Here is a 72,089-nt window from a genome sequence, read left to right as displayed (position 1 = left end):
TGGAGAGATAGAAATGGCAGAAGCTGCTTCAGCAGAGGTTGAGGAGCACCCGTTGCTGATGGGGCAGGCAGAGTTATCCTCAGGGGAACCCCACAGTGGTGCAAAAAATTGTGGAATGGAGGTGTGGGGAAGAGACTGACTGGAGGAATCACCACTGCCTGGCTCAAGCGTGCAGCTAGGCTGGTTTAAGCACAAAGTGAAACTGAAATGTTACGTAGCTGTCATTACCACTATATCTCAAGCCTTGAATTGCTTCAAGTGTTAATTTTCCCAGTTGTACCATGAAGTGGGGAGGAGTCATTTCTGTTTCATCAGAGGAGGACTGGGGCACAAAACACTACATTTTTGTAACTGTCAGCACAGCTCATAAGAGCCCAATAAAGTACACTGCAGCCAAGAAGGAGGTTGCTGGTAAAGAGATAGCTGCAAGTGCTCCTATTGCAAATGCAGCCTTTACTGACATAGGACATTACAGTATCCCAGACTAAATAATAGCAGCTGAATTTTTTTTTTTTTGCATCATTGTGCTGATATAAAAACAAAAGTTAAAAAATATACAAATCCTAAGCAATATGAATGTGTGTTTTCACAGTCAGCTGGTGCTGATTTAAGCTCTGTCTCATGAATCACAAGCCCATCCTTCCCCATATGCTTTGTTTACACATTCCCATTTCTTCCTTTGTGTTGCACTGAGTCATCCCAGATCTTAACTAGCTCGTTTCATAGGTCTGGCTTCAAAGTACTCAGGGTTGTTTGTTTTCAGGGTCAGCTTTCACCTGGATCATGGCATGGCAGTAGGAAGTCAGAGATGGAGGTGAACAGGTAGGGACGGTAAGTTGCCTTTCTCAGAAGCAGTGAAATCTTAGGTGATCTTAAACTAACATATAATAGTACCACTATTTTAACAGCACAAGATGTTTGGCTTATGTTGGGGTCTGCAGCAGGTCTGCAGATGAATTAGTTGACTTTGAAGACTTAGTTGTGTACCTTTAAGACAGCCACAAAAATTTCAAGCATGTAAGCAGGATATGAAAATCTGGAACTTAAAACCACAGCATACGGGCACATACAGCAACAGCAAATAGCAAGCAAGAAGAAGACAAAGCCTATCAGCATCTGACATATGTACTAGCTAAGATATATAAGCAATATGTAAAAATAATAAAGGGCCATTTTGTCTGAACCCAGCCATGCTGACGTAGTGTTTTTGAGTCCACCTCAACTTGCTTCACCACAGGGTTAGGCAACCCTCATCGTTCCAGATATAGCGACTGACAAGTCTAATGGGTACACTTTGACTTTTCCTCCAGAGAAATAAAAAAATTAAATACCTTGTCCAAGGTCCCAGAATGACTGTGGAAGAGCTACAAAGAGAAGAGAAATCTTTTGCACTTTAATGCTTGAGACCTAGTCTCCAGAAGGCTTAAACTTCTTGTGCCAGATGTAAAACATTTATCAGCCCCTATTTCAGTGTGTAAGGACATTTTGGTAATATTATTTTAAATGTTCACCTATGAACAAAGATATTTGTAATAAATAATACAGCTGAGGAACTCCAATGGCACATCTCCAACAGGCTACTTACTGAAAGCACTCCGGTGATAACTTGGCACTCTGGCCTAGTTTTAGTGCAGAACAATCTAAAAAAAAAATATTTTTTTAGTTGTTAGAAAATTCAGTGGTGAACAGGAAACTCATTCAGTTACTGTGCAATGCAGGATACTTTCCTCAATGCAGTAATGAATCACTTGGAAGAACAGCTGCATATGACTTGCCTAGCATAATAAACCAGGGGTTCATCAATTCCAGGTGCAACAATTAACAGTGTTAAGATGTAATAGAACAGAGAGTTGATTTTGATTATCTAGGACTCTCTGAATTGCCTAGAAGAATAATAAGTGGCAGCAGAACTGAAAATTTATTTTTGAAACCGTCTGACCAAGGAAGTCCAGATTGCTCCGTAAATTACATGGCTTCCCAGACAGAAAAGGAATGCTCTACGTGTAATCACCTCCTTTACTAAAAATGCACCATGGCCTTTCTTTTAATCTTGTGCTCAGTGAGTATGGAGCTAAAATGTTTTCCATCTGCTCCTATTTTCCTCAGATAATGTCACTGAAGTTTCACAGATGGAGGTGCAGACATCAGGCAAAAGTTACTTGAGCAAAATGATAAAACCAACCCTTTAGTAATAAGTTTGAGGAGAAAACAATGGTAGAACAACCAAGATTATTTTATAGCTTCTTAGTTCAGACACTAGCAGTCACTGTAAGATATCATTATGTTTGTTTTCCATCAGTACATTTTAAAGTGTTTTTTATCTCCCTAGACTGCTCTGGCTTCCTTGAAAGTAATTTCCTAATACTTACGATATGTAGTAAACACACTGTGGTAAAAGGCCACAAACTTGCTGTGAGAAGGCACACAGCACCTATGTGATTGTATGAACAGCTTACCTTCACTGTTCTTGCACTGTGAAATATCAAAGGAGGTAAACAATGAATCACTGCTTAAGAATAAATACTGCCAGCAATAATTGCTGAAAGAACTGCAGGCCAGGCAACCGGTGTCAGGATCTCTTGGGAGCAACCTAAACTGGATTTCAAAATAAAATGGCAGTCAAAAGATGCTAAGTGATTCTTAATTGCATCTTCAGATGTTCATCTCTAGGCATGCTAGAAGGATGGCAATGATTTTTGGATTCTCACATAATTCCACTAACCACACATAGACTTTCTTTCTTACTACAGCTTGGCACATGGAAGAAGACATGGCTGTGCAGGTAGAAGCCAGCATGTTCAGCTGATATGGGGGAAGTGTGGGTTCAGATATCCTCAGAAACCACTCCTGACAAGTGCATACCCCAGTGCTAGGGGTTTGAGGCAAGGAGAGGACCCTGGCAACTCTTCCTTTTCTGATGTGTGTTGTAAAAGTAGAAATATTTTTAAAACTTGAAGAGTTCAACAGAATAGGATGCTTTTCTTGTTGCTACTGCTATTCTTGGCTCCTACAGATACAGAAAAGAGCTTTGGATATCTTTCCATTTAAGACAAGATTTCAGTTTCTGGGACAAAAATAGATAAGGTATTTTAATACTCCACAGTGCAATTCCATGTCACAAATGCTCCTGCTGGAAGCTTATGGCACTGGAAAAAGTGAGAAGCAATCTACTCCGTACAAGGTGGTCACAACTTTATGACTTCCAAATGATAATGCCACCTGCTAATTTAAATAGATGGCTGTGGATCTGATGGATCATATGCAGTAGCAGATGGCACCTTGTGCTAGACAGCACCTAGATCATGCAGAAAGGTAGGGGTAACAGCTTGATATGCTGGCAGCCGTGGATGAGAGAGAGCAGCATCAGTGGTGAAGCTGCAGGTTGCTGTCCTCATCTGAGCATCCTGTGAAGCTGGAAAAGGCTGGCTACTCCAGAGGAGTAGCCAACACCATTTGTCCACAAGAAGCTTCTCCCTCAAAAAGTGTTCTTTTTGTTGTTGTTGTTGTTGTTGTTGTTTTGTTTTGGTTGGTTGGTTTTTTAATCCCTGGCAGGCAGTATGAAGGCACTGACTAGTCTGACTCCCCCCTGTATCCTGGAAAGCAGTCCAGGAGCACAGGCGATCAGCCTCTTGATAGCAGCCCAGGCTGGGCTGTAATGGCCTGTAGGGTCTGTGCTGTGGGCTTATGCCTGGGGGCACCCCCTTTTTCACTGGCGGGAGCAGGGTCCCAGCCCTGAGTGCTCTCCAGTCAGGGGCAGGGCTGCAGTCAGAGGGCTAAGGACTAGCCCAGGAAGGATTTGTACCCTCAGAGGGTACCTTTTTAAAACTAAAAACTAAAACACTTTTGTGGTGATATTTTTATGGCCTGATGATCGTCACTTTTCCTCACTTCTGTTGGTAAAGCTCCCCCCACGGTACCCTACACCAAATGCAAATGAGCACCGTGCAGCTGCAGTCTTCTGTCCCTCCACACTTTATATATCTGCTTTGGTGTGACTGATTGGTAAAGAAGGTGGGTAAACAAGCTACATGCCAGCTGAAATTTCCTTTTCATCATGGATATTCCCAGCTGGACAGATGCTGCCAGAGGCTGACTGTTTTATGCTGCCTAAGCAAAGTAATGGAACTGATTCAGTGGAAAGGATATTCCCTACATATTTGCTATTTAAATAGCTTTCAAATTTAAAAGCATTCTAGTGATTATTTTTAAAGTGTTCAATGAATACGAAGTGCAAAAATAATTTCACATTATTAGGGGACTTCAATGTGTGCCAGACACAGTGGGCATATGATAAATTAACTTGATAAATATTAAAAGAGAACACAAATAATAAAATATGGTGCCTGCAATTCCCAGACTTCACTCTAAGACATTGTTTTGATAAAAAATAGTGCAATAAAATATTGCCTGGTTTAAGTTCAATGTATAACCCCAATAGCAGTTGTTACTGGTAGAGAATTAATTTTACACTTATTTTTGTTTAAAAAAGAAGACAGGACAAGATTGGATGCAATGCATGCTTTTATGGGAACATCTGATGTTCAGACTAATTAGAGTGAAGGCGTTTTTATGGTTATATATATATGGGTTTTAACATATAATTTATGGCCCACTTTTATATTCATTTGTAAAAAATGTCATGGATCAGCTACTCTGATTATAACTGACAAATTCCATGGCTGTCTCTTTCCTTTCATCATTCAGTAATTTTGCAATAACTGAGATGCACCTGAAAGACAACCTTCCAAAGTATATAATATGGACAATATCGGTACCTGGCAATCATTTTCTATTACTGCTTCTTCTCTGAAGGCTGTGGTAATTCAGCCCCACCCTCCACAGCTTCTTTGCAAGCACTTTGATGTAAAAACTTGAATTTGAATCTATCTACCATGTCTTAAAATTAATAAATATCTGTTTTGAAGCAGCCTAAGCAATGGCATGACTTAGAGCATCTAGAAGATACAGTTCAAACCAAAAGGGTCTGTAAGAAATTTTATCAGAAAAAAAAAACCAAAACCCCAAAAAACAACAAAAGAAAGTCATGCATGAGTTCAACAGTATTTTTAAAAGATTTGGAGAGGAAAAGATGGAACTATAACCTAAATATTTAAATTAAAGAGAAAATACTGATTCTACCTTCTGACCTAAACCATTTTCTTCTGAAAGGCTCTCCACCATGGAAGGGACACTACAAGGGAGAGATGTGTATAATACCAAGAGGAAGCCATATGCGGGAAAAGGGAGAAAAGGGTTCATACTGGGGTATTGAATGTTGCATAACCAAAGGGGAAACCCCAGTACGTTCATTTTTGGCAAGGATCACATCTTCATTTGTTTCCCAGGGAGGATTTTCCTCAGTGCCTCTCCCTGCACAGACCTGCTCCCCAGGAAACTCTCTGGCTGGCACACTCTACCCTCCCACAGGCATGGAGGTAACGTGCTACCACACCTCACACCCCATCTCTGTTTCCAGCCAAGTCAGCTCCGTTCAGCTGGGAGCTGCGGGAATGGACTGCAATGGCTGGTTTTGGCATGCTGCGCTGCCTGCCCACGGCACTGGCCCACACCCGCCACCACCGTGTCCCCTGGCCATTCCTGTGACTGTGGCTGCAGCCCTGTCCCACCAGCGCTGCCCATCCATCGGCAAGCCGCGTCAGGCCCACCAGCAGCACTGCGACCCCCAGCAGCCCTAAGCCGGTCTGCAGGAGCAGTACCAAACAGGCAAGCACAGCCTAGCGCCATGGCTGCGGGCACACAGGCACCTGACAAAAGTTAAATACTGGGGCTCATGTGGGTGCAAGGGTTCCTGGTATGATACAGGCACTGTTGCCCACAGCTGCTCTTTCTCCAACACTGACAGCAGACTGGAAGGGGTTTTGTACTGAGCCATCTCGGGTGCCACCCAGAGCTCTCTCGTGCCTACCAGCCTGCTCTGAGCCACTAGCAACACCACATGGACTCTGCTTTCACCGGCAATTTAATTCAGGAAAAAGGTGTATTCCAATCTACTAAATAAAAATAACAAGTAAACAGAAACTGTATCTCTCATGGTCCACATGAGTCTTTAATTCACTGCTTATCTCAGTTTTGGATGCTTCCTTCCAAGCTTAGTTTAGTTCAGTTTATTTTTTACTTCATTGATACTTTAGTTAACCTCACTTTGCAGGTATTTCCTAGCACACTGAGGCATAAGAAGTAGTTCACTGCAATCAAAGATGATTACTTACAGTAGTCAGGATGGTAGGCCCTGAAAATGTGCATTTGCTTGTTTTCTTAAGGGATTGAATTACAGAATCATAGAATAGACTAGACTGGAAATTACCTCAAAAGATATCTAGTCCAAGGTTTTGTGGAAAAGGAAGCCTAGATGAGATTATCTAGCGTCTTGTCCACTCGTGTCTTGAAAACCTCCACCACGTGCCCGCAGGGGTTGTTCCAGTGAGTGATTGTTCTCACTGTAAAAAAATTATTTCTTATATTGAGATGAAACCTCTCCCAGTGCAACTTGTAACCATTGCCCTTTGTCTTCTCCATGTGGCACCTTATGAAGAGAGAGCCTCTGTCCTCTTTTAGATGCCCTTAAGTACTGGGAATTGGTGCTAAATTCCCTCCTGAGCTTTCTCTTCTCCAGAGTGAAAATACCTAACTCCTTCAGTCTTTACTCATAGGGCAGGCTCTCCATCCCTTTGATCATCTTTGTGACCCTCCTTTGGACCCTCTACAGTCTGTTCACATCTTTCTTGAATTGTGTGAGCCAGAACTGGACACTCCAAGTGTGGCCTGACAAGTTCTGAGTGGGAAGACCACACCTCTATCTCTGCTGGTAGCGCCCTGTGGGTGCAGCCCAGGATCTGATTTGCCTTCGCTGGTGCAGCAGCACACTGCTGACTCGTATTCAGCTGGTCCCTTTCAGCAAGGCTGCTCCCCAGCCACATCAGATACACAAAGAGCCTGTCTGGGCTCTTTGGTAACACCATCCCAGGTGCAGGGCCTTGCACTTGTCTTTCTTGAACTTCATACAGTTCTTGCTAGCCCGCTCTTCCAGCCTCTTCAGGTCTCTCTGCAATAGAAGGCTTAGCACTGAGAATAGACAGGCTGCTCCAGATTCCAGTGCTAGGAGCAAGGGAATCAAGCTGGGATCCAGCCAGCAGGGGAGTATGGATTTTTGGAGTAGCTCTTGTTTCACATTGTCCTTAAGTAGCAAGATGTTTTTGCCCTCCCCCGAGGAACCCTACTGGCCTGTGGTATGTTTACAGCCTCAGTCCACAGCATGGAAAAGAGATAAATTTATCAAGCAAATGGCCACAGCGTACATCAATGACCGTATTATTTCAACCCCTTTCACAGCCTGGGAGCTACAAAGGGAGGCTCTTAAACTCCTGAGCTTCATGGATCTCTCTGTGACAGTAGATATTTTGCAGGAAAAATGAGGGTTAAGCCATCTTGCCTCTGCATTATCTGAAGCATAAATATCATCTAAAAGAAAGGAGATCTGACATACCTACTGAAAAAAATATTTCAGTCACAACGTTGCCCATCTTAAAACTTGCCTGCTCCTTCCAAATCATAGTGAGATCCAAAAAGAAACAAGTTTCAGGCTCTGTAAAATGGAATTTGTGGCCTGTTTAATGGCATATAAAACTTACTAGATTTATGATTTAAGTAAGAGTCTAGAAAGAATAATGAACCTAAGGTGAGACACACCATCCTCAGAAATAGTAAGATTTTTACTTATCCTTAAAACTGTTATGGTGTCATCTCATTTTTCCATTCTGGTAGAAGCAGACAGGATTAGAACAAGGAGAAAAACAATCTTGAGTAAAACAGATATGACTCAGGTCTCGAAACAGACAGATCAGTTATCTTGTGACACCATGCTGGAAAGGCTGGTAAATAGAAGCATATTAAACCGCTCTTTAGTGCATGAACTTCAGGCTTGCCAAAATTGTCAGTTTCCAAAAATGTCTTCCTCAGCCTAGTATCTTTCTCAGAATATCATTTATGCTGTGGTTATCTTTGTTAAGCCTATGAAACCCAATAAACAGCTTTAAAGAAAATTTATAGGGCATCAAGGTAATCAATACCCTTCATCATCACTTTATGTGCATGTACCCCTTCCACCCAAACTGGAAGGCTAAACACTTTTGAGTCAGTCAGTTTGCAAGCACTGACATCCTGTTTACTGTTGAAGTCAGTTTAGATGCAGCGCTGAATTTTAGGATTAAATGTGTCCACTACAGAGGTTGCTGTGGAAACAGCTATGCTTTGAAACTGAAAAGCTAGTTTCATTATAGCCTCCCTTTTCATTTTCTGGTTGTAGCCAGTAACCATTTCATCAGGCTGAATGTTTGGAATATGCCCAGAAGACTGATTTAATTTTGGTAGTTTACATAGCATCTATCCAAGCATCCCTGAATTCTGTGCTGTTTTGAATACAATGCAATATACCGCTGGCCTGTGCATACCAACCTCATTTGTATTATACATTTTGATACAATGTTTCATGTGAAGCCCAAAATTTAAGGTCAGTTTGGTTTATAGATCTCAGTTCAAGCAGAAAACTTCAAAAACTTTGAACAAGAAACAAAACCAAACAGCTCTGAAGCAATTTTTCTTCTGACTGTAATGTCCTGCCTGTTTCAGAGGCCTCTGAGAAAATCAGACAAGCAGCTACTGCTTGGGCTTCAAACCTTGCTGATTACTTCTGTGCCACATTTCAGTGTTTTTGCTGCTTGGAAATCTCTTTGCATTATTGTACTTACACCATTAATGGTTCTCCTTTCCCTCCCAAATTAATTGCAAACAATTTCCTTTGGCTTCCAGCTGCTAAGTCAAACAGTTTGTTTAGAGCAGCTAACTGGGAAGTGTGAGATTTAGTGGAGTTTAGTGCCATTCTAAATTAGCAAACTCTTGATGACAAAAATTGCAGCAACTCCCCCAGACCTTCCAAGTCAAGGCTGGCACAGGCAGTCCCCAGCATACCAGCAGGATTTGGTAACAACTAGTTACATTTAGCTATTTCCATTCTCTCTTTCCTTTCCCCTTCTTCCCTCCCTCTCACACAGAAATATGCCAAATACTACAGCTCGCTGGCTGCCAGGAAGGCATGGCTGGATCAGGCCAGTAAGCCCCAACCATCATGGCCAGTTCTGCAGGCTGCTGCAACTACTGGCAGCATTCGCAGGGCCAACAAGATGATGCATAGATTTACCACCTATCTAAAAGCAAAGAGGCAGTGGCTCCAACATCCCAAAAGCCAAGCCAGCTCCATACATAAGCTCCTGAAACCTCTCTGCTAGTACGTCTGCTGCCAGTACTCTAAGACCCGGGAGAGGCAGTGTCGATGAAATTCCTTACCATGTCCCCCTGAGCAACATTAATGTCATTAATTCTTTGTCAGTGAGAGGAACACTGAGAAAAATAATCTCACCCAGCCCAATTAATTTGCCAATCTTTGTATTAAATTATTAATCATTCTCATTCCAAGTGCTTTTTATTTTAGATTGAATGTTATTTTTAAAGTACTCACATTCTGCTGATAAAAATATTACATTGTGTTTCTTCAAGATGACTGGCTACAGAAAATCTATTAATAACTTCTTAATGAAGTTAGAGTTTTTTAGTATGTCTTAATCTAAGCTGTGCTAACATTTCAATGTGAGAGGAATTAATTCAGGAGTTTCAGATACAGTTTTCATTTAAACAAGATTAAGTGAGTGATCCAAGATCCGTGCATCAACACAGTTTACTGCCTGAAAAAGGAATTTTACAATATCAGATTTCACAATAGTAGCTCTCTGTCTTATTGTTTATTTACCTTGAAAAAAACAGAAGCTATCCATTAAAAGGATATATTCGCATTTTTTGTCAGAAGCTTGTTCACAATGTTCTCACTCTTCCGTTTCCTTCCCCCAAACAATGCTCTAGACATTGCTGATACACAGCTATGACATTCACAGGCATATTAAAGTTATTTACAAAATTGTTGGAGGCAGAGAAAGTCTGGAGTACATGTCCCAGAATATATTGCCTTTAGAACTCCAGTTATAAAGTCATTTCCTCTAGTTTAGTCAGAGCCCTGAAATGTTTCAAATGGCATTGTATAAACAAAGCAAAATATTAAACAACATCCTCCCTGTTTCCCTCAGCAAGTGAATTACTCTGTATTTCCCAAGGGAGAGAAGCTCCGTAAGACCTGAAAGAAAATGAAGTTAAAGGATTACAGTATGACCTTGAAAGAATAACTGCAATCAGGGTATTGCCACATTTCATTTCAGCCTCAATTAAGAACACCTTGAAAATGGAAAAAAAAAATAAGCTTTGTGGCTCACAGCTGAGTGCTTGCAACTTAAAAATACTGCTGCATCCCATTTTGTCCTGTTCAAGGGAAATATTATCACCACAGTCTATTAATTCAGATATCTGATCTGTATTGTGAGAGGAAAAACAGTTTTCTTTTTACTTGTAAGATGGTTTTATCAGATGATAGAAGAAATGTCAAGGGAAGAAAAGAAAACTACAGATAAATAGAAAGAGCCTTCCAAGAAAGCTCATGTGTAAAAATAGTTTTGAGAAACAGCAAAGCCCACAGGTTTCAGCTCTTTTCAATGGATCCAGCTTGACACACACTCACATCATGCAAATAAAAGAAAAAACCCCAGCAACAGAAATCTTTAGTTCAAGTGTGAACCATCCGTTCAATTTTTATGCAACCACTATGGTTCCGAAGCCATTTTCCTCATTAAGAAAATCCTGACTATGTTGGTTTTGTATTCTTGAGCATAATTCTCATGTGTCAAAAACAGAAGGGAAATGGTCACATGGTGCAACATAGCTGATATTAATGCAGCTTCTTAATGTTTACTTTTTTGTTGTTTTAATTAGGGGAAAATCTGACAGAAAATTGCAAGGCAAATTGTAAAGGAGTTATCCTTTACCAAAATGTATCTCTTCTTGTAGAGGCTGCAAAAAATGTTTTCAATAGTGAACTGGGGAAATAAAGCCAAAATATAGAAGTACAGTTCCCTGTGATTGTTGGAATTCCCTGCATTTCTTGTTCATGGCAGAGATAACTTAATTGTTGTATATTAAATGAAGATGAAGTATACTGTTAGAGAAGGGCAAATAATCAGTGTCAATGAAAAAAGCCCCAGCTTCAAGACCACTGATTTCAGTCAGTAAGCTTGATCTCAATCAGTAGGCTTTTGTTCTTACCAAAAATCATTGAGGAAGTTGCAGTACACATAAAAGATAAACAAGCTAGGATGCAAGACAAGCTTTCTGACAATGCACTATTTTCACCCACAAGTACCACTGCAGTTGCTGACGATTATTGTTATTATTGCTCATGTCCTTAAAGGTGAGCTGTATGTTTACTAATATACATCCCACATAAGGATGTGGAAATGCAATGCAGATATGCATATACTACCTTATTAAATGTTGTTTTCTGTTTGGGGGAATAGTAAACAATCATCTTATAAAGTACTCTTTTTTAAAAAAAAAATATTTAAGGTAGGGCAATTATGCTTTTATCTTTAGGAAAAACTGCCAAGTCCCTAATCCAAGATGATCTGGATGTGAAGTCTAGTAGGTTGCACCATGTCATATACAGAACTTAATAGTATGAACTTACTTACTGCCTTCTGTACAGCCAGCTGAAATGACTCCATGCTAAAGATGATCTGTAACGCTTCTTGTATGGGTATATAACCGCCTTAAAGAAAAAGAGCAGGCATACAAACTAAATAAAGTCACTTTTTGAAAGGGAACAACTCTGAATGGCTTCTTCTGAACATGAGTAGGCACACAAGAAACAGAAAGAGTGATCTGTGTTGCAGACTCCTGACTGAACCCTGGAGAGTTAAGTAAATGTTCACTCATTTATATAATTTAAAGAAAAAATATCTGGGATTCTACAGAGAAAAGCTCACATCCTCCGCTCCATTTATCCACTCACATCTGTGGAGGCACCAGTGAGTCACATAACCATTCCCTACATCCCTACCTACAAAACCGTCTAGCCCAGTTACAAACAAAATGTTTCCTTCCTGCTGTCCAGAGAGAGGATAACTTATTTTGATATATTTGCACACACAGAGGGCCTTTTCTGTGGTGTCATCTTCCCAAAAGCATCTATCCAGTGACAGTCACTTGCTAAATGTTGTAGAGGGACGGCCTGCACATTCACAAACAGGTAACAGGAAGCATCACTAAGTGATATTTACTAACATACACCTTTGTTTACAGGTTTCAAGGAAACTTATTGTGTATATGTGAAAGTTGCCTATGTCCTCACAGCTTGGAGCAGCAACATGTTGGATGGATGTGAGCAGGGCTACCCCTCTTAGTATCAAGGAGCTGCCTTAGAGGCTATGCAGTGATGGGTGACTCACTGAGCACTTAGATGTCACAGGTGGGAAGTGTCAGATTAAACGTAGAGCTTTACAGCTGAGCTTTTAAGGCATGAGTCTTCAAGTAAATGCCTAATGTAAGTGACAGCAATTGGCCCCAAAAAGGGTAACGTCTTTCCTTTAACTAGAAAGAGAATCTATGTTGTTAACAACTAAAATAAGTAAGATTAATCTTTACTGATTGCAGTAATTATATGGGGGTTTTATTCTGGAATTTCTTATCACCTCAGCGTTTGTTGTGGTGGGTTGACCCTCACTGGACACTACGTGCCCACCACAGTTGTTCTATCACTCCCCTCCTCAGCTGGAGAGGAGAAAGAAAGTATAACAAAAAGCTGGTGTGTTGAGATAATGACAGGGAGAGATCACTCAACAATTACTATCATGGGCAAAACAGACTCAACTTGGGGAAATTAGTTTAATTTGTTAAGAATCAAATCACAGTAGGGTAATGAGAAATAAAACCAAAACCCCAAACCACTTTTCGTTCACCCCTCCCTTCTTCCTGGGCTCAGCTTCACTCCCAAATTCTCTACATCCCCCACTCCTGAGCAGTGCAAGGGAATGGGGGTTGCAGTGAGTTCATCACACGTTGTCTCTGCTGCTCCTTCCTCCGCAGGGGGAGGCTCCTCACACTCTTCCCCTGCAGAGGCATGGGGTACCTCCCATGGGAGACAGTCCTCCAGGAACTTCTCCAGCATGAGTTCTTCCCATGGAGAAGAACTTCCCATGTGAAGACTGCAGTTCTTCACAATCTGCTCCAGCATGGGTCCCTTCCACGGGGTGCATTCCTTCAGGAACAGACTGCTCCAGCCTGGGTCACCCAGGGGGTCATAAGTCCTGCCAGTAAACCTGCTCCTGCATGGGCTTCTTTCTCCATGGGGCCACAAGTCCTGCCAGGAGACTGCTCCAATGTGAGTTTTCCATGGGTGACAGCCTCCTTTGAGCATCCACCTGCTCCAGTGTGGGGTCCTCCACAAGCTGCAGGTGGGTATCTGCTCCACCATTAACCTCCATGGGCTGCAGGGGGACAGCCTGCCTCACCATGGTATTCACCATGGGCTGTAGGGGAACCTCTGCTCTGGCACCTGGAGCACCTCCTGCCCCTCCCTCTGCACTGACCTGGGTGTCTGCAGAGCTGTTTCTTTCACACACTCTCACTTCTCTCTCCAGCTGCAATTGCTGTTTTCTTTTTCCCCTTCTTAAATGTATTATCCTGGAGGTGCTACCACCATTGCTGATGGGCTTGTTCTTGGCCAGCGGTGGGTCTGTCTTGGAGCTGACTGGCACTGGCTCCATCAGACATAGGGGAATCTTCCATTAGCTTCTCACAGAAGCCACCCCTGTAGCCTCCCCCTCAACAAACCTTGCCATGCAAACCCAATACGCTTACTTTTATGCTTGCAGATGACCTGAGTGTAATGTCTAGGTGTCTCTGAATACCTATGTTTGAATACTGCAGGCAGAGTAGCTTTATTAGTCTTGTCCTCCTTCTATGCCCAAACTCATAAACTACAAATGCAGCCTTTAGATCACCAGATTCAGTGGCTATTTCAGAATCTCTCAGGCAACTAAGAATTTCATAAATGTGGGTTTGAGGCGTTCTAAAGCCTTCTAGTTACTGCCAGAGTCAAATATTAGCTTGTAATATCGTTACCTGAAAGGGGTGAGAGGACGAAGCAGCTGCTTTTAGTAAAACACTAAACTAGGATCCAGTTTTTATTAATGTTTTGTGTGTGAAAATTATGATAGCATTGAAATGATCTTCTGCCTGCCTTTGAGGATAATAAAAACCACTACAACAAATGCAGAGTACTTGAGGTATTCTCTCTCTGCTTTGTGATTTTGTATTTCACAGACACTTATGAATTACCACAGTTATTTCACAGCTTCAGTACAAGTCCTCAACAACATTATGGAAGGAATAAAATTTCTAAACCCTCTGATATCAAGGTGGATGTGCACTTAGAGGGAAGGGGGTTCTAAGCATTCCTTAATATAGTGGTATATGGTTAACATGAAGTACAAAAGATTTTGAGAAACTATTGGTATATAATAATGCAGCACAACAGCAGAGGTTGTCTTTCTCATCAGAACTGGACAAGTGTCAGACTCCAACTCAGAAATACCAAAATAAAAATATTTCTTCTCAGTTTAACCCATACAGCTAGGTCACTACAGCAGACTTCTGTTGAAATTCTCAGGTGGAATAAATGGGCAGGACCTACTGCAACCCACTCCTGGTTTTTCCCTCAGTAGTGGGCCTGGCTTTCATTTCCAGGTTAATGTTATATTGTGTAATCAAATCTTTTGTATGAGGTAATCCTCTGCCCAAAGGGAATGTACAGCACTAACAGCATAGTAATGATGCAAGGATAAAATAAATTTGTCCCACAAACATCTCAAGCAGAATACCAACATACCTGCACTAAGAGCAGGAGGGAATCCATAGCAGGGTAAGATACATAAAAAGGAGGATATTGCTAGTATTAGATTTCTGCCGAGAATTAATTTCTGCCAAATGAATGTATTGTAGCAAAACAGAAAGACTCACTAGTATATTTTCAGGAATTTCTTTTTAATTTGTGGCCAGGGAGTCAATGGTCAAGTACTTTTCCACCAGTCTACATAAGGGCTCTGAAGTTAGAGACTATCTGAGCTGAGGGAGGGGAAGGAGATCTATTCACCACTGATGGTTAAGCGATGACCCAAGAGCATGCTGTAGTTCACATGATGGAGTTTGTGGAGCTGCTCTTTTATTAGCTTGGATATTGATAAAACATAACACATTCTCACTCAGAGGCCTCCCTAATGCTTGGAAGCTGGTTTCTCAGATGAAACTGATATTCAAGAAAATGCAACCAGCATCATGGTATATGAAGCTTGTATTTTCCAAATGCTTAAATGGCTTTTCTTTCTTCCAGTGGACCAGATTTGCAGACTTTTTCCTTTGGCTTCATTGCATTGTTCCTGCTATCAGTAATGGAACAAATCTTTAGTTAACACTTTTTAACAGGGTCTTCTCTTGTTTTTTCAGTCCTCTGTTAAATTTAGCATAGATGCTTTAAGGTAGCCATTTGCTTTGAAGATAAGGAAAAATGTTCCAAAATCTATTTTCTACAGAGTTCACAGTAATAATATTGAAGTTCTTATTTGGTGAGAAATAGTTGTGGGAATTTGATAGTTTAGGTCATATTCTTAGCTCTTCATTTAACCAGCACTGGCTTATATACCTCCTGTTCCCACTACCTCAGACCACCTCTGATTTCAGACCTACAAAAGACCTTATACTGATTAGTGGAAATATACTTGGTCATTGACTCACTAACTACAAAGTTTAAAAAGAAATTTCTGCAGAAACTGTTTGTAGATGACTGCTATGATGGTACTTTCGGAGAGGACATCTGAAAATTCACAGCTGTCTGGAAAAAAAAGAGAAAAAGAAAAAAAAAAAAAGAAAAAGAAGAAAAATATCCGTAGAAGTCAGGGAAACTTTCAGAAATATACAGGTATGCTAAATGAGCATAGTTGTATAGAGCCAAAACAAATCATTTTCAGCTGCATTATTTTGAAATGGATTTTTCTTAAAGGTCATGAGGACCAAGATTCCTAAATCATTAAAAGAACGAGAAGTTAAAAATTTACAAAACCTAAGAGAGAGGCAAGAAATACCTAAAGGAAACTGAAATTGATGGAGCAATTAAAGATTTCCACCTATGGTAAATTATAGGCAAAACTGAGAAAATAAGATCTTGTTTGTAATATGGAAGAATGGGCACCCTGGAGCAAAGCCAATGGGTTTTAGGTAGCTAATTGGAGCAAATATTCCCATATCTGGAGCTAAAAATCTTCATATGGCAAATCAAATTCAGCTTTAGTAGGTATTGCATGAGAATGGACCACTTGAGAAACATTTACCTTACATTTGAATGAAGCTTGGGAGAACTTTTGTTCATTAAAAGCTCAATTAATTTAGTAAAATATGACTTTTGCTTCAAAAGCACAGCTACTTGTACTGGAATTAACAAGTTAGCAATTAAGTCCTTACACCTTTATCAATACAATGGTAGATTACATATTAGTTTTGTAACAAAGGGATATTTTCAATAAACATGGGAAAAAATCATACTAAGTACTATGAGAAAAACATAACACTGGAGAAAATTAGTTAGTAAGTAATTGTCAAAGCTAATTTTCTTTCCCAAACATTAATTCCACATATATTTCTAGTTACAAAAAGACAGCTGATTTGTACCAAAGCCTGAAATTTTTGAAAGCAAGCATTTTTTTTTGACAATGCAACTTCCTTCCATGCCTAGGGTCTGGTGATTTCCTACTGGAAAAGACTGGACCATGCTGGTTCCCCAAAACACTTTGCTGGAACTGAAGGTATAGCAAGTGTGAAGCAATTAGCATATTAAAACAAAGACTATGGAAAGGGGGGAGGGGAGGGGGCACTCATACCCCTCCTCCACACCAACATCACTTTCTGAGCTTCCCAAAGAACAACACACAAAAAATGTGATCAGGGAACCTACCATGAACAGCTGGCAAAATAAAGAGCAACTATCGTATGAGTTATGGACTGCGGCTAAGTCCTACCACCAACCATTAGTAGCCAACCAACTGAGTAACAGATATGGAGAGGGGGAAAATTAAAGTGTAGTCAGTTTTTCTGGCTGGTTTTCCTATCATTGTGTTTATGCAAACCACATTTTTAGTAGTCTCCTAAAAGAAAACACCACGTTGTGAGCGCTAAGGTAGACTTGTGCCATAGTGCATTTAAATTACAGAAGCAAAGACATCTGGGCTGCCACTAGCTGATAGTTTGTTCAATATAAAGCTGAACACAAGAACATCTGTGGTCTAGAAACTGGCATCAATCTGTGAACCTTGCAGACATGCAAGGACACGTAAATGACTGATAAGGCAAAGGGAGGGAAATTATGGCGGGAATTAGCACCACTTCACGGTGCTGGCATTACACATTTCAGGGTAAGTAGCAGCAATCTGCTGCAGCTGCCAAACAGATCCATTTTCCTCCATTTTGGTAAAGCCACCCCAAAATGGCCACACTCATGAGACACAGGTGATGTGCCAGAACAGAGGGAGATAAAGGGCAAGAAGTTTTAGATTTTTGCCTGCAGATAACCTCAGGCAGGCAAGAAGTATGGCACATTAGAGAGGGACATCCTGTGACACAGCAACAGCAGGACCCAGATGTTGGCACTTCAGAGTAATGGTCGTTGGTGTCCTAGAGAAGCTGGCAGTCTCAGGCCAGGCACACAGTGCCACTTTACTGCTTCTTTCTTTTTTCATCAAAATATCTGGTCATACCAGATCCAGTCAACATTACTGGTACTGTTACGTAGGCATGGCTGGAAAAGGGATGTGTGCTTAGCAGGTAAGAACATTTCTTTTGCCAAGTTCAAGTCAGATATCAAACCCACAAAACAGACTCCTTGCTTTGGAATAATATCTGTACAATGTGTGGCTTACTTCAAGTCCATGTCAACATCTAAATCATGACAGACCAACTTCCAAAATTAACTAGTGATTTTTCAAGTTCTGTAATATTCCCAAGCTCTTTACCAACAACAGCCAACAGTAATTTTTGAAAAAACAGATGCAGTGTTTTGGGGAGAGTAAAACTGAAATGTCTTTTGATACCAAATAATGTAACTTGACATATTATAATTTGAACAGTGCAGTGCTACAACAGAAGTCTAATGTAAAGAGGGGAGAAGTTTTTTCCTTCACCCCCACCATAGTGGATTACCAGTCTTGCTCTTGATTTGTGCCCCTAATGGCCTAAGCAGGGCAGGTGAACAAAAGAGTGAAGTATTTGCAGCAGATAAAAGTTGGCTTGTAGGACGATTTCAGGCCTAAGTGAATTATTTATCAGTGACTCAGCACCTCTCTTCTATTAGAAGGAATAGTGCAGCAATTACAATGGGTACTGGTCTATTTTTGCATTCAGGAAAAAATATCTGATTTAGATAAACAAGTAATGAACCAAGTTACCGCTTACCTCCAAAGCCATAAATAATGTCTGTGAATGAACATCTTGAAGATATGTTTAGATGCCTTTTACTATCCCATTTAATCTGAAATGTGTTATACTACAGTCAAGAACACAAAAGGGTTAATAACATTAACTTCCCTTAAGTTTCCTGATGTCCTATTTGTATTTCTGGGTAAGGGTAGGACAGAATAGGACTGTTGCATATAATGTTTAGTATGTTGTAGAAATAGAATGGATAATCCTAAAATAAGTTACTTTGAATTTTGCTTTCCTTTCTCCAATGATACTGAGGCTGTTCTGACACAGGGAAGCATAGAAGGATACAGATACTCCAAGTCATTCCTTTTCTATGTTAAAATGGGAAGATTTATTGTTAAGAATTATGGAGGCTTTTAACCACGGGTCATACATGCTTTTACCTTCTATGACCAAAAAAAATATTATTCCTTAGTTACTAAGATACGGTACTTTGCCTCCCAGACTTAGAATTTATATGAGGTTTCCTTTAAAATGGCCAAAGCTTCTTCTGTTACATCATTTGTGTCAAGAGCAAAGCAAAACAGCTCAGGGTATCGGCTTTGCATTTTTTAATCATATGACACAGGTACAGGACAGTTAAATGAAAAATTCAAGAGCATTTTATGCTACAGAATGGCAGGTGAGGAGCTTGCCTACACTCAGACCACTTTGCACTACAGTAGCCTTTTTCTGTGGTTCAGGTAGTCAGTAACCAGGTGTGGCTAAGTATGCAAGCCTGTTTCTGTTGCCTCACCCTCAGAAGATATTCAGATATGTTCACACAGTGGTACAAAAAGAACTGGGCTATATTTAGGTACGTTTGCTAAAGGGATCCCAAAGTTGTTTGAAATACTGATTAACAAATAAACTACCCTGTGCTTAAAAGCTGAAGGACCCATTTCACTTCCCTCGCTGGGACAGTGGATGTACTGCCATCACAGCCATGACTCTTGCTAACTGATGCTGCTGCTGGTTTCCTGTGAGCTCTGAGCCCCAATAATGTGGAGCTCAGCACCAGATGCTAAATCTGTTTAAAAAAAAACGGTTAAATCGGATAACAATAAACTTCATGTTGTGTAGGGTGAGGACTATTACTATATCCAACCAACTCATTTAAAATTACTTTGGGCATATCAACTGTTGTGATTGTAATGTACACGTGTCTGGTTTTTCACCATACTCAGCAAAAGACAAGAAATTATGCAGCCAGGAGCAAGAAACTTCCAGCAGTGCTACTGATCACACACTATGATCCCAAAATGACCATTTGACTGGCACAAGCAGATGGAAAATTCACTCAAAAGAACCAGGTGACAGTTTGATGTTCTGAGCAAGACTCAGGTATTTTACATTTCCACCTAGCCTCTGACACCAGCTGCAGACATGCAAAACAAGCTCCTATTCACAGGGAGCACAATGACAAAGAGAAAAATGTAGCATAGGAAGGTGTCCACGTTCTCTGTCACCATTCAAGGAGAGAACTTCCTTGTGATAGGTTATACAGACATATAGGAAAAAGAATACATCTTTTTCCTGAAAAGCCAAGACAAAGTTGGGTTAAATAAAAAGATGCAGAGAGGTGATCTACACATGGAAGCTGTAACAGTGTTGTTCCCAACACATTTTAAGCTTGCTGGTTTTGTTTTAGACCCAGGGAAACACTTGTTTGTTCATAGTTTGCCCCTTTTTTTGGTTGAATAAAATCTATTTGTGTATATATATGCAGACTTTTATGTATAAACCTTGCCCTAAACCAATAAGATAAACAATCCAGTAAGGTCAGGCAGGGATCAAAAACTTTTTAAGCTTACATTCTAACACTGTATTCATAGCTTCCCACATTAATCATGTGACTCTTAAGACCCTGGTCAGATTCTACGGGGGGATGAATTTATACCACAGTGTGGACCCCTTTTTCCAACAAAATTAACTGCTCAGGGGACTCTGGACTTTGGGTGTAGAGGTGAGCACTATTTACAAGTGTTAGTATCTGAATTGGAGTGAATTATATGCCTAAAGCTACCCAAAACAGAAAGATTCAACTGTGGACATAAGAGAAGGCAGAGCTAAGTTCTCATGTGAGAAACAAATAGATTAGTATGACATTCTCAAAGCAGGCAGTGATTACCTCTGTTTTCAGCCAGGGCTTTCTCTCCCTCCTGTAGTACATGGTCATCTCACAGCCACTGTAGTGACAGAGATTGTGTAGGCACACTTTAAACTAGACAATCTGGGCACTTGCTGGCATTGTAACCACAGCAGTACAGAGCTCAGCATGAGCTAATCTCCTCAACATTTACCCAGCTTCTCAGGTGGGTTTTACAGCTAACTGTTATCCTTGATTCAGCAGCACAGAGGTGTCAGCAGCAGGGAAACTAGTTTGAAGCTGGCTTACCTATATCCCCTTGTACAGTTGTCATTGCTTCAGAGGTAACTTGAGACAAGCTTGATTGCAAAAGGTGTTCAAAGTACTGTGAAAATTGAAGACTTTTCAGGAGCTCAAAATCAACTCTCAAAAGCCTGGAGTGCTGCAAAAGAACCCCCACAATTTAGGACCCCAATATGCAAGAGAAGTACACAAGGAAATTGCTAGTGGGGTTTTGTGGAATTTCTTTAAAGCACGACAGTACCAAACCCCAAAATTGTTGTGTGTGACAATAAACTAACAACAAAAGAGTTGAACCATCCATACAGAAGCTATGACATACTACAGTAAATGCAAGGATTAAACCAATGAATCTATAACTTTGTGGGCTACTTTGCACAGCATAAAGAAAAATGAGAACAATAGGGAGAAAACACTTGTACTTTTAAGTAATACTTTGGGATAGACTTGGTGAGGCCCATTAAGCCTTGCTAACAGAAAGACAAGACTGATAATCTAGCACAGTGAATTTTATAAGAATTGCTGGATAAAAAGCAAATTAAGGCCATCAGTGGTGAAAAGGGGATTTCCAGGGAAAATAGTTTTTTTGGGGTGGTTTTTTGTTGTTTTTTTGAATGCAGGAAAACACACACACATCAGGAGGTGGGGTGGGGGGAAGCCTATTAAGTACCACTTAGTACTACCACTGACCCGAAGAACAACATTGTGTTGATATACTATATATTATCTTTTGTTTTATGAGCCAGTTTAAAAGAAGCTTTGCACAAAATGCTTTAGGATCTACACTGAATTAGGATTGATTTGTTTAATGGCCACAGCAGAGCAGGAAAAAGAATGAATAAGACAAAGGGAGGACCCCACAAACAGAATTACATTTTACAATACCATTTTGTACTGTAGAGTACTCCAACTTGCAGGCAATGCCAGTATTAGGTATCAATTGATTTTTACACGCTGACATGCCACTTAGGCACCAGACTGCAGTGTACCAGACATATTTCCCTATGTGAGATTTGTAACGCTCCCAATTAAGTGAACTGTACTGCACAGAAAACTTCTGAGATGTCATCACAATCACCCATAAGCCAGAAGACTTGAATAGTAAAGATGAACTTTTCAAGATCACTCACTATTAGACATTAATTTACAACAAATCATAACTCTAGTATCATTAAGGAATAAACATTCACTAGGGACAAATAATTCACTTCATCTGACACCGTAATTCTGGAATACATTTCCACATTCTCTCCTAAATTCCATGTAGTAGATAGGCTTTACAGGATGACTGGAAGATCAAAATATTCAAAGGCATGCAAGAAAATAAATCATTTTTAAAAGAGGGAGGCAGAAGAGAACTTCTCTTAAATGAAGTTAGACAAAAAGGACGCTGACCAAAGCTGAGTTAATTTTGCTGTGTTCCACAGACACTGGCTGCCGCCCTTCAACATCATCTCCTCTGTTTTGGGAGTAAAAGGAGGAAAAAGTAAGCCAGCACATTTCTGTCAGGCAAGTGATGTTTGTCAGCATTTGGAAAGACTGCATCAGTTAGGATCTGGCTTCTATAGATCCAGACAAATATCTTAAGAATGAAATTTTATTCCTGCAATCTCATGGCTAAAGCAAAAAAGCTGGAAAAGGGAAAATGTGCCATTGAAGAAAAAGCTCTGCCTGGGGATCTTGTTTGAGACAATGGAAGTTTTATCATTGTCTTTAGGGAAATCAGAAGCAAGAGTGTCTCGTAGCATGAAAGCAGGACTACTTACTACTCTGCGAACACACTATAAGACCACAGTCCACACATTTCCTATGTCTGAGATGGCACAGAGTGTGCTGGAGGGATTGTAAGGATTACAGTGGAGGAAGGCATAGGAAGGATATGTACAAAAAGCATAGGTAAAAGTGACATATAAAGATGTTTACAACGGAAATTTATATTAACTAGCAAAGGTTCCTCTACACCGATCTTACTGTATTCACCTTAAAACAGAAAAAAAAATATATCTGGAGACTACACATTGAAATAAATTTATGTAGAATATTTTATCAAGTTCTCTCATAAGCAGCTACACAGTTTTGTTTGTGGTTTTAATCCAATTGTCCAGACAACCCACATCCTTCTAGCAACACATGTAAGTATCTTACATAGTTCTGATCATTCAAAAAGTTCCCAGAGTTCAGTGTTAAAACACTGCAGAGTGACCAGAAGAGGTCTGCTAGCAGTCATATATAAGAATGAAACCTTGTAGTTATTGAGGCAGCTGTGTAAAACTTTACCTGATGTACAGAGCTCTTAATAAATAACATCCAGGTGCTTTCATTTTCAGCTCATTAGGGGAGCTTTCTCTTTCCACACTAGAAATTTGCTAATGGTTTGTCAAGCTGGAGTGTTGTTTCTGGATATTACATCAACAGTAGCCCTTCTACATATCACTGCTTCTATGAAATACTTTACATCAAAACAAAGAGCTTTCACAGTGACTAGTCCTAATATGCCTATGCTATTTTTGATACTCGGCTTGAGATCGATCAGAGAATTTCAGAGAAAACAATCTATCACTTTCTGAAGAATGGGGTTTCTTCAGCTCTTTTCAGTTTTTATACCTGGAGTAACTTAAAAAAAAATTGTCATCCAAAATTTTCAAGAATGGGTACCTACAGAAAGGATCTACCCATATTAACAAACCTAGGTGAACAGATCTAGGAACTTCACTGTTAATTCCTTAGACACAAAGAAAATTCACTCTCCTATAGGAGCAGGCTGTCACACTTGACAACATAGCTTAACAGTGACCAAGAAACACCAGTTGCATCTCTGAGAGTAGAGTGCATGGCCCACCCTCCTGGATCACTCTCCGCTGAAATGTCTCTTGTGGCAGCTGAAGAATGGGAGGGGAAAATAAGGAGATAGAATTCACAGTTACAGCAAGAATTTAATAATGTAACACCTGTTCACTGGACACTAGACAGTAGATGCATTTGTTTTGCTGAGTCCACTGCACAACCACATGAATATAAAGATTTTTACCACTTCTGACTTGGATCTGGGACTGAATGGCTCTGCTTTACATTAACAAACCTTAGAAACATACATACAGATGTCTCATGCCTGCATTTCCTTTCTTTCCTTTCACTAAGTGGTAATTCCTTACTGTAAGCATTTGCACTCACAGTGGCATTTATTTGTGATAACAAAGGTGTCACAGAACATTAAAGATTTTCTACCTGGAGATGCTTACAAAGACAGTAGCAGAGTTATTTTTACTTTTAAAAAATTCAAAAAAAGAATTAGGAAAAAAGGAACAATATTCTAAAGAAAAAAATCATTTTCCAGTAATGAAAGGAAACAATTGCTCCCTAGCTACACATGCTTTTCTTACAAAAGAACAGTGAGAATGTTCGCTGCTACGTCCTAAGCACCAATTGTATAAACAGAAATAATCCCACTGAATTCTTGTGAATTAGCCTTAAAAAATAGGTTAAAAATGAAAATAATCCATAGCATAAGTCATGCAGGAGTAAAACTGGAGTGCAGAACCTGAAGGAATTAATAAGGTGTTCTTGGTACTTGACAACGTGCAGCTGAGAGCCTGTACCACGTTAGCAACTTAAAGGGAAAGAAAGGGTTTTTTCTTCCTCTCATTCTCCTTCAAATATACTTGCTGCAGAAAGTGAGACTTGCTAACCTTTTAACACTGACATTTAAAAAGTAGAGATATAAACAAGGTGAGCAAGCTCTACCAAGCAAGCGGGTTTAAGTGGAATACTTTTAAGGTCTTTTTCTATTCTTTCTTTTTTTGTTGTTTTGTTTTGTTTTTTTTTTTTTTTTTTTTTTTAAGAGCTAAATATGTGCTAGACAACTTTAATGAGGCAGTGTAAACAGGAATTATCTCTAAAGACACTCACCCAGAGATAACACTATCCAATTTCTCCTTGGTTCAGAATTTCATTCACAGTAGCAAACACTCATCCTCTTTAATTAAAAGAAACATTCATATAAGGAACATGAGATTCTTGAATATGAATTCAAATATAACTGCTTAAGAAAGAAGTTAAGATTAAGAATGGATTGTAATTCTAAATGAAATTATCTGCAATCCCTACACTTCAGAAAGTTCAATAGCTGTACAGATGTAATAAGCTTTTAATTCAAGGTATCAAATCTCAGTTAATGTAATCTGTTCAGATCAGTTCACAGGATGGCAGACTGTGTGTACAAGGAGTCTAAACTTATTAATACTGGAGTGGTTGCCAAAGCCTTCAGCTACATCTGTGGTTATGTGACTCCTTCTACCACAAGACAGCATGGAGTGTTTTGGGTTTTTTACATTAGCTGGATAAGCTTAGGCAATGCTAAAAGCAAAATATGGTTCTACTCTGAAATAGCTCAGTAGATTTCTGTGTCAGTGCTCAGACAGGTTTTGTCACTTTGATACCAGTTTCTCCGATTTCACTAAAATTAAGGTGTACAGCTTTAATTTCTTATTTTCTTCCAAGAACACCAAGAAGGTGATTTGGAACAGACAGATGGAGATATCAAGAATGAATTGTGCTTGACCAACCTGATAGCCTTCTACCAGTCAACTGGCAACAGTTGTGATGACTGGAGTATAGCTGATGAGGGAGCTGTGGATGTTATCTTGGCTTTAATAAGGTCTTGTTATGTTTTCCTACAGTAGCCTTGTAGCCAAATTAGGGAAATATAGACTAGAAAAACAGAAAATAAAGAGGGTTGAAAATTGGCGGGACAGCTTGGCTCAAAGTTTCACCACCAGAGTCAGTAGTACAAAGCTTATCTAGTGGCCAGTACCTAGCAGCATCCCTCAGGGATTATCACTGGAACCAATAATGTTTATTGTTTTTATTAATAACCTGCACTATAGCACAGAAAGCACTGTCAGGAAGTTTGCAAATGACAAAAACTGGGAAAAATAGTAAAATACACTGGATGGCAGAGATTCAGTTCAGAAGGACCTCAGTAAGCTAGAGAATCTCACCAAGTTCAATAAAATCAAAAGCAAACCCCTGCACCTATGATGGGATATCCTGCTACACAGGCTTACAGGATGGAGAATTACTGGTTGGGGAGTGGCTTTGCTGAAAAACAGATTTGAGTCCTGGTAGACAAATCAAACAAGGGCCAGCAATGGGCCTTTGTAGGCTAACAGCATCCTGGGCTAGTAGGAGTGTAACCAACCGGTCCAGGAGGGTGATCCTTCATCTCTGCTTGACACTTCTGAGACCACATCTGGAGCACTGTACAGTTTTGTGCTCCCCAGTACAAGAAAGACACTGACTTGTTGGAGCAAGTTCAGCACAGGACAACCAGGGTAGTCCAGGGGCTGGAGCACTTGGCATATGGAGACTTATGAGAGATCTGGGTTTATTACGCCCAAACAGAAGATAGGTCAAAGGATATATTGCAGTCTACAGCTGTTTAATGGCAGGATGCAGGGAAGACAGACTCTTCCCAGAAATGCACAGTGGAAATATGAGAGGCACCAGTGACAAATTGGAACACAGGAAATTAGACACAAGGAAAATGTGTGGTCAGACACTGGAACAGATATCCAGAGAAGCTGTGGGAAATCCATCCTTGGAGTTATTCAGATCTCAATGGGTCAACTTTGTTTAGCTGACACTTTTTTCAGCAAGGACCGGACCAGCTGGCCTCCAGAGGACAGTCCAAACTACATGATGACTATGATTCTATGGTTTTAGCTCTATGCATTCAGCAAACATGAAAGAAATAAATGAGGTATCTCTCTGTGGATCTCCCATGTGCCTTGGTGTTTCCACCTAAACAATCTACAGAATGATTTTCTTAAATTCTGGTTGGGTTTACCCTTAGAAATGGACTATTTCTACTGAAATGATCTTTAGTAGGGTTATCTGATCATGCGGTGTGTATCTTCTTACTGCTGGCTCCTAACCCTATTAAGTGAAAACACACCAAACCATTGCCCTATCATAAGAATGAGGAAGACTTATCTGGAAAGATTCAGAGATATTCCCAGAATCACACAAGAAGTTTTGGGGAGACCTGGGTATTCCACATATTCTCCCTGAATCTTAGGGTAACCCTAAACTTCAAGGTGTTCTTCTTTGTACTGAAGGAAGCAGTCATAATTTTATAAAGGTGAAGCGACTTCCAAAAAGCCCACAGCTCTCTCAAATTACCCAAGAAGAGGTAATTTGGTGGAAGATTATTTCGGGTGGCATCTTGTGACTGTCATGGCCAGGGTGCAGGGCTAGAAAATGGAAGCTAGGAATAAAAGTACTGCATAAGCAAAGTGAAAGAAATGCCATATGGCACTGCAAATGTGGAAAGTCCCCATACTGTACTTTTATAGAATCAATTTCCAGAGTCTAGCCTCATTTAAAGCATCGTATGTTGAATCAGCCAGCTAGTCGAGGGTGCCATGGACTGACTGTAACTGTTTTAAAACAGAAGCCACGCCACGGTTCTGCCTTTCAAAGGGACGAGCTGGCCTAGCCAAATATACATGTGGATTCGTGCACAAGGCCATATCCCTTTCACTGTACAAGAAAATGTGAAAATCTCTTTAACATGTAACACAATAAGCTTTGAGCTTTTCATTAGCAATGATAAATGTTTTGCGGGCATTACCTAGAATATATTATCCTCATCCTCTGGTTTCCACAATAAATTAAAAACTGGATCTGTTTGAATTGTATGTGTGTGGGGAGAAAGCTCAAAATCAGCAACGTGTGACTGTATTGTAAAGTTAAATGTGTAGGTAGTTCTCATCTTAGAGTTTTATGGGCTTGCAAAGATTAGATAATATGTCAGAACAGTTAGGAGGGGATTTGGAATCCTATCTGTAGTTCTTCTCCAGCAGGCTCACTTCTCAAGCTGATCTGCTAATAAAGGCAGCCCCTGGACCATGGAGAGAACTACTGAAGCAGAGCAAGGTATAATGGCCAAATGTAGTATTAATTCTGATTGTGAATTACATTTTATTTAGGCCAAGCGGTAATATAGAAAAGGATATTTCCATTGCTGGCTAAATAAGGAGAGAGAGGAGGAAATTGCTGACTTTAGCCATGACTTGGTATGCTGAAGGAATGTTTCACTTCCTATGAACAACAGGAAAAAATACACATTTCTCACTTAAAATTATTGATATGAAAAAGGCAGACCAAAATCTCAAGAAATATCAGGGTAGTATGTCAAAGACCGGTGAATTATTTCAAACAAGATGTTTGACTAGGAATTCAAGTAAAGCAAGACAGAGGTAAGGAATAGTGGGAAGCAGAACCAGGACAATGAGGACAAAGCTTAGAGCTGTATTATCGCTTAACTACCTGTAGCATTTTTAAACCATATGTATGTGTGATGTTAAGGTTAGTCATCAGTGTGGGGGCTTGTAATGAGTACCTTGGCATTTATAGAGGGACCCAGCCTGTCCAGCTTGTGATTGGAGGCAAATGAAACATTATGAAATATGAAATGAAGGCAGTTAACCTTATTATACTTTAGTGCTTCACTTCATCCAGGAAACATAAAGCTTCTCTAAAGAGTAGGGTCTTTGTACTATACAGTATTAGTAAACTTACAAGACTGCTCATGTACAAAAAGGAGTTTGCACCAGACTTTTCTGAAAATTTTTTTTCAGCTCTAAGCAAGCAAGATACCAGAAAAGCTATGGGATAAAGATTTGAAACAGTGCACAAAGCAGCAAAAGCTATAAACCCCTAGTTAATATACATGAGAAAATAATTAGTATGCATTGAAGCCTTGGGAAGAAAGCAGATGCACAAGCATTTTTACTGTAGATAAATGCAGTGTGGCTGCTGCTGAATGCAAAATACAGAAGACAACTTTTTTCTTATTATTCTTCGTCATGCTTGATGATCTTGCAGAAGTTAGGGATGGTAATTAAGTAGCAAACTCAAGGAAATTAATGTTTTACCTAGTCCATTTAATCTTATTTCCAGGATGTAACTGTACGGGATGGAATCAAGTATCCCTGTGTTATCCCTACTGTCTGAAAGATACTATTGCTATATGCTGAGAAAAGACGCAGACACAATAAATCTCCATATTTAGGATATAAGAAAATTATAGGAAGGATGTGGAGAGGTTCTGTACTAAAGACCAGTAACTAGATCTGGCAGTCAACATCATCATTATAAAAGGTAATAATAATAATTCCCTTTGCTTTCTCTGCTTTCTTTGCTTTTACTGTTCCATTGTACACCTTGTTTAATAGCACTCTTTTGAGGGTGGTTCAAGAACTCAGTCTTCTAGCCTTTTTAAAGAAAAGTGGATGAATCACTCTAACACCATAAAAACCTACAGAGAAGACAATTTCCTTCCCCATTCCCAGAAAATCAATGTGCAGACGACACCAGGAATAGGTATTCTGAGCAGTTACTGACATCTTGGTATTTGAGCTTACTACAGATATTCACAACATATGGGGTCAAATATAATCTTCCCCCATTCTCTTAACTATTGGATCTATAACAAAGATGTGGTTAAGCCATAGCAGCTTTCTTTTAATCTGGCACTTATAGAACATGCTAAGCAGAAGTAGGATTTGGCTTGTTTCAAGATAGGAAGTGCAAGAAATCCATTGTGTGATATCTTAGTGGGAAATTTTAAAAGTAGATATAGATCTGAAGGTGCAGCCCATGACGCAATGAAATACTCAAGATATTTAAGTTTTACTTTTCTGATACATAGCATAAAAGGGAATTAAAGGTTTGATCTATTCTTTATCATTGTTGAAGAGACACTAAAGAGAAAGCAAATTTAAGGCCAGAGTGTAGCCTACACTGACAATTAAGGTGATTGATTTTGTGCCATTTGCAAGTACTTATGTTTGAACCCCAAATTATATCTTGAGGTGAGGGGCTTTCATTGACTTTATTCTTGTCTGACAAGGCTGTCCACGTAGCATGACTGATGGCAGTGTGCTGGAAGAAAGGTACAAGCCAGCAGCAACACAGGGCTTCTGTGCAGAGAAAAGTGATAAAATGCAGCTCTGTGACGGGTTGTATAAATCTGACCATATTTCTAATTTCTTAGCAGCTCTGGCAAGAGGAGTAGCATCAGAATCTGAATAGAGGATATTGCCCAGTCTTCCTGAAAAAGCTTTGCCAGTGCCACCCACAGCCCTGCTGAAAACCAGCTCTGAAACTCAATCACTCATCTTGCCAAAAGCATCCTTTTTTCCACATTAGTTCAAACCTTCCTTCTCTCTCTCCTTGTCATTAAGGGAACATTACAAGCCTATTCAGCATTTTCTATTGTTCCCAGAAGTGCATTTCTACTACTGAGTTATACAGCAGAAGAAGTACAAGTAGCCACATGCTCATCAACCATCTTAATTTACACTCCCTCCAAAAAAAGTGCGTATCTGAAACCTCATCATTTTCTAAAACAAATTACATATCACTTCTGAGTTATATCAAAATTGAAGCAAAGCTCAGCAGGACTCATCAATTCTCAGCAAAGTCTAAAAGCATAGTGAGAGATTTCTAATGCCTGTTTAATGGTTTGTTTTTTGGTTTTTGGGTTTTTTTGATATGCATATGGACTCTAGCATATTTCATCATAAGTAACTAAAGGCAAACTGCAGTTGTCAAAATCAGGGAACAAAGAACATCTTTGTGATATGTTAATGTTTTGTGACAGATTTGTCACTAGCACACAGCGTACTAAATTGTACCATATAATACACAGGCCAAATTGTACCATATAGGAGCTCAACTCCACCGTCATTCTTTGTGTCCCTTCAAGTATCAGGAGAAATCTGTCCTGCTGCTCTGGTGTACAAAGAATTGTCCAGTACCTTGAAATAAAAGTGGAAAAAAAGGGGAAAGAGCTTTCATGGTATTTGTGCATGTATTTCAAAGAAGAATCTGTAATTTTGATTCAAGTTACTGCTCATGAGAATCAGATCCAACTGGAAATGAAGTTCAGTAGCTCTTCCAAACATTACCTACTCTGCATTTTCCCTTAAAAAAAAAAAAAAAGACAAACAAAAAAACCCCAACCCTCAAAAAAACCCAATTACTTTAAAATATCAATGAAACAAATAGATATAGAGCACATATTTAAAATCAGTGTCTCCACAATCAGCATTCATTCCCAATTGCCTATACTTTGACATGGGAGATCTTGTATTTTCTTTTGGTTTTTTACCTTTAGGCTCTTCAAACACTGATGGAAGAGGCTGAGAAGAAGCAATTTCTGCCTGGTGGAGATGTTCCAGCCAGACTCAGTCACAGGAAAAAGGGTACCCCATCTGATGTCCTTCATCTCTTTTCCAGCATCTGGTGCTCAGTCTTCCCAAAAGGATGTTTTTCTCTTCAACTATACCCGAGTGTTGCTACTGCAAAGCATAATCCATTGGGTACCGTTCAGATTAGTATTTAAGGTTACAGTAATTTTAGGGTTACACCCCTATCTGTGAAGTGTTGTCCCAAGATGGTAGACAAAATTCCCATCTAGCACGTAACCATTTCTGCCCAAAATTTATTTTTTTATGTCCATATTCTATAGGCAGTCCTGAAAGTCAAGGTGGGAGGATACATGCACACACATGTCTCTATGGGCACACACAGACTGGATGCAACCTTTCCTACCTGAGATGATCTGTTAAATTGAAGACTGTAGTTTTGTTCTACGTTATTAGGTTCATGGAAGAAAAGGTATCATAGCTTAACCCCAGCTGGCAACTAAGCACCGCACAGCTGCTTGCTCACTCCCCTTCCCAGTGGGACATGGGAAAAAATCAGAAGAGTAAAAGTGAAGAAAACGTGTGGGTAGAGATAAAGACAGTTTAATAGGTAAAGCAAAAGCTGTGTGTGCAAGTAAAGCAAAACAAGGAATTCATTTGCTACTTCCCATCAACAGGCAGGTGTTCCGCCATTTCCAGGAAAGCAGGGCTCCATCATGTGTAATGGTTACTTGGGAAGACAAATAAGATCACTCCTAACATCCCCCCTTCCTTCTCCTCCTGGCTTTATATACTGAGCATGACATTCTATGGTATGGAATATCCCTTCAGCTAGTTCAAGTCAGCTGTCCTGACTCGGCTCCCTCTCAAGTTCTTGTGCACCTGCTCACTGGCAAAGCATAGGAAACTTGAAAATTCTCTGATTTAGAGTAAGCACTACTTAAAAACAACTCAAATATCAGCGTGTTATCAACATTATTTTCATACCAAACCGAAAACATAGCATTGTACCAGCTACTAAGATGAAAATTATCCCAGTCAAAAGCAGGACAAAAGGCTAGGAAGTAGCTATGGTTCGTTTGGGCCAGACAGAGAATATGCTTCACTTTGGCTCAGGACTGTGTAACCTATTCGCACTGATTGTGCAACTTATACTTCACAGATGTAAGCGGCTCTAAAAGCCTCGAAGTCAGAAGAAATCTTTCCACTGACTTTAGTGGCTTTGAATCCAGTTCGTACTCTACAGTACAATCTGTATTTCCTCCTCAGATCAATAAAACGCAGAACGAAATATTCACTATGTAGCGTAATCCATCCTGCTCCAGCTCTGCAGCAGACAAATGAGATGCCCTTTATTGAAGCTCACAATGAATAAATGAGACTTTCTGCAAGTTTTATATGTTCATCAATGTTCATTACTTCTCAACTGATTTTCTAAGGTCTGAAATATTCTTCTACCTGCATTTAATACATGCCCTTACTTTAGTTTCTTTGACTGCAATTGGAAGTCTCCTGGCTCTGATTCCAGGCTGAAAGTTCTCTATTTTTTTTATGTCTATAAGACAAAATGGTGCTAATTGCATCCCTCACTAAAGAAGGGTGGATACCTTATAACTCATCAAGAACTCGTCATGAAGAATGAGTATAGAGAACTTACGGGTAAAGATTAAAGGTCAGGCCAACATGAAATATACTGCAGTGGGTGTTTGCTACAGGCCACCTAATCAGGAAGAGGAAGCCGATGAGACCTTCTACAGGCAATTGGAGCTAGCCTCACAATCACAGGTCCTCATCACAGGTTCTCATGGGGGATTTCAAGCTCCCTGATACCTGCTGGATAGACAATACAGCTAGGCTCATGCAGTCCAAGAGGTTCCTGCAAGAACGTTGATGATAATTTCTTGACACAGGTGGTGGAAGAGCCAATGAGGCAAGGTGTACTTCTACACCAGGGGTCCTCAAACTTTTTAAACAGGGGGCCGGCGCACGGATGAAGTGGCAGGCAGTCATCTGCAGCTGCTTGGGGGGGGTGGGGTTCTGTAAATACCGGGGGCCAGATTGAGGACCCTGGGGGGCCGTATCCGGCCCGTGGGCCATAGTTTGAGGACCCCTGCCTTATACTCACAAACAAGGAAGGACTGGTTGGGGATGTTAAGGCTGGGGGCAGCCTTGGCTGCAGTGACCATGAGATTGTGGAGGTCAGGATCCTGCATGAAGGAAGGACAGTATGTATGACCGCAACCCTGCACTTCAGGAGCACTTATTTTGACCTGTTCAAAGACCTGCATTTGGAGGAATCCCATGGGTTAGGGTTCTGGAAAGTAGAGGGGTCCAAGACAGCTGGCTGATATTAAAGCTTCACTTCATCCAAGCTTAAGATAGCTGCATAAATATCAGTAAGAAATCAAACAAAGGGAGCAGGAGGCCTGCATGGATGACCAAGAGGCTTCTGGCAAAAGTCTAAAAGAAGAAGGAAGTTTACAGGATGTGGAAAAAGGGACAGGGCATTTGGGAGGAATATAGGGATGTTGTCAGAACATGCAGTGAGGCAAAGAGGAAGGCTAAGGCCCATCTGGAATTAGATCTAGCCAGGGGGATCAATAACAAGAAAAAGGGCTTCTTCAAGCACATCAGCAGGAAAAGGATGACTAGGGAAAATGTGGGCCTGCGGCTGAATGACATGGGTGCCCTTGTAAACAAAGGACACAGAGAAGGTGGAGTTACTGAATGCCTTCTTTGCCTCAGTCTTTACTGCCAAGGCTGGCCCCTCAGTTTCTCAGAGCCTGGAGGCAAGAGAGGAAGTCTAGAGAAAGGAAGACTTTCCTATAGTTGAGGAATATTGGGTTAGAGACCATTTAGAAAAAACTGACACCCACAAATCCATGGGCCCTGAGGGGATGCACCTCCGTGTGTTGAGGGAGCTGGCAGATGTTATTGCCAAACCACTCTCCATCATCTTTGAAAGCTTCTGGAGGACAGGAGAGGTGCCTGAGTAGTGGAGGAAAACCAGTGTCACTCCAGTCTTCAAAAGGGGAAAGAGGGACGACCTAAGAAACAACAGGCTGGTCAGCCTCACATCCATCCCTGGAAAAGTGATGGAATAGCTCATCTTGGAGATTACCTTGAAGCATGCAGAGGAAAAGAAGGTCATCAGGAACAGTCAACATGGATTCACTAAGGGGACATCATGCCTGACCAATCTAATGGCCTTCTAAGATGGAACGACTGGCTGGCTAGATGACAGAAGAGTGGTGGGTGTTGTCTACCTTGACCTCAGCAAAGTCTTTGACACTGTCTCCTGTAACATCCTCACAGGTAAGCTCAGGAAGTGTGGGTTAGATGAGTGCGCAGTGAGGTGGACTGAGAACTGACTAAAGGCAACGGTGCAAAGTCGAGCTGAAGGCCTGTAGCTAGTGGTGTTCCCCGGGGGTCACTGATGGGTCCAGTCCTGTTCAGCGTACCTGGATGGAGGGACTCAGCAAGTTTGCTGATGATACCAGACTGGGAGGAGTAGCTGATACACCAGGAGGCTGCGCTGCCATTCAGTGAGACCTGGACAGGCTGGAGAGTTGGGTGGAGAGGAACCCAATGAAGTTCGGTAAAAGCAAATGTGAGGTCCTGCACCTGGGGAAGAACAACCCCCCCATGCACCAGTACAGGCTGGGGGCTGACCTGCTGGATGGAAGGCAGCTCTGCAGAGAAGGACATGGCAGTGCAGGGGGACAGCAAGTTGCCCATGAGCCAGCAGTGTGACCTGGTGGCCAAGAAGGCCAATGGGATCCTGGGGTGCATTAGGAGGAGCACGGCCAGCAGGTCGAAGGAGATGATCCTGCCCCTCTGCTCTGCCCTGGTGAGGCTCCATCTGGAGTGCTGTGTCCAGTGCTGGGCTCCCCAGTTCAAGAGAGACAGGGAACTGCTGGAGAGAGTCCAGCAGAGAGCTACAAAGGTGATGAGGGGCCTGGGGCATCTTCCTCTGGTGGAAAGGCTGGGAGAGCTGGGCCCGAGTAGCCTGCAGAAGAGAAGACTGAGAGGGGATCTTATCAATGTCTACAGATATCTTAAGGGCAAGTGTGTCAAGAGGATGGGACCAGGCTCTTTTCAGTAGTGTCCAGAGACAGGCCAAGGGGCAATGGGCACAAACCGCAACTCAGGCAGTTCTGTCTGCGTATGAGGAAGAACTTCTTTATCTTGAGGGTGACCGAGCACCAGAACAGCCTGCCCAGAGAGGTTGCGGATTCTTCTTCCGTGGAGACATTCAAAACCCACGTGGACGTGATTCTGCGCAACCTCTTCAGGTGAACCTGCTTTAGCACAGGGTTGGACCAGATGATCTCAAGACATCCCTTCCAACCCTGACCATTCTGTGATTCTGTAATGTATAGGCCAATGAGTTTACTGAATTGAATATCTCCAGCGATGAAAAATTTCCGGTATATTACAGAATATTCATAGAAAACAGAATTTGAATCCAACCTTAGGGCTGCATTTTAGAAATCTCTTTTTATGATTTATGTGCTTTGAATCTGGGTATGAAAATGGCAGCAGTATGAGTCACACAGTTAATTGAAATTGTCTTGATATTTCAAAGCCGAACAGTCAGGATGGCTTTTCAGACCAACGTTTAGCTGCAAGAATTACTGATTAATTATTTTGAAGTTTAAGCTAGATTCTACATTTTCATTCACTGTGCAGTTTGTGAGGACTACTGAGTCAATAGGGTATCAGTAAGGAAAATGACAGGTTTTGATATGAAGTATATGAACCTTTCCGGAGAGTATGTAGTTGCCTGCAGACATTTAAAGACAGTCGTGACAGGTCTTTAAACGTGTGGCTCACACAGCCATTCCTGCCACAGGCTGCAATATCTTCAGGCATCTTACAAACTCCCAGAGCTGCTGCTTGCTGAGGATTGTGTTTCAGCCAGTCACCCTCCCAGGGGTGCAGAGACCTTGCCTGAGGGAACTACCTGCAAAACACCAGGCTCCTCACCAGCTGTACATTGACACTCCTGGCCCTCCTTTCCTTCGGCTGTGACCAAGCTCAAATCTTTAAGACACGTGGGATGTGGCTTCACGCTGACTCCAGGCCTTGCCTTAACCTAAGCAAGAGCCCTGCTGAAATCTAGCGGCTGCGCGTTTCAGCCTCTCTAGGGGTGGCTGCAGCAGCCTCCCAGGCGCACAGACACACAGAGACAAAATGTGGGCACACAAGAAGGTGACTGAACATGTGCCTACTCCTTGATGGGAACTGACCATGTGGCAGGAAATGAAGATTTAAGCTGATCATAAGACTACAAGGAAGGAAGACACTGCAAGGTTGAGCCAAAGCCACTGTGAGCAATGCAGAGGCTAGAGGCAGTGTTCAAAGAGAATTTAAGTAATTGCTGCAAAAATTACTGGGGGCTTTAGGAGGTCAGACTATGTCAGAATAGTTTACTCTTGCTTCAGACTGTCTGATTTTTGCTTTTTAACATTTTCCAGGGCTTCTGGTTCATCTGGCCCAGAAAGCAGATTTTATTTGGGACTGGCAAAAGCAGCAATGAAGAGAATATCTATTCTTTTAAGTAAGGGATAGCAATACAGAGACTGATGGCACAACAGTGTGGTGCCTTGGCCTCAGCAATGCAGCTCCTTCCAGTTCTCCCTTGTCTGCTTGCTGGTCCTCAGCCCTACTGGGCTGTCGCTGAAATGGTCTGGGCTGATTTTTTGCATCCCAACCACTTCAGTGCACCACTTCTATGACTGAAATTTATCATGCAGTGCTGGAAAAATATTGTATTACAACAATGGACATTGTGGACATGGGTATGGCAAGCAGGAACAAGAAGCCAACTGTAGAGAACCCTGTATCATTACACCTTTAGAAACAAAATCTGCCTCAAAAAACCAAGGAAGACCAGAGGCCCATTTTGCATATTTTCTCTTTGAGCCTGAAAGGAATTTTTCTCTTCAGATGGTGACTAGTTAATACCAAGTAAATGCCAATAAAGGTAGCTAGAATGCTTTCTGGAGCAGCCAATCTACATACAAGTCATCCTTTTCTCTTCATCCAGTACTGCTCTGCTCAGAGAACAAATCTCATGGCCATCTTAATTATGAAGCTTTGACTGGAAACCCACAGTACAGAGGGACTGGAAGTTTTCAGGGGCTTGCCTTTGGTGTTGGCTTAGTGCTAGCACACTAGAGTCCTAGTGTCAGCTGGAATTTTAAGCTATGATGAATATACAAGTTACTATAAAAATATTAATTTCAGTAATAATAGTACCCTTGTTCTGACTGACCTCAACCCAGGAATACAAGTCCCAAAGATACCAGAGGAAAATTTAAACACTCATTTTTAAACAGTGCTGTTTTGTCCTGAAAATAAACTCCCACCGATACTAAAAATACATTCAGCATAAGGCTGTAGCATAATGGTCAACAGTTTCTAGCATTGCTTTGTGAATCATTTTGCTATGCTGCTGACTTCTAAAAGTGAGACCAAATTAATTTTAATTTTACTTAATTTTGCTTGGAAAGAATTTTCAATATAAGGTTTGGAGTTTTGCTTTGTTTGTTTGTTTGTTTTCCTCTTTTTTTTTTCTTTTTTCTTTTTTTCTTTAAAGCACTGCTGTTTCAGTTTTTGCTGGCAAATAGTGCTGAATAGTCATTCAATTTGTTTGCCAGAGTTAAGGTCACTGAAGCTTTAGTTTTACAAAGAACACTATTTTTCTGTTTCTCTGTTAATCTTGGCCTGAAAAGACCACACATTACCCTTCCCAATTGAACAGTTTAGCCTTTGTTCCTTTGTTTGGGTTATACTATTAATCTGCTAGGTCGATAGCAAAAATGTGTGAACTGCTAGTGTGCCAGATGATTGACAGGCAATTAGCAGGTTCTAGAGAACCCTGCTTTGAATTCTGCAGATATGTGACTGCACTGGGAGGCAAAGGCTGCTGATCTGACTTTTTTGTAAACTTTCGCTGCAATACTAAAAATGGGATCTTTAAAAGAACTAGTGTAACTGTTCTCAGGAGCTGGGGCTGCAGGAGACCCACAAAATTGAATCAAAGGTGTGGAGAGCTTCACTGCAAGCAAATAATTAACCTGTATCTATTCAGATCTCTCAGAAAACAAGGTTTGCAAAGCAGCATTTTACCTGATGAGCAAGAAAACTTCCTAATTAAAATACAAAATTGAGAAAACATTACTCTCAATTTGCCAGTTTTTGTGGGAAAGATGTTTAGCCCATGAATAATGAAACTTTTGGGCTTGCTAGGTTTTTTGTGAGGTTCTCATTGTTTTCTCCCTGTCCTTTATTTCTTACTAAGATGGCCATCTACTTTGTCTTTTGTTAAGCTCTGCTAAAAAATAATAGTGTTAACAGCATCCTAGAACAGTGTCCCTACACTCCCCATTGTTATATATTCTGATTTTGTAAGTTTATGCATTGAAAGCATGAATGAGTGCTTAATGGTATTCCAGTTCTCTGTTTATAGAATAAGTCTAGAATATGAGAGTTACATATCCTTGCCTGCCAACATTAAGCTTTTTGCACAGGCAAAATCTTCTCAGGAAATAAAATATAATCTTCAGCGTGGGAGTGTAGCTCCTTTATTACAGGCACACATGCACCAGAGCACTGCCCACTTAGTGACAATTTCAAGGACTTGGTCAACCACCACCAGGATAGCTGGTTACACCTTCACTTATTCACATCTTGTGCACATAAATCTTCAATGACGCAAGCGGGGAAAAACCAGATACTCCTTAGTTCACAGTTACTTTGGCAGTGTGAGCAGCTGGTCAAAGCACTTTGGTAGCAGTGGTGCTGGGCTGCACACCCCTCTGATTTGGAGTTGTTGCCCACAAAAATGCACAGGTCCGAGTATAACTGCCGGGAGGGAAAACTTGTAAGAAAATTGAAATGGCTCCTTCCCAGCCCCCCTTCCCACATCTGCTGCAAAGACTTTTGTATAGACACAGAACAGTCAAAATCTAGGGGATTTTAGCTTTTGTCCACCAGACTTGAGAATCACAAGCTGCAAATAGCATCAAATGCACTTTGCCAGGATGAAGGTATGAACTGAGTGTAGTTTGGATTCGTACCTTCGGTTCCCAAGAGAACTGGCATTTTAAAACCTGAGGCCGAAACCACCATGTTGTCACACTCCTACAGCTTTAAAAACAACCATAAAAATAAGCATGTTAAAATTACAAGATGTTTGGTTGGGAGTATAATGGGCATTGCACTTCAGTCAGGTAAGGGTTGTTTTCAAACAAATGGAGTGCAATCTGTTCACGCTTATGCTCCTCAGAATATCTTTGCCTGTTCCTTTTGCAAGTTGCATGATCTTTTCTGTTAAAATGTCCATGTGTTAAAAATTCGGAATATTTCAGTAGTTTTTCCTTTAATTCATCAGCTGCAAAGCTTTTCGGATGTTCTGCAGGGAAAATAGTTTTCTCCGGCTAGGACTTCTTATTTCATTACATGAATCCCTTTTGGCTTTCCCTCAAGCAAATTTTATTGATGTAATAATTTAAGTTTCTTCCAATTAGTCCTTGGAAATTAGGTATTCTAAACATTTCCATTAGAAAGTCTCGATATTAGTTTAACAAGTACTTTGTTATATAGCTTTACAGCAGGCATACTTACTTCAAAAGATGATAACCAGGAAAAATCCTGAAATAAATATTTCTTTTCTTGCAGCATCAAGGGGAGAAATGGGAACAGATAGAAACAAAGTTTGTATGTGTAGGAAAGAGGGCCCATATTTCTCAGTTGCTATTAATTTCACTTTTTCTCAGACATTTTCATTACTGAGCCAGCAGCTGATAGAGCTGAAATTAGTCCCCCTACAGTCCTGTTATTCCAAGATGAGTATAATATTCAGCCTTGCTTTCCTATTCTCTTAGCTTCCAAATGGCTCAGATAGGAAAAAGAAAGCTAAACTGTTGACGAGAAATATAGATAAGCACTTGAAAGGGAAAAAAAAGAAACCAAACCCTAAACCAGATGTAGCTGCTAAGAAATTATTTTAAAAGAGTTGAAGCTTCGCAACCTGAATACATTTAAGTATTTTCAATAATTCTAATATCATAAAATTCCCTGAGAAAAACCACAAATTGTTTTCAATGAAAAGAATTTAAGATAATGGCTTTGATTCTGCCTCCTGTGCTAGCTCTTAGAAGAGCAGCCTGCAGAGAAAGGTAAGTATTTTGGCCCACAGCAGCTTTGAGTCAGAAAATACTGCTCTTATTTAGGAAGGCATTTATGAATTCATTCATCATTGTTATATACCAAGGCTTGTCTGCTACTGCAGAAATTCTTTTGTACCCCACTGTACTGTTATGATTTATCTCAGTTACAGCTGGTTTCATATTCACCAAGAGACACAGCTGTCTGTCTGCATATAGTCTTGAAGTGTGGCAGGACTGAGGACCACCCCGTGTCCTGCCCAGCTAAGTTTCATTGCACAGTGGGCCACATCTCCCTTCAGGACATGCTTTTAGTTATGGTGCACAGTACAGTACACAGAGATGCTCAGAAGGTACGTAGTGACTAAAGGCACCTACAAGGGCAAAATCACTGCTGGAAGCTTACGTTTGGCTTGAATGTGTTCAGCGTTTGAGTTAACAAAAGCCTCCAAACCTGCTTTGCAGTCCAGCACCTCTCAGGGAATTGAAACTAACTCTACAGAACTTTTGGGAGTCTTGTAGTATGTGTCAAGCTTGAAGTTTGGCTCAGACTCAAGTTTCTTCTGCAGGTGGGAAGGTCAATTACCTCTCCCAGGTGTCTCTCACCTTGGTGTGGGACAATGGGCTCCTTGTTTATGCTCACTCATGCTCTCACTCTCTCTTTGTTCATTTTACCCTAAAATCCAAAAGCTTATTCATGTCAAGAGTGCCTGGTTGACCCCAGGGAAGAGTAGTCTCCTTTCAGATGAGGATTAGATCCCATCCAGAGTGCAAAAGGTAGACGACAGCTCTCCCTGATGCCATGTTGTACCACATCTTCAGCGTGACATAACGTATGTGGCACCACTACAGTAACCACAACTGGATATACAAACCAGTTCTGCTGATTGTCCCAGTACTCACACTTCAGGTGTTTCAGCCATCACTCGTCAGCATCTTTGGCAGAAAGGTGCCGAATTCTTACCTTCCCTCTCATAGGTGAGGGGGAGGAAGACGTAGGGCAGAGGACCTGCTTTGCAGTCAGGAACCAAACCCAACTCCGACACCATTCCTGAAACAAAGTCACCATTCATCTGTCTTGGGATATGCTGCTTCCACCAAGATGAACGCATCACCAGTGATAACATGCCCCTGATTCCCATCTGCCATGAACATATGCTGTCTAGCTGTGTCATTTAGATATTGTCTTGCAGTGGCAGGCCTAACATATTCATTCATTTATGTATCAAAACTTATAGTTCAATAGTATGATATCATGGGTTTAAAAAAGCAAGAGAAAACGGACCAAGAAAGGAAGGCAGGAAAAATAAAATAAGCAATAGCAAATGGCAGATCTTGTTGAATACACCTTTTGTGATATTGCTATTACAATTCCAAACTTAGTTGCATATCTGTATTTCACTCACTAACAATTTATACATTCCTCATAGAAGTCACAAGTTTCTAAATACCAATAGTCACTCTAAGACTAGGCAATGGCCTACTGGATGGCAGACCCATTTGGTTTGTTGTGGGGGAACCACGTACAAACCACACTTAATGAGACACTGAACTACTTTTTCCCACCTGGTTCCCTGTGTCCAGTGTTTTCCTCACAAATCAAAAAACTTGCTGTAAGTAGTAATTATACAAAAGACAAATTTCAAACCTCAGCCTGCTATGTAGGCTGCTATGCTTCTTGCATCAAATTCCAGCCACTTGGCTTTTTAGATAACGGGAAGATTTAAAGTTCTCTTAGAAGCTACTGCATGTTGGAAAAGCCCAAGAGCACTGCTTTCCGTCAAGAGTGCCAGGAAGTCACTAACACAGCAGAAAAATCTTCCTTATCTCCAAAACCCCACCACACCTACACGTTTATGTACACAAAAATGTTGACTTGGGAAGCACTCCTTCAAGGTACAGAAACAAGCAAGCATTACAACTCCCTGCTCACAGATAGAACACCAAAATACCAACTTAAAAGATTTTGTAAAGTCCCAAACAGTTTTGCTTTGGCGGCGTTTTCCTGAATTTGTGCACTGGAGTTTTCAGTGTCGCTTGCTGACCTCAGACCATTTGTTTCCACCAACTGTTCTGTGGCTTGCTCATCTTCAAACTGAATTTTGGTAGGAACAAACTTGGGTTCATACACCATATTCCACCGATTTCCTCTTGTTCACATGCCATACATCCAGCCACACTTCATTTGGTTCAGCAGCAGAGTGCAGGCTTACTTTTATGGTGGATATGAAACACGTTGTGAGATACCACTCAAGACAGCCAAGCTTGCTGCAATGTCTTTCGTAGACTGAGGGCATGCCAGCTCCCATCAGCATGCTTGGACAGACAAGGTTTGACTAAGGCACCCCCAACCTATGCTGGCAAGCCAGTGGGGCGCTCTGACCGTGTGCCATCGTGTGGCACACAGATCACCTAAAATCTGGGCATTAACCCCAGGTCAAACCTTTGGAGAATACGCCCTCTAAAGCCACACCCATTACAATCAGAATTTTAATGTGGCTTTCAAGAAATATGTCTTCCACTACCTCTGGCTTGCTCCCTCACTCTCCAGTGGCTGTGGATTCACAGTTCCCTGTGAACTTCCTCCCACATTGTACTTGCATTTAAAAGAACCCCAAATCTTCAGATACTCTCCATCCTTCTGCACCCCCACCATATTCACTCTCTGCTCTGAATTCCTTTTCCATTACTTGATTTGCGCTCTGTGTACCCCACCCTTGCGCCTGTACTCCCTCATTACAAAAGTTCACTGAAGCCAAGGCTTCTGCCCTCCACGCCGCTGCCTGCTCACAAGAGGTACCCAGCAATGCAGAGGATGACAGTACGCTACCAAATGGTAGAAACAACTTGTTATCATGGCTTTAGTCATGGTTTTCCATTTTTGCAACACCAGGTTTCAGGTTCAAAAACAGTATCTGGTCTTTTTCAGCATAAAAAAGTAATCCAGCTTTCAGAATCAAAATGGAAAAAAACTATTAGTTATTGGAAATGTGAAAAAGAAACCTGTATATAATGAATAAATTTCCCCACTAGAACAAGGTACTCAGTATAGATCCACATTTCAACACATGGCCTTGTTATTTACCACATTAAAAGCACTTTGGTTTTCTGATGTTACAATACCTGTACTTTTATAAAGGCAGTATGGGCTCTGTGACACCCAGACATCTACCCTGTGCTCTGTTCCATGGCCAGGTGAAATGGAAGGGGTTACATCAGCAAGATCCTGCATCTCTCCCCCTGCGTATTTTGGTAAGACTCCTTCAGTATGGTAACTAAATACCAGGCACATTCATTAGCTTAAGCAAACTATTCCTTCTCAGCCTGCCCAACAGAAAACCACGCCAGTTCAGCTGTATACATAATTCTACTCAGAGCAAAACAGGCACATTTGGTTAGTGTAACAATTCTTTTATTTCAGTTACTTTTTCACATAAAACTTTATGTAAGCTACAAAAATCGTGAATGCAGAAATGGTATTAAAACTGCAAACTTATAAGTTTTGATTAAAAAAAAAGAAGTGTCTTTCACTGCTAACAATGACCATTTAAAATGAATCGTATGTTGATGGATTAATTTAATAAACTTACCATACACTTCTCAAAAATAAATAAAGGAAAACATCAGAAAACCCAATACCATCAACAACATGAAGCATTTAGTTGTCTTTTTTTTTTTCTTTTAAAGACAGAAATTAAATTTCTAGGCACAGTTTGAGGCATTATAGAGGACACAGAGGCAATAGGTTAGTGTGCACTGAGCTGTACAAAAATACAGTCTGAATAAATTACATTGCTAGCCATAAGATTAGACTTCACTTACCAGTCAGTTCATTGCATGTTTAATAATATACAGTTACATGCTAATCCATATATATCATTTATATTTCAAACACATAGGTCTCTCTATATTTGTTTTTAAAATTTACAAAAGCTAAACGAAGTTGTGCAAGAAATCCAGAAGAGGTGCTAGGTACTTGTCAGCACCGGACGGTATACTTTAAGCTTAAAAAATACAAATAACTAGCCCTGCTTGCAAGTTTGCTATATATATATATATATATATTTAATCGCATATATTTGGAAGAAAAACAACGCATTTGTTGAGTGAAAGAATCATCCTCCCAGTGAGATAAAGCCAAACAACAGAAATAATGGGGGCATGACACAAGTACAACGTACAAAATGATTGATTTGTCATACATACACTCAAGACACAGGTATGTATCCTTTTTGTGGCTAGAAAAAAAAAAAAAAAACAAAGCAAAAAACACCCCCCAAACAATAGCATAATGTTCTGTTTACTTTTAGTCTGAGAAACAGACTGCTTACTAAAATTGGCAACGGTAAGGGGGGGGGGGGGGGGGAGGGGAAATCAGAAAACTGCAGTAGCAATGTAAGCTGAAGGCAGGTACCTAAACCCATATGCTAGATGCCCAAATGCAAAGGACCTGAGGAGAGTGAGAGATGGGTCCTAATAGACTTCGTTATCTTCAAAAGGAAAAGCAGGTGTTGAGACTGAAAATCAGATCTCTGACTCAAATATGAAGAACCTTGTCTTTAGGCATTCACATCTCTAAATTTTTTTTGCCTGAATGCCTTTCATATTAACAGTCGGGTGACTTTCAGAGCGCATGCCGTTAATTTGCACAGGCCTTAGGCCTGACAGTTGTGTTCACTCAATCTCTACATAAAGAAAAATGATTTGATAAATTAGTGGATACGATATGGGTTCAGCACTGTACCTTCTTGTCAGCATAGGTGAATTGCCACACAATATCAGCACCAGAACATCGTCCTCCTAGAAAAGTACAGACATCATCTCACAGTGGGCTTCTCTAGCTAACCTAATTCCCATGCCAAAATACCACATTCTCCACGCTGCTAAATAAAAGCAGAACTACACAGCTGTTTAGAAAGATACAGAGTTAACTATCTACTGAATATCCACCTTAAGACAGCCTCAGGAAAAAACCCAACAACTAAACAAACAACAAAGTTACAAACGCTCTGTGGTACCTGTGAAACAAGTGGACATAATTTTTCCTCTCATTCTCTTTGTTCTCCAGGCATTGCCATACAATCCCTTCCAAGTCAAGCTATCATTTTGCTCCACCTAATCTAAATAATCACCACTGGCCCTGGAATCTACCCACCTAATCTAATTAATCACCACTGATATGGAACAGTTTGCCATACTAGTAAAAATTTAACTCCAGAGAGCCCTACAGTTTTGTAAACCGTCTCCATACATCAGCAAATACTTTCACAACAACCTCCTCAAAGGCTGCTGTGTGGTCACACAGTCACTGGAGAACCTCTGTGACCTGCAAACTGTGGCACGAGCATTAACACTGTAGACGCGGTCTTAACTTTGAGTAACTCAGCAGTCTTTTCCGTGGAACCAGCAAAACCATTGGTGTAGAGGTGGATGTGCAATCCCAGCATATCTGCTTTTGCAGAGGTCCACATAGAATATATTTTAAATTTCTCCGTTAAAAAAAATAGTTATTTCTAAAGAGTAGAATTGTATAAAAATATGTTCATAATTAATTGAAACTATCCAAATAAGCAAATTGTAAACAAAAATAAAAGTGATCCCGATTAAATTCATGTGAAAGTTCTTCCTACTTTATCTTGGATTTCATTGCATAAGTACAGGCTTGGGATGTTTTAAGTGGGAAACGTACTAAGCAAGGAGTAATTAGATGTACATAATCATCAGCCAGTCCATTATAAACTCAGCTTTTAAAAACAAGAGATTACCTCCTGAAGTGCTAATGTTTCAATATGGACATGATGGGGTCTCAGCTGTATTCTTGATGATCAGAGACACTCACAACCTAAGTAGATTTTTAGAAAAAGGCATTTTGTTTCTTTGCAACAGCCTTAGAAAAAAATTTTTTTAGTAAGTATTAGACTATACATGGAATAGCAAGTAGTTATTTTGTCCAGTTCTACATTAACTTGACGTGAACTTCTAAGCATTTCCCATAACACAGAGTCTGTACAAGGGCATATACAGAAGACAAACCATTTTACGTTTATTCTGTAACATCAACCAAAAGTGGGGTACCAATCCAATGCTTTCAAGAATGTGTACAAAGTTAGTATTTTAACCACTGCATCACAGCTCATACTACAATTTTAAGACGAATCATCTCTCTCTCTCTCTGCATTTATATTTGTATTATATATTTTCATTTATACTAACAAATACCTTTCAAAAATATAACTGAACTTGTTCCATATGCATTCTTTTCATGATGATGTTCAGAGGTTAAATGAGTGCTCAGGACAACTGCAATTCATTCATACATTTTAGATGCCTCATGGACAGATAAGATTTTTTTCTGCTACCCCTTATCTCTATCCTCCCAGCAAAATAGTCAGACCCCAGACAACTTCCAACTACACAGTCAGAAGCACATGTCTCCAGGTTTGGACTTCCTTCAACAATCTGTTACAGCTGGCACGGTGATGTTAATTACCAATTCATGAAATCCTGCGTGACTGGTGGCTTGGTTTTTTGGTTTTTGCCTTTTTAAAATTTTTTTATTATTCTCCCAGAAGACTGTTGAATGCAGATATTAGACAAGTCATTAACCAGTTACATTCACTGCCCTCAACACAGTCACTTACAACTAATTCCTTAAGAGCTTTTTTCGAGCAAGTAACGAGGGGCCAACACAGCCTATTATACAAGATGCCATTGCCTGCTTATCAGACATCTGAATCCTCTATGGTACAGGGAAACTTCTAAATGGACCCTATGCCAGCTGCTCCCCTGAAGGCAATAGCAGATGCTGGCATTGCATTCTCATTCCCACTAGTGTTCTCACAATGATCGCCGTCATGTAGATCCTTTTGCTTGTTGTCAGGAAAAATGAAGCTTATGTATCAGCAGCTTGCAGCATCTGCCTATGTATGATCAGTAATCTTAAGTGTTTGCAGTTCTTTTAAATGGTTGTAAAAGCTGGTTATAGTGTTCACACCCAAAAGGCAAAGGCTATTTTATCAACAGAGCAGACTGTTTGGTGCTCCACAAGTGTTCTAAAAAAACTGTGAGTTAGAAAAGATGGAGTAATCCTTTTGTTATTTTTCTTTTTATTAAATGATTCTAGTAATAGTCTTCATAGTTCTTAGGGTTCAGGCAATAAAGAATGGCACCCCCAAATGAAAATATAGTTGCACCCCAAGCCAGGCCATAGCCCCAGTTGAACTCATGGTATATTTTCAAGCTGACCGTTTCAATGAACTTGATTGGATAAAGGACTAAGCTGCACACCTGAAGAACAACTGGGAAAAAAAAAAAAAAGAAAAAAGAAAAAAGTCAGAAGCAGCCTTAATTCATTTCCATAAAACAAGGAAAATATCACATTACTGAAATTCACATTTTAAATGCTCTCGGTGCATTTTTAGCTTGTAAGTACTGCTATTTTTTTTTTTTTTAAAAAAAGATCACCTTCATTTCATTCACAGAGAACACTGGCTGATAAACAAATGTTATTCCTATGGTATAATGATGATCCTTCAGATGTCCATGAAACTAACAGTGAAAGCAATCTTTTCCCAATTCTTTTCTCTCTCTCCCTTGTATTTTAGTTTGTAGTCATTATTTCTTCCATAATAACAAAACTAACATCACTCGTTCTATAGCTATTATAAATAAGTCAGAACAAGAAGCAAGAACAAACAGATATTAAGAAATATAGCTCAGAATCAAATCATTTACTTAGCCTAGAAATAATTCATTGTAGTAGGCAATACATATTTATGTTCAGTAGACACTCACTGAATTACATATTTCATATGAATTATTGTGTACTGTAATCAGAATTAATGATATTGTTACACAGAATACCAAGGAATCTATAAAGTTTGATCAGCCACTAAACTTCCAACTGGCAAAACATTGCCTTGCATTATGAATTTAGGGGGTGGGTCAGAAATGCTTCATGATGAAAAAAAGCTAATAAAACAGATAAATCCAATGCAGTAAGAAACTTAAAAATTATTACTTTCTACAGCACTCTCTCAGACAGCCAGATCTCCTGCAGCCTGATCCACATGTCTGCAGTGGAATTCAGCAAACCTGTTAATTATTGTGCTACATCAAAAAAAACCCCACATACAGTAACCTGAAAGGGAAAATACACAGATGAAGAAGCCAAATTTTCACAAGAAGATTTCAGTTTCATCAGCAGCCATTCTCCTTTAAATTCAGGAGCAGCGTTAACATCAAATTGGGACAACAGTTTCCAAGGTAAGCAGGTGAAAATGAAGCTGGTTTGAAGACAAGAACAAGCTGTATGATGTAATGATTCTAGGCCTCTAGTTCTGGCATTCACAAAAGACTAAACATCACAGGGACGTACAAAACATCATTTTTACCCCTTAAACACATGATACAGCCTTATCACTATGCTCCTTTCCAGCATTTAAGATGAGCAGTTTTTCAAGACTTCAACACATGACTGCCTCTGCAAACTACCCTGGCACCCTGATCACAGGCAGGTGGGCAAATCCACCCAGTTAAGCACACGCTTAAGTATTTGCAGGCTTGAGACATAATGGTATGCAACATAATGCCATAACAACTACTTTCTTTAACATTGACTGGGTCATTTTTTACCATTTATTAGGTACTGTAAGAAGAACAAACACGATTTATTATAAGAATTCTTACAAAGCCAGTAGTAATATAAAATGCCCCTGGGTAACAGAGGAAAGACTGCTTTGGACTACAGAGGCCCTTCTGAAATTGCACTGAGAAATTACAGGAAAATAAAATAATGTTAATCATATTCTCTTATTGCTTGAACACTTTGCACACTCAGAATTTTTCTTTTGCCTTTTCTTTCCCACACATGCTCTTTGGTGTTGTCAAACTGGCACTTTTCATTAGCCCTGGCGACTAATGCTCACCTGTCCTCTGGATGGGACTGGTACCGGGAGATGATTTCCAATGTTCATTACAATCTTGGTGACAACACTTTACCAAACTTTCAGTGGAAGTTTCTCCCCACCCCCACCCCATCTCTTTAGCCTACAGACTAGTCTTTGGACTCTCGCTTGAGACTGCAAATCTGATAAATGTTTGGATAGTGGATTTTCTGACATGGATACCAAAATCCACAAGATTTTTTTAACCCTAAAGTTATTGAAGTGTTACTTTGTGTTATTCCATTTTAATATAATTTTTGTCTGTCAGCTCATAAAACACTGCAACACTGCAGAAATTTTGACAGGTATGCAATGGAAGCACCTACTCTTAGGAAAAGATTGTGCCTTCCAATTCTGTATAATGAGAGCATCATTATACCCAAAACTGCCTGAATATATGCTCAGTTTTCAGACACATCTTTAGGACCATTCAAAGTTAAAAAGGATTTCCCAAGGTGAATGGAAATATGCAAGGTTTTTAGTGGCTTCCTGAACTGGGGATGCAGCATCTCTGCTGAGTCAGTACAGGAACCGCTCTGTGTGTGAATGCGCATCAAGTGCCAACCAAGGAAGCTCTCCACCTTCCCTCAATCCAACACATGAAGTATGCTGAATTTTAATCTGCAGATCAGACTTGCCAAAATAAAACAAAAAAAGTTATTATTTTTGAAAATGGTCACGTTGATAAAGCAGCAACACCCACAACAGGTATTTTAGATATTTTTATAGTGAGGGTTTCCTGCTTTTGCTACTACTTGTCCAGCTACACTACTGTAAAACTCCAAAAGTGCTGGCAGCAACTGGACAGTGGAAACAGCCACACTGCATAACACTGTCATCACTTCCCGCTATTTTTGCCTCCTATCATTCTTTCTCCCTGTAGAGTGGGAAGAGACTTGTGTGGCCTAGAAACAACAGTTAGTGAAGTTATGAAAAATGACCAGTATGACCCAAAAAGATGTTAAGACCCATGCTGCCAACTACTGATATGCTTCCAATGAATTTAAATGAACTAACTCTGTGCTATGTTGACATACTTATGGGAGGTGTAAGCTCTTATCCTTTCCTGTAGAAAAAAAAAGGCTGCAAAAGGAATCTTAAAAAAATATATTCCACTTCTATTCAAAACAAACTAGTTACCTCAAACTAGATTATTCACTTCAGGTTTAGACCCATTTTTATGACTAGCACTATGATGCTTGCAAGACGATTGCACAGGAACAGGAATACTAGTTTTATTCCATTTACATGAAATACATACAGTTATATGTACCCACCATATTAAACATGCAGAAATCACAACAAATGCTTTAAAACTAGGAACATATAATTACAGTCATCTTTTTATCTTGTTCAAATGTTTGAGTATAACAGTTTTGCCATCAAAAAAAGACTTATGGTGTGCCTTTCCAATTGGTCTGTATTTGAAAATGGTGGTGCTGACTAGTAAGTTCTGTATTTCTGTTCTCTACACCAGCACTCCTGATTGTTCACATGAGTAAAGCACTCCATTTATAACCAATGGGTGTTGCAGTTTATAAGATTAACACACATGCAACTGTTCTCTAGGAAGTTTTTTTGTACTTAATACAACCTGTGCAATTAATTGGAAAGCAGCATGAAGAGAAAGGAGGTCCATGACAATTCTTAAAATATTGCTAGCTCAAGAACAGACCACCCTGCTATACAGGAAGACCAGAAATTTCAGCAGGAGGTCCAGCTGGCCAAATGGGGAGTTTCTCAATGAGTGTGCAAGAAAGGGGCATAAACCTGCAGGAAACAAGGATAGACTGACAGGAGTATAAAAGCACTATTTTGATACTTAGATACAAAATCAGGAAGGCTGAAGCCCAGCTGGAGCCCACCATCAAGCATGTACGTTAGTTGCAAAATGAAGTTCAGCAAATATATTCATACAATGATAGACAGGAAAGCCAGTCTAGTGACAGATGATGCAAGTGACGCCTTCTCCAAGACCTCTCAGTGACACGGTTTGGGAAGGTGTCAGCAGTGCAGGAAAAATTCAGAGATGACTCAGAGTTGCATCCATAACTATGGGGACAGACAGGATTGATCCAAGGGTGATGAAAGAGTTGGCTAATGTAATTCTGAGCCCCCTATCATCTATGAAAAATCACAGGGATTGGAAGATATTCAGATGACTGGGAAAATGTTAATGTTGTGTCCATCTTTAAAAAGTCTAGAAGTCCACAGAATTATAGGCTGGTCAGCCTCAACTCAGTCCCTGGAGTACATCTTCTTGGAAGTCCACCTCCAAGCACATGCAGAACAAAGTAGCAATCAGTAGTGAATACGGATTCACCAACCAAAGGACAAGGGTCCAGAGGACTGCCAAGATAATCAGAATCCTGAAGCAAATTATCCTTAAGAGAGGATGAGGGAGCTATGTTTGTTTAGACTTATGAAGAGGTGACTAAGGACCAATTTCAAACCAGCCTACAGTTACCTGAAAATGTAGCTGCAATGATGATAGAAAAAAAAAAACCCAACCTCTTCTGTATAGTGCCAGGCAACATAAGATATTGGCAAAGAACACAAAACTCAGTTTAAGAGATTCAGGTTGGACATCCGGAAAGAAAAATATATTATAAGGAGGGTAGTACGGCACCAGGACAACATGTCTGAGAGGCTGTGGAATCTTCATCCTTGGAATTCTTCAAGACTGGTCCAGGCAAAGCTGCAGCTGATTGACCTAGTGTTAGCGATTGTCCTGCCTCAACAAGAAGGTTGGACTACATGACCTCCAGAGTAGCTTTCCTATCAATAGTTCTTTGATGCTGTGACTCTTTTTGACCGCCCTGTAGCAACTTGCATTACATACTACTGAAGTCAGTCCTACTTTTTCAGACTATTCCATGAATTTCTCAAAATCAAATTGTCTTCCAATTATCTGCATTTTTTTTCTAGCTTCACTGTAAAATTTGACAAACAGACTTTTATTCTATCTTCCACATCATTATGAAAATAGGTAATAGCACAGAACTCAGGACGCAGTCCAGCCAGACTGTGCTATGACTCTGTCAGAACAGAAAGATACATCCTCTAAGGATTCTCCAAATATTATCTCCCATATTTTTTTTTACTCTCTCTCTTATAATACTTTCACTTAGCCACTGTTTCCCTAGCTTACTTGTAAAAGCATCCTGTGAAAAGGGTTAAAAAGCTTACCAACCTCAACAGGTTATTCTTTTAAACATTGTTAAAATTGTTAAAACATAGCCTCAGAACGCAAACAACTTTTACATTACCTTCTTAATTTTCTTTAATGGACTTTCAGCAAATACACTTTCTCTGTCTATCTTTAAATTAAGACTCAGTTAGCAGTCAGTTATCAGCCAACTGTATCATGAGACTCATACATTGACAAGTTTGTGAACTTTTGCTTTGAGGATACAGCTTTCAGGGCCAGTTTGGTTCATGAGCACTGAAGATACCCCAGCAAGCATGTAAGCTAGTGAACCCCACTAGACCAAACAGCTGGGAAGAGCTGTATGAGCCAAGGTGGCTCCACACAAGAGTGTTCTGCAACTGTCTCTCTGTAGGCTCCACATTCTTCCATCACCTAAGGTATTCCTGCTTCTCTCCCCGTTATACAGAACTGACAGTATGCATTTTAAACACATTCACATCTGTTGATCACTTGCTGGCTTATTCTCAGTAGCTAGGTTGAATTGTTTTTTTTTTTTTGTCTCTGCTTTCTTATCTCTTCTAGTCTTAGTCAATCTTTTTCCTCACCTACAGATTTTGCCAACTGAACCCTGAAGCCAAGGAAAAAAAAAAAGATAAATAAAAACTAGAAGAAAAAAGTGCCTAGAGCCAATTGTTTGGACTTTAAAGTGCCTGGATACTACCTTCCCATTTTGTTCTTTCTCCCACACAGCAATGTTTTCTACCTGACACCCACACAGATCAGTAAATGTCTCTGGGCAATTCATCCTGTGTCCTTCTTCCAGAGGCAGCTGGTAGACTCCTAACCAGAGTCATACAGAATATTTGCTCTTGTTGACAGATTCACAGGTCACGGTGGGATTTATCCTCAAAGATCTTCTGTGAAATCCACAGGTGAAGGTTTGAATCCATGGGCAGTTGCACAAGGCAAAAACTCCAGTGCTGCAATCTTAACTTTCCCCTCTTCAGTAGGGGATTCTTTCCATAATTCTTTCAAGATATGCCAGTCCATACTCACCTCTAAAAATAGCTGACATCAAAGATAAAATCTGTAGGAAATGACACTAACAATGTCAGCATCAAATCCCAAAAGGATTCTCCTCAGATTTGCCAGATAATGAAGAAGAATGGGGCAGGCTGTCTTGGCCTCATCATCTCTCTTCTTCCTATATGCTTCAGTTCATGGCTACTTCAAATGCACGTGCACACACACACAGAGGCAAAGGAAAGAGGTGAACACCACTCATGAGCTAAAGCACCAATATATTTCCCTTTTTGATGCAAGTAAGCATTAAATCCCCCCTACCCCAAAGCTTTTGTAATTTTATGCAGAGGAGAATAGATTAAGCTTTATGCAAAACAGCAGGACTTGGGGAAATTTTTTCTTGGGGAAAGTTGTGGGTTTTTTAGTACAAAGTTAACTATATACTAAATGAGCAATATGGCAAAATAGGCAGCGTATGGCTGAATAATTACTAAGTTACTACGTAATGTTATGAGAAATTAAGTCAAAAGCCAAATAAGAAACCACTACAGAAATTCAGTAATCCCATTTCCTTCAAAGTTAACTGCCCAGCATGCTTTATAATCTCAGATATATTACTACATTTTAAAGTAATGGCATCAGTGCCTTTATTCATTCAACCAAGCAAGCAACGAGACACACAGAACAAGAAGATATGATTTCCACTCAGGAAATCTGATCCTAGGTTGCATTCATTTCCTAAAAGCAAATGAAATATAACCTACCCATACCTCTTGAGCAAATAAAAGTGCATCTTGAAGTGCTGCGGCTCAATCAAGGTAAGGTTAGCAGCAGAGGGCAGCAGGAGCCTTCCCCGGAGCTCTACTCTTGTTTCTGAATACCCTGCAAATTCTGCACTCTTTTCATATCCTTGTAAGTGGCTTTTTTTAATAAATCACAAAGACTAGGTTCTATTGTCCTCTTCATTATGGGCTATCAGAAGGGGTTAAAGCAGCTGGCTCCAATGCAGATACCAGTGACAGGATGGAGGTAAAACCATGCTTAGTGAATCTCAGGGGAACTGGGAACATGCTAAGCCCCAAAACACCAGAATGTACAAAAGGAAATTATTTGATATTGTAAATGTACCTCACTGGATCAGTCTTATGGACAATTCAGATTCATAGGTCTCCTTTAAGATTCTGTGATAATTTACACAAGCTGTTCTGTTTTCATGTTTTTAAAACCAGATAGGGACTACATGGTGACAACTTTTTAAGTTAATAACTAAGTAAGCAAGTGACACAATGAAATTAATTCCTCATGGCACAGGGGCATATATAAACACCTTGAGCATAATCCTATTTGGGCACTGTTTTTCCTGTTTTAAAATTGTAAAAGAAAGAACATTAAAATAACAGAAATGGCTTTGCATGAAGAATAAAACCGGGGACATTAAGCAGTACAAAGTCACAGATTAAAAATGGTACTTTGAGATTTATCCCCTGTAGTTTCCCCTGCTGCATGTACTTCACAAAACAATAAATATAATGCAAATAAATAACTGTTTATGAACTAAGAATAGCATGACTGCAAAAATAATCAACGTCATGCAGAACACCAGTATCCTAAAAAACTTCACCAGAATTAACACAGAAGTAAACCAAATGCCACTGAATTAGTATGCAGAACAAGGCATGTCTTCCTTCACAAAAGTGAAGCTGCTCCCATGAATTTTTTGTGATGGTGCTGGCAATCCGCTTACCTGCAGCGAAGAGCATGACTGCAACTGGTCTGTAGAACCGCCTCCGAGATCCCACGCAGATAGAGATCAACCCAACCAGGAAAGCTATGAGAATAATGGCAGCACCACCCAACAGCAAAGCAAGAGTAGCTATCTGCCAATCTAGGGGGGGGAAAAAAGAGAGGGGAAAAAAGGAGCAATACAATTTCAGTAAAACAAGCCCACAGGCCTGACAGAAACAGCAGAATATGAGGAACATACAGGCTGCACCAAGGCTCAGGCAAATAAACAGCTGTGCTTTGGGTTTCTTTTCTCCTCATTAGCGAAACACCTTTATACCACAGATGCAACTCAGGAGCAAAGTGCCACAACCTCCCACACTTTTTCAAGGGTTAGTTGGCCTCATTGGGATTTTGGCTCCAGTAAGACTGAATAATTTGGTCCCCTATTTTTTGTCCAATTTAGAATGAGAAATTGAGGCCGGGTCAGGATTAGCTAGTGCATGTTAGCTGAACCCCAGTCTGTTGTAACTTTCTCACACAGGACAGTGCAAGTCAGACATCTGCTTGAGCTGATTAGGGTGTCATATGAAGGGAAATGCATGGAGGCTCACCATATACACTTGTCACTTGGGAGCTACCAAGGCCATGTAATATGAATAGCAAAACAAAAATAAAAGAAGGAGATGCTCAAAGAAATAATAATCATTAAAAAAATTTCAACAGTGAAAAAAAAAAAAAAAAAGGTGGAGGTCAAGCCCTTATAAAGGCAGTAACGATCAGTAGATGCAGACCAAGTCAAATCTGAAGTCCATTTTAAAACATTTTATCCTAAAGTGCCAGTTTTTCTTTTCTTCCCCCAAAAGCAACTTCTGGATTTGACCCAGAGTATTTTCTAGTTATTTTCATACATAATGGATGCAATTATAAAAAACATCCTTGCAGTTTTAAATCACATAAAACAAGAAACATTTGCAAGCTGATAGCTATCATGGGTCTATACAAGATCTAACTGAAGAGCTTCTATAGGTTTTAGAAAGGCATGGGCTTTGCCCTGTCTCTGCAAAACAGTATGTAAGACCTTCTCTCTGTCCAATAACAGGCATCAAGAAAAAGAATCAGATCACTATTTACTGTTTAGTACTACTATTTAGTAGTCCAAGGAAAATTATCTAAAATCAGCTTGTGGGAAAAGGACCTATGTATCCAATGCATCTCTCATCACTTTGAGAATGCTATAGCACTCATATGACATTCAGAATAAAATGCCCAAACGCATTTCATAGTTCAAAGGAAATAAGCATAATCATTTCAAAAATAAAATTTCGAGATCTCAAGGTTACTGAAATAGGAACAACAAAAATCCACATTCTCTTCTTGTAAAAAGCAAAAGTCCATGTTTTTTAAAACAGTACATCCAGTTTCAAGAGGGATCTAATCTGCTGAAGATACCAGCAGTGCAGCTGTGGGGTTTGGGAATGGAAGGCTGGCAGCTATTATCACCAAAAAGCCTTCATATACTATATGAAAAAGGATGAAGGAGATTAAAAGAAGAAAGTGAATAGAGGAGCTATAAAAGCATTGCTAAAAAAGAAAGCTATTTTAAAGGCATGTTTGTGCAAGTACACACATTTATTTTCATTCTTTTTAGAAATCCAGACATGTTGTTTACTTATGTTTTAATTACTAAGTACTCAACCTTCCAAGGTATTTTACCTCGTTTCCTTACTAGACTAAAACCCACGGCTGGAAACAATCTCTCATTCTCCTACCATCAGCACGCAATCTGTAATGTCAGTTTGCTGTGTGTCCCACTGCTTTACTATTATTGGGATGGAAATACGATTTTAGTTATGGATGGGAGTGTTATGAAGAGTGCTTTTTAATGTTGACATGATCCTTCAGAAACACCAAGTTGTTAGTGTACTGATGATTTAGAAAGTATTCTTCCAATATCAGAGTGCATTACAGATACAAAATACAGAAATAAATAAACAGAATGAACCACTTTGGAACAACATGAAAGGAATCCTTGCACTAGAAAACTATGCAGATACAAAGACTAGACACATAAATCCATATCGTCCCAAAGTTAAAAGCCATAAAAAACTGGCAAAATAAATCAAAGTGCCAGATGGGAAATCTCAGAAACTAAGATTTTTGAAAGCCACTGCAAATAATAAAATATTAAATGTTATCTTTTTATTGATCAGATGCCAAAGTCTAATGCAAACAAAAGGTGTGCAACACTGGAGAAGCAACTAAATGGAGAAAAAAAAAATAAAAAAAATAGTATCCTATTGCTTGCCAAAACCACATCGGCAAGACCACCAAACAACTGAAAGTAAGTAAGGCAAAAATGACATAAACACAGGGTTAGAATACAGTTTAACTTCCAGGACCGATATATCTGTGCATTTTGGAAAGGTTAAAAAATAAACTCCCTTACTATAGTACTGATGTAGGAGGTAAAAGGACAAATGAATGTTGGAAGACACCTACACTCCCAACTAAAAAACAACTGACTTAGTTAAACAAAATTGATTTCCTGAGTAAAAGAACCTACTCTGTGATGCTGACAGCAGGACAAAACTGAGACCCTTAATGCTGCTCACTACTAGCTGAGAATTGGGTATTGAATGTTGTGCTCTGGGCCACGTCTGGAATTGCCTCTATTTTAGCTCCAGCCTCCACTCCCAGGAGCATACAATGCTACCAGACTTTGCCTCAAGCTGCAGCTGAGAGGGATTCTGGTTAAAGAAAATCACGAAGGTCAGACATGAGTGCACAAAGAATACTGGACCGAATTTTCCTATATTGACTACCATGGAAATTACATGTTTAAATCTTGTCATCTTAGAAAAACCTTAACTTGCAAGTCTGGTGACAAAATGAAGCTTATGTTGGATTAAGAAAGTAAAATCTTCTGCATTGGCCTTCTACTTAAGAACAATTATTTTTTAAGAAAAAAATCCAGGCCACTGGACTTTATACAAAAGAAAAAGAAACATCCAAAGATTGAATCACTACCGCTGAAGAAAGAACACCCTGTAAGTTAGATAGCTACAACAATGTAACCACATACAGCAAAGGCAGATTTCTACAACAAAAATCTGTAGCGCTCCTCAGACTACCCAGGAGTGATTTATAACACACCACATCAAAATGGGAACAGCAGATTGTTACATAGTGTTACTGGTACACAGAACACAAACATCAAAAGCCTACTTTAGAGCATCCAAAATATGCTTGCACCATTTCTAGGCACGCAGAAATCTTGCAAATAAGTTACTATACTGAGTTCAGGAGCCTCAGCAGTACAGTGAGACTGCTTGTTCTCACAAGAGATAGAAACATGCATAAACATGAGCAAAACAGGACCTTATAGACGATGATTATTAGTTTCCTGGATTTAAAACACAATTTGGTTACACTTCAAGAATGCACATCAGTATTTTTCACTGCACATTGCTACAGTTTATTTATATTACATATCTACTACCTAAGAAAAAGTTCGGAACTAGTAAAATTGCACTCCCGCAAATCTTAATACATTTTTAGATTTTAAAAAGCACTGTGATCTCACAGTCATGCCCAATTTAAGTTGTTTTGTTGGTTTATAACTGTAGACTCAACAGAAAGCATAACTTTAGATTTTTTCAGTGTTCCCCCCATATTAGCAATATATTAAGAATTACACTGAAAATGCCACCTATCCCTTCAAAACAACTAGAATTAACATATTTTTGACAATCATTAAGTAACTTGAGACAGATTTCTTAAGAGAAGCCTCACTTAATGTATACTGGTTTTAGGTCTGAAAATCCAAACGTGTTTTTGCACTGCACAAGAAGCATGACAATGTCTATAACCATGGGAAATATATACTGCAGTTCTGACAGTGATGATAGTGTTTGCTTAGTTTTTATTATAACAATCTGCCTATTAGTTTAGGAATGTGGGTTGCAATATGTGGAAATTATATAAATATGAACCTAGGTACTCAACACATATTTGGTGTAAAATTTATTAAAATTACCATCTTCAGTTAAAAAAACCCAACAAAACAACAACAACAAAAAAACAAACAACCCCCCAAACCATGATGATAATGTTTCTTTTCAGCTAATTCTTCATACATAAGTCAGTGTCTTTTTTTAAGGACAGCTTGATCTCATTGCCCTTTGGAAATTCAGCCTGTTCTTTAATGATAAAGAAGCACAATGTGTTAATTGCACACTGAAATGTGTGACTCTCCTCCCTTCTTCCCCCCAAATGAAATGACCTGGGGCTTTAAGCGGTATATTCATTTTTAATTAAGAATAGCTATCTGCTCTATTTCTTGGGCAAAAATAATACTTTAGTAATAGGATAAAATCAGGAAAAGCCATAAAAGGAGAAAACATCTCACAGTTCTGAAATGTTTAAAAACTAGGTAATTTTTTAACATGAGAATAAGTAACACAAAAGGCAAGCGCTGTCATAGATTTCATGTTTTCAGCAAGTTCCCCCCAAAATAAATATTTTATCTACATGGTATTCTACAGCAAAACAAGCAATGGACATAAAAACATACTGTGGAATATGTGAAACATTTGTGTGTAGGGCTCTTTCAGATAATGCAAGTGAACTGAATTAATCTCTTAAGAAACAATCAAGTATTCCTTTCTTTCATACAATGGTCCTCTACAGAGTCCTCTTCCCATAGAGGCTGAAGTAAGAAAAGGCATGCAGTGTTACATGATGAAGGTAATTCTAGCCACCTTCTAGCATTAAACAGAACCTTGGCAAGAAAACACAACTGTCTTAGTTAAGTTTTTCTGATTCATTGCAAAGCTTCCACTTACCACGTACCTGCTCTCAGCCAATATCCTTAGAAATTGTAATATAGCATTTAAATTTGAGAATAATGAATTTGAAAGAACATGTCAAGTAAAGCATAAAAAGTTGAGGCACCCACACATAAGAAATTAAATATAACCCAGTGAATGTCATAACAATCAACGAAGATGGCTACAGATATTCCTAATTGATTCATATTCAAAACCATTTTAAAGTTTATAAACACTCATCAACTTAGCCATCAGATAGCCCACAAAAAAGCATAGTGACTATATAAAAACATGAAGGTAGAATCTAGTTTCTAGAAGCGCATTTGTCACACAATCAGTAAGATTTCCTCTTTCTTCAGCACGCTCAGATTCACAGGTGTCTGTGGAAGGCCAAGCTCCATTGAATTCAGGGAAAATACAGAGGTGAAATTCGTAGTGCAGTGTCCATTAGATTCTCACATAAGATTATTCCATGGAGAAGTCAGTGCTTTGGAACCTCACCTGAGCCTTAAAGATGGGGTTTAAGGAGCTGCTCAGATGAAGGGAATATTGGCTAAAGCTGGGAAACCCAGTGTCCATAAGTTACTCAGTCCATACTCCTCTGTTCTTGTACAGTCAGCACCACAAATCTGAGACTCTGTAGCATACACTTCTGCAAACTGCAGAGAAGCTCTTCCTAGCAAGACCTATACCAAACCTCCAGTAAGTTGCTCTAGCCACAGCTTTCCACACTGGAGCCTTGTACAAAAATTGCAATGAACAAACATTTTCTGGTCATTGTCAGTTTGCATATATGCTTATTACTGCTGGCTGCTGCACAGACATACTCTGGCTTTTACATTTTCTTTTTATTTTTACGGATCGAGAAAAAGATTTTTCTGAAGTATGAATATCACTTGTGCACGTGGATCCTCAAGTCACTTACGACACTTAAAAAGCATTACCTAAGCTCTGGGAACCAGACAGTTGTGGCTGAATGCATAATTTCCTTAAGACATAATTCAAACACTCTACGCCAAGGCTTTCTTCTGAAAGCCATGAATTTGAACACATGCAATTACTATGTGACATCACAAGTATGTTAAAAAGAAGCTGTTTGTGGTAGAGACAAAACTATTTTCTACTTCTTCTTCAACAGATTTACGTACTGAGCTTTCCCTAAGAAACTGGTCTTCATCCACACAAAGCAGCACGTGGGACAAAGCCCTTGATAAACCAAATCTTGCACAACACAGGTAGGCTTAAGAGTGAGGCATTCCCATACCTCAAATTCCCCAGGATTTGGACAACACCCACACAGAATTTTGAGCATTTTATACTGGGTGCCAAAATCTCTGAATGCATCCCTAAGGAGCCCCTGCTCCACATAAGGCATCAGTCACTTTCTATTTACTGTACCAGACACAGGATGATTTAGTGTTCCTGACGCTGAGTGGAGAGTCATTTAGAGCCAGTCAACGAAAAGAGAATGAGCACAGGGATGTGTGCAAAAAAACCCAGCTAACCGAGGCAAACCCAGGTACGCCTGTGCCTTGCTGAGAAGCAGAACGCTAATGGTAATGATGGCAGCTGACTAATGAAGGAGGAAAGGCAGGTTGCCGCCTTAGCTGCAGTATACCAGGGGCTAGAGGGCTCCTCAGGAACTGCAACATCTTTGCTGCCCAGCTCCAGCCTCGAACCTCTGCTCCCATTTCCCAGAAGAATCTCTTAACCACAAGGGTAGACTGAAACCACTCTCCTCCTCCATTTGCTAAACCTGTGATGCGAAGAGATAAGCAGGAGATCTGTGAGGTCTGTGAACAAACAAGGGAATCCAAATCCAAATCCAAGTCTTGCTTTGAAGTGCCTCTTACCTAACCGGTCCCTTCCAGCCTTCTCGTGCTGTTTATGCACCTTTCCACTGACAAACAAAAATGCTGAGCGTTACTTTAAGGCAGCCCAGATTCAGGGCTTTCTCACCTTTGAGGGAAAACATTCTTAACAGTCACTTACAGAGTTGCATCCCTCTCACCCAGACTCCTCCTATGGACTTCCTTTTCTCCACAGCAAGATAACCATGATCAGAGGGAAAGAGGCCAGCTCCATTCCAGGCAAGATAACATCCTGCTGGCAGGATGCTCCGGGCAGTAGGTGTTCCACCACCACCACAGCCCAGGAAGGACGCAGTGGAATAATTAGGCAGCTATTGTGCAGTCTCCGCTCACTTTTCAATGACAAGCAGAGCTCCCCTGCCTTCCACCCGAAGGTGCCACTGAGCATGCAGGAGACAGACTGGTCCCCAGAGAAGTGAGCAGCACACAAGACAGAAATGGTCTCAGTTTCCCAGGATGGTCTCTACAGCACTTTTGCATAAAATACAGACTGCGTTAATCTGCCTGATGTCTCCATTTCAGCTGCTCTGTTCATCAGACCACGTGCAGCCCTGAGACTGCTAGACTCAAACTTTCTGTGCGCTTCCATACCACTGCAAGTTTTATCTCCCCTCCCTACAGGAGATCACACTGAACAACAAAAGCAATAAAAATATGGTAAGCAACTCTGCTGTTGTGCAAAGACAACTGATTTTGCAAGACAACTAGACCGCCTAAAGCCTGAGGGGGTTACAAATGTATAAGCAACTTGAAACATAGCAGGTGCTTGCTCATCTGGCCATTGACACATGTCTCCTGAAGATTAAAGCTTACACTCCCTATTTATACAAAACACTTACACTTTGGGGGTGGGGGGTGGGGTAGTGGTGGTGGTGCTGTTTGTACAGAATCACAAAATCATTTAGGTTGGAAAAGACAGCTGCTCTCTGAGCCATGGCCTGCCTTTATTTCTAAAATCACAGAGTAAAATCCTTTAAATGCAGTGTGTCTTCAAATAAAAGAGTTAAGTGGTACCATTATGTAGATCTTTATTTTATTATTTAAAGGCAACATGCATTGCACATCACTTTTGCCAACAGAGGACTTCAAGACAAGCACAGCATTACAGAAAATCATGTAATCTATAATTCATTCACAGAATAGTACAGCATGTACTCAGGCATTTCTTCCATTGAATACACAGCATTCTTCTGAGATTAGCTCACTACTATGGCATTTAATTATTGGATATTCATTCATTCAACAACAACAACAAAAAACCAAACACAAAACACACACACCCACAACTCTAAGAACCTCACAAAACCCTGGAAATCTTAGAATTATGTCATTAGGAGCAAAGTGTGGGAGATGTGTTACACAGGCTTTTCAAGAAAAGCTCACCTTTTCTGGCCTCTTCTGTATATACTACTACATTTTAGCAGTCTGAAGAAGGAATAAGTAAACTTCGCATTGGAACAGGAATGTAATTATTTCCCACAGTTACTGATGTTCTTCAAGCACACTGGCAATCTTTTGCAATTTTCAAAACTCATTCTATTGTTCCTTGAGAAAAACAATTAGCATTTAAAATAGTTCCAGGAGCACTTCCCATCAAAATGATAGCCTTTATATTATAGAACTGAAACAAGTAAAAACATACAAAGCAATACAGCTGGACAGACTTCACCCCACCTCCTGCTTGTTACCTTGAATCTTATGTGGTCATCTTTGGCCACGGATCAGTAACAGAGGCAAGGTTACTCTCTATGTGATTCTAAATATAAAATCTCATCAAATATTTAAGCTACATATATTATCCCTAACCCAAGCAACATCTTTCAACTTACTGGTGCAAGACTTCTTTATTTAATAAACAAAACTTGAGGCAACAGGATACATAACTGATTTAAAAATTGCAATGAACAACAGCAGTAGCAATAACCCATTATGGCTAGAAGTCTAGCCTGTTGTTTTGTTGTTGTTTTTTTTTTTTTTGATAAGGCGTATGGTGCTCTTGACCTGATCAGACAAACTCACACACACTTTCAGGTATTACACACAAATGTGCTGTAACCATGTCTCTTAGCTGCTTGGAGAAGAGTGTCTAAAATGGTAGCCTCCGTCATACTAAAAGGTCCAGGCTACCTAAACAGGAAGGAGCCTTAGATCTACTGCTCCCACAGAGCATGGCCTTGGGAAGTCTGAGACTAAAATAACTGGTCCATTTGTAAAAGATGGTGAATACCTTAAAATATTCTGTCTGGGGCTACCATAAGGGGTAGGTCACAAATTCAAGGCAATTTGAACACACTGAAGGAACCAGGTAGACATCAGGCATAAACAGAGTATCAGTCATCATAGAATCACAGAATAATTTAGGTTGGGAAAGACCTCTGGAGGTCATCTAGTCCAACTCCCCATGGAAAGCAGGGCCAATCTCCAAGTCAAACTCGACTTCAAAGTTAGCTCAGCTTGCTCAGGGTCTTAAGATGCAGAGTCTGAAGTAGTATCGCTTTTGATTGTAAATCCACCTTTCGATAAAGTGTTGGGGATTATTATTAAATAGAGTAATATGCAAAATGACAGGCTACAGTTTTCAAAACCAGAAGGAATGTTTTATTAATTCCTCCTTACATTGCATAAGCCACTTTCTTTAGATTTAGTAAAATTGCATTCGTTCTTATGTTATTTTACAGCAAACTTAACAGCCTCCCTGAGCTTTTCACAAATATGTGTCAACATCAACTCTGAGCAATGATCCAGATCTTCTTATGAGGAAGCTGCTTTTGAGCTAGCAATTTCCCCTTGGAACAATTCCTTATATTCAAAACAAGCAGAAACCACCCAAGACTACTGAACCATGTCAATTCAGATATCTGCATCTAATGTATAATTAAAGGTTAAACCCCTTCAAGTGCTATTGAGTGAGCAGTCTCTGATGCTTTACAAATTAGAACAGAATCATAAGCACAAAACTAGGCTCAAGTTGTATTACTGCACTATGTTGTAAGTTAAAGCTTTCTTTATGGTTTGTTCACCACTATGTTTAAACAAATACAGAGAACCTGTTGCACTTATTTCCCTGAGAATGTTTTGTCTTTCAAACATTCATCAAAAATTCTTAAAGAGAACTCAACATTACATAAACAAATATACACGTTGTTAAGTAAGAAAGACATATACCCCTGTTCACCAGAAAAAATACATTTAATTGGTATGAAACCATTCAAATGTATTTTTATATACACTATTTTCACAATATACTGAAATGTTGCAAAGCAGCCATTGTTTTCTATGAATAGCATATACATATTGAAGCCAAAATACATGTTTACCTGCAGATCAGATTTGATGGGACCATTTATGTCTTCCACACCATATTTTTGTATTTTTGATTTAAAGAACTAGAATGGCTGAGGTCCATTGCAGGAATTCAAATTTACTGTTATTAATTCTGCGGGAAGAAAACAACTACCTGTACAGGTACAGACAACCAGGCAGTTGTACATAAGATGCATCTAGTTTTAGGCAGATGCTGTGATAGAAATAAATACTCATACCTAATTCTTAACTCCTGATAAATCTGTAAATGAACCATCAAAAATTAGACATAATCCACTTCAAATGAAGTATAAACCCAAATATTTTTTTAAAGACAGCAAAGGAACACTCTCAACCCCCTAAGTTTTTTCATTTTAGTTTAGCACATGAGTAAAATACAGCTGACTTAAAGACGACTTGTGCATTAGCCAAGTAAAGCTTTGATCATAGAAAATAATTTTATGCCCAGATAGCTGCTAAAACTGTAAAGCAGCATTGCTGGATCTCAAGATTTTATCATGAAGCTTTCCATACTGGCAACTGTGTTAGTTTTTCAGCTCCTGAAGTTGCTGTTACTGAGAATTTTAGAAGGGGAGATGAGGGATATGCAAGAATACCTTTCTAGCTCCTGCAATTACAGGGGGGGCAAAACTGAACCGGTGATTTACATAGACCCTAAAGACACAAAAAGAAGAAAAGTAAATTAAGATATTTTATAATCTTCAGATCTCAAAAAATTAATTTGACTCACTATTTTACATACTTGAAGCATGGATATTGTGAATTACTTACACAACTTTAAAAGCCTTTTGAGAGCAAAGGATTGCTTGCAAGCTATTAAGAAAAAGCCCTCAAAGCAGTGAGTGAATGAATGCAAGCACACATACTCCAAGCAACAGCAACACTTGGTGAAAACTGAGGTATTATTTCCTGCTATAACAGCCAATGTAATCATGCTCTGTACATTTCCTTCTGCTCTCCACTACTAAGTTGCCCTTTTGATAGCAGTGAGGGGTCCTACATCTAATTACAACAAAGGTTTTTAATTAAACCTCAAATATGCTTTAACAGCTTCTAGCATGAGATTGCCCTTGATGGTGCCACTTGAGGTGCTCTCCTTCAAGGGATGATGAAGTAAATCTCTTAAAACCATGGATGAAGATGCCTTTTTCCTGTGTGTACTAGTGCTTTTCACAGCTAGCCAGCTACAAAGCTGCTTGCACCGGTATCAGGCTAAAAGAGCTTTCCCTGTGGGAGCTCTCCACTGTCTCCAAAATATACCACTTGCTAGATTCTCAATGTGGGAGGAAAGTGCACTTGAAGTATTAAGGCAAGCACACAAAATGGTCTCAAATAGAGCCCAATCCAGCTTGGCGAACTTACTGGTAGCCTTCCTATTGACTTTAATGGAAATTGTAACACACTAGCAGAAGGCAAAGGCAGAACAGTACAGTTTCTCGTATTTCAGGTCTCCTCAGTGTGCAGCATTGTGCCAAACACAAGGTAAGTGAAGGGTTTATTCCAGTCACCTCAAGTGAAATGATCGTTTACTTCTTCCCAGTAGCTTGTGAAACCTGGCTCCACTAGACTGGAAAGTATCTGAGGAAAATGAGTAAAGCTAATTCAAGGAACCTGAATAAAACTGGACAGACAGGAATTCTTGCACAGGATAAAAGAAAGCACGAGGAGAGGCCAAGTTTTCAACATGCAGCATCCAACAAAACTACATTTCATTCCTATCCATCCTCACCTATTCATCTTCCACCTTCCCATAAACAGACAGGTGACCGATAAAGCGATGAGAGAGATGAGTGTCCTTTTATGCTGTTCCATAAGCTGTCCTACTTTTCTTTAACGCACTTGTGTGTGTGTGTGTGTGTGTATACATGCATGCATGCTGGGGAGATGGATTGAGGGGGGAGTCCAATAAATCATGCATGGAGGTGGGAGGGGACTTGAAGCAGGTTCTCATTCAAGCCATCTGAAAAGTCTTTCTGCAATCAAGGGGATACTATTTCAGGAGACAGGGAGAAGGGGCAAAGGATTCACGTTGCTAAGGAGACACTTAGAAGCTGACATTCCTACATAAATTTCCATTTATACTGGGGAAGGAAAAGAAAGCTCTCCAAAGTTTGTGTAGATACCCTGGTAACTGATTGAAACTGACATTTCTTTACAATTTGTTTTGGCATTACATGATTTAAAACAAACCCCCAAACAACCTGCAAATATTACTCCACACAATGACAAGAAAAAAAAATAAATAGTCACAGCAGCAAAGGAACCTGTGCAATTTCTACCGAAGCAGCGACCAGTTATTTCCCAGAACCTATACAAGGATTTCTGAGAAGCAAGGAAAAAGGAAAGCACCTAGAATACACAGTCAGCCCCTTGCCTTCCCCTCTTTTTCAAAACAAACATCTTGTGCCTGGATTTACCTCGTTAAAAAAAAAATACCTTGTCCTTGGATTTACCTTGATTTATCTTGTCTTGTACCTGGATTTACCCAACCGGAGAGCACAGCGATCCGAATGGATGGTTTAGCAATGCAAGTGTGTGTGTCAGGAGGACAGGGATGCAGATAAAAATGGGCTGGGGGTGTGGGAAGAGGCTGGCTTCATTTGTCAGTGTTTCTATTGGGACTCCAGAAGTTGCTATTAGGCATAAAGTAAATAACCCATGAAAACCAAAACAATTATGGTTCTAAAAAAGCAATTTATTGAAAAATATTCAACAGGCAGCTTGTTTATATCATTCACAACCTGTTTTTTAAATACTCCAAGCAACAGTGAAATGGCATTTAAAAATATTTTAAAAATCTATGACCAAAGACCTAGAAAGCGGAAGAATGAATGAGCATCAGAAATCAAAACAGGGAGTGTGGCAAGAAGGCGAAGGAGTATGAAAGCCGATGGGAAGATCGGCACCTGCTAGAGGAAAGACACACACACAAGCACAGCCAGGGGGATGGAGAGCCAGAGCCCAGGCATCCTCACTCGGGACAAAACAGCAATCGGTTTTGGTTTAGGCAGCCCCAACTTCCCCAGACTAGTGGCTTCGGGGGTGGAATTAGAAGACACTTGATTCCCAACAGCTTTTCACTGTATGAGAACAGCTGCCGCACAGAAAAATAATCAAAACTAGTCCGAACTCGGGATCTCTCGTGGAAACACAAAGGCAGACAGAAAATCAGTCCCCCCTCTCGCTCGCAGAAGCCCACCTCGCGTCTGCGCTGCACCCCCGACCACCCGGCAGGCGGAGGGACGCGCCGCGCGCGGGCTGCCCCCTCCAGCACGCGCTGGGCACAGGGGCCGCCGCCGCCCTCGCCCCGAGCCGCCAGGCGGGGGGATGCGGGGCCGGGGCCGCGCAGCCCGGGGAGCAAGCGCCGGGGCCGGGGAGACAGGGAGGAGGAGGAGGAGGAGGAAGACGGGGAGGGACGCCGCGGCTGGGGAAGGCGAGGGGTGCGGAGGGCGGGAGGACAAAGGTGCCGGGGACTCTCCGCGGCGGCGGCCGGAGCCGGGAGCCGGGGCGGCAGCGGGCGAGGCGGGGAGCGCGGAGGGGCAGCGGGGGGCGGCGGGGCAGGGCCCAGGGCACCGCTCCGGAGGAGACAAGGGCGAAGGAGAGGTGGCTCGGGGGATGCTGGCAGGGCAGCCGGGGCGCGGGTCTGCCTCGGTGCCCGGGGGGCGGCCGGGGAGCAGGAGGAGGCCGAGGTGGGGGACACGGCAGGAAGGGACGAAGGAGGGACGGGGCAGGGACCAGGCTGGGGGCGGCTGCGCGGCGGGGGTGCCGCTGGCGGAGGGGAGCGGAGCTGGGGGGGGGGGGGGGGGGTGCCGGGGCAGGCCCCGGGGCAGCCGTGTCTCACCGCTGTGCAGCGTCGACTCGCAGAGCCAGCTGTCCAAGTTGCCGGGCTTGCGGCAGGACTCCCAGAGGGACAGGTAGTACTGGTGGTCCGCCGTCACCCAGGCGGGGCTCAGCACGGCTCCCAGGTCCAGGCACAGCGCCAGAAAGATGCACACCAGCCCCACGAGCTTCAGCGGGGTCAGCACCGAGACGCGCACCTCCTCCATGCCGCTGCCGGCCGAAGCCATGGGGCCCGAGGGGAAAGGCGGAGGAGGAAGAGGACGCGCTGCAGCCGGCCCCGAGGGGAACGGGAGCGAGAGCCCAGCTCCGCGCAGAAGGGGCGGCAAGAGGCAGAAGCAGCGCGACCAGCGCTGACTAACGGCGGGGAGAGGCTCTCGCCAGCAGCGGGCAGCGCCGCTCCCTCCCTCGCCGCGCTCCCGCCCCGGTGTATCAGGTGCAGCAGCTCCCCCTACCCCTCCGGCGCCGCCCGGCCCGGCCCGGCGCGCTCCTCCCCCTGCCCGCCCCTGCCGGGGGAGGTGGCGGCCGCGGCCCGGCCCGCGCTCCCCCGGGGAAGGGGCGGGAGCTGCCTCGCCGTGCGGCGGGGGCCCTGCCGGCTCCGCCCCGCCCCGCCGGGCCGAACTTCGCGGAACTTCACCCCCGCCGCAGGCCACGCCGGCCGCCGCTCGCCGGGTCCCCCGAGCGGCCTGACCCCAGCGGCCCGGACCGACTCGGCCGTGCCGCCGCCCTGGGCCGCGCCGCGGGGGCTGGAGGGGGCTCCGGTGCGCCCGGCCGGCCCCTGGTCGTGCGCGGTGTGACCCCGCGCCGGTGGCCGGGCGTCACGCCGGGAAGCGCCGGGCGTCCCGGGCCGGGAGGGCCGCGGGGGCTCGGCAACACGGCCCCGGCCGCCCCTCCCAGCTCCGCCGGGACGCGCCGCGACGGCGAGAGAGGGGAGAAACGCGAGGCGGCCTGGGGTGCGGGGGCAGCGGTGACTGACCTTGATTCGCTCGCCGAAGTGACATTTACATCGCCAGTTACGGGTGGGAGATTTAAAAAATAATTCGGCCTTTCGTTGTTTGTGCACGGACGTACTTGCAACTCCGCTTCACTCTCCCGGCAGTGGCGTTTCTGATCCCAAATTAAATCTCGAGGAAGAATAAGCAGTTGCCTGGTTTTAATTTCATCTCTGTTTATTTTGCTTAATTAGCATATTAGATAATAGTAGCGAGCGTGTCACGGGCAAATGTTTTGTTAGTTAGTGAGCACGGGCACAAGTGTAACTCCCCGACCAAAGCAGCTTTCCCTCCCAAGATAGAAAGGCACACTGACACCAAGATACAGGATAATGTCCATTAAGGATTATTAAACAAGGAGAGGAGGAAGATTCAACCCACAGATTAAAAGTAAATGCTGCTGCTTTCACTTGAGGGAAAAAATGAGAAAAATCAAGCCAGGAAAGCCATCATCTAGTGAAGAAATGGAGAAATCCATCTGTTCCATAATATCTCTATTAATATAATTTAGGCTCCCCCCCCGCCCCGCTTCAGTTCTTTTTCTCGGATCCTGATCTTTCTTCTAACTATAGGAATGTTCTCATTACTTTCAAAAGGCGCAGGATTAAGTTCTAATATTTACACAACTTTCTTCCAAGTTCCATTTCACTCCATTCATACTCCTTTATGGCTGAAACAGAAAGAGAGAATATTTACATTGCAAACCCCTCGAAGCACAAACAGCTTTGCTCTTACAGCTGTTCAGAGGAGTTAGCACATGAAGTCTAGCCTTGGTTTCCCAGTGCTAGAGAACACTTATGTATCATGCAACAATTTCTCCTTAAGTACTTAGGGTGCCTCCTCTGTTAAAAACAGTTGAAGCTCAGTGCCCTGACGCTGTAGTACGTGTATCGGAGAGCATATACAAACTCTGTGTTGTTAGCATCAATTAAGGTGTATTTCTAAGGGTTCTTAGTCATAGGTATCTGTGAATCAACTAGCACCAATCTGTCATTAATACTGAATAAGAAATGCATTTCCTTGACCTGTTACTGCTTGAACTTTTAAGGAAATTGAGTGTTTGTGTTTAGGGTTTCGTGGTTTTTTTTTGTTTTGTAGGTTTTTTAATGTCTGGTATTACTTCAGTAGGTGTGTACCAGATTGTGTTAGCCAATTATTTTGAGTCATGATTCTATTGTGTCCCAATTGTAAATGTTAATTATTGGAAGAACATAGCAAATATAATTTAAAAAATCAGAAAGGATTTTAAAATTGTTAAAAAGCATAGGTGTACCAAGCTAAACACACTATCTTAAAACTGTATGAAATGCAGAATCGTGGTTCTGTTTTAGTATTTCATAAAAACGAGGAGAAAATGTCAACAGTTTACTGGTATATATGAAAACTTGGGATGCTATATACAAAAATAGCACTGGTGCCTGTAGTTAATGTTGCTAGCACTTTCTATGCAAGACTCAAACTTGTTTTTACTTTATTAAACCTTGGCTCTTTGAGCTGAATTTGCCTCTGCAAGATACCTGCCTGAGGTTGATTTTTATTTTTTAAAGTTCCAGCTAAAGTTCAGTCCTATGTAGTCTGAAAAACAGATATTTTCACAGTCTAAAAAAAAAACCAAAAAACCCAAACAAAAACCAAACAAAAAAAACCCAAACAAAAAAGACTTCAACAGGTTTCTCAGTGAGAAGGTTGACATACAGCGCCCCCCAAACACAAACACAACTGCAACCTGCACATCACACTGCAGCTTTCTATGCTCCAGAGATGTGTTTGCATCTTAAATGCTCCAAAGATTTAATCTGTAGTGATTGCACTGCATCTATTTACAGTCTGAAAGAATGGTGTATCAGCAAATGGGTGCTTGGGCATGCTCCAGCCTCTGCCTTCTGGCCACCTGCTGTTCCTGAAGTACCTGGGAGAGCCTGCTCTGGCCATGAAAAGGAACAGGGAGATGCCCACCCACCTCAGAGATGTTCTGCTCAAGCAACACAGGAGAAACGGCCCACATGGGGAGACCACTTGCTCCTAAGGCACCATCAGACATCAAGAGTTCAAGGGTTAAGGAGGCAGCCTGGGCTTCACAGAGGGCAAGGAGTGCTGAAAGGAAGAAGGCAGAAAGCATAAATGCACAAGCAAAGATTAAGTGAAGAGGTAAAATAG

The 72,089-nt window shown here is 40.9% G+C and overlaps 1 protein-coding gene across 1 annotated transcript; it reads right to left on the bottom strand.

The window, feature by feature from the left end:
* Positions 1 to 43,625: 43,625 nt before the first annotated feature.
* Positions 43,626 to 69,851, bottom strand: TMEM47 (transmembrane protein 47). Its single transcript, XM_080377715.1, has 3 exons — positions 68,945 to 69,851; positions 55,099 to 55,239; positions 43,626 to 47,533 (listed from the first exon to the last, which is right to left on the bottom strand). Exons 1-3 carry the CDS (start codon positions 69,168 to 69,170, stop codon positions 47,355 to 47,357), a joined length of 546 nt encoding a protein of 181 aa, XP_080233841.1. The 5' UTR covers positions 69,171 to 69,851; the 3' UTR covers positions 43,626 to 47,354.
* Between the last annotated feature and the right edge of the window lie 2,238 nt (positions 69,852 to 72,089).

Source organism: Falco punctatus (assembly GCF_963210335.1).
Source record: "Falco punctatus genome assembly, chromosome: 2".
Classification (NCBI taxonomy): Eukaryota; Metazoa; Chordata; class Aves; order Falconiformes; family Falconidae; genus Falco; species Falco punctatus.
Note: the sequence above shows the minus strand (reverse complement) of the source record. Positions and strands in the feature narration are given on the sequence as shown.

Bases quoted from the DNA above. Each gene is read 5' to 3' on its own strand.
- TMEM47 (XM_080377715.1), bottom strand. From the start codon at position 69,170: ATGGCTTCGGCCGGCAGCGGCATGGAGGAGGTGCGCGTCTCGGTGCTG. The intron at 55,240-68,944 runs GTGAGACACGGC...TCCCCCCCCTAG, and splicing joins CGAGTCGACGCTGCACAGCG to ATTGGCAGATAGCTACTCTT. The intron at 47,534-55,098 runs GTAAGCGGATTG...TTTTTTTCCCAG, and splicing joins AGTCATGCTCTTCGCTGCAG to TTGTTCTTCAGGTGTGCAGC.